General features: G+C 36.9%; 2 protein-coding genes across 2 annotated transcripts; one reads left to right on the top strand and one right to left on the bottom strand.

The window, feature by feature from the left end:
• Nucleotides 1-3,599: 3,599 nt before the first annotated feature.
• On the bottom strand, nt 3,600-12,850 carry LOC129276479 (urease accessory protein UreG-like). The gene is made up of 4 exons (XM_064109524.1): nt 12,724-12,850; nt 10,048-10,190; nt 8,648-8,772; nt 3,600-4,183 (listed from the first exon to the last, which is right to left on the bottom strand). The coding sequence occupies exons 1-4, from the start codon at nt 12,761-12,763 to the stop codon at nt 4,051-4,053; spliced, it is 441 nt and encodes a 146-aa protein (XP_063965594.1). The 5' UTR covers nt 12,764-12,850; the 3' UTR covers nt 3,600-4,050.
• Nucleotides 12,851-30,792: 17,942 nt separating this feature from the next.
• On the top strand, nt 30,793-65,701 carry LOC129276945 (urease subunit alpha-like). The gene is made up of 22 exons (XM_064109359.1): nt 30,793-30,882; nt 34,114-34,272; nt 35,203-35,269; nt 36,503-36,699; nt 37,177-37,389; nt 38,613-38,692; nt 39,486-39,591; nt 41,092-41,178; nt 42,143-42,250; nt 43,250-43,375; nt 44,566-44,782; nt 46,256-46,360; nt 47,104-47,179; nt 51,534-51,681; nt 52,266-52,444; nt 54,200-54,314; nt 56,022-56,111; nt 56,628-56,726; nt 58,604-58,703; nt 60,214-60,382; nt 61,781-61,839; nt 63,358-65,701. The coding sequence occupies exons 2-22, from the start codon at nt 34,147-34,149 to the stop codon at nt 63,471-63,473; spliced, it is 2,583 nt and encodes an 860-aa protein (XP_063965429.1). The 5' UTR covers nt 30,793-30,882; nt 34,114-34,146; the 3' UTR covers nt 63,474-65,701.
• The last annotated feature ends 6,388 nt before the right edge of the window (nt 65,702-72,089 follow it).

Raw genomic sequence — 72,089 nt, 5'->3', positions numbered from 1 at the left:
TATTCCAGTACTTTCGGATTTATCAATCTTCATGAAACTGAGTTCTTTGAAACCTGAGATATCAAAGATTATCTTAAAAGCAATTTTGATAGAAATATCTTTAAAAAAAAATTTCACCTCAATGCTAACCCTTAACCGATCATGCTCATATCTATACTTTGGAAAAAAATGGTCAAAAGTTGTGTCTTCCATTCTGTACCAAAATACAAGAAAAATAGTGAAAAATGAAATATGCCTTATTACCATTTTGTTATTGCAACAACATACCACTTTAAATATTTCTGAAGTTTAGAAGAGTCAAATTACCTAAAATACACAACAGCTTTTCAAGTAAATTTGTAGTACTCATTCAAAAATGAATATTGCAACCTGGTCAGGTGATGTAACGTGAGTAACCGAAAAAACTGACTTTGTTTTCTGAGAGAAAAATTCTTCACAGTTAATTGGTGGGATTCTAAATTCTCTTCCTTCAAACAATCTTTGACACAGTGATGACTATCAAAATCATTAAAAAGTACAATTTTTTATAAAAATGATGAAGAAAAACTGTAACGTGAGTAACTTTGTAACGTGAGTAACCATCATGTAATGTGAGTAACCAGTAAAAATTATGCAGTTAGGTAACATTTTCTGTGGGATGTCAAGTTTTAAGTCTCATGGTGAGTTGTGAAGTTATTTTTGATTAATTAAAAGCAAAATAAGGGTACACCTCTTTGATGTGACTCTTTGTTCATCAAAATATCAGTGGTCATACAATCACACAAAAAATTGAATATTAGTAGAAGTATTCACAATGCGAGAGTGCATTAGTAAGACTTGGTTTCGATTAACCAAACTTTAAAGAGTGTTCGAACAACACATTGAATGTCCTTACCTGTAACCCTATCTAGGCTGGGGTATTTTGGGAGTTAATATGGCCCGGGGGGGGGGGGGGGTGGGTGGGGCCTCCCAGGCCCCCCTTGAGATCTTGGCCATTGGCTGCACGATCACGCCAAAAATTTGCACGCAGGTTGTCTTGGACATAATCTACAATACTATACAGTAATTTATTTCATGCAAATTGGTATTAAGCAATTATGCTAATTTATGCATAATTAGTAAGCAAAATCATATTTTTCCCTCTTACTTCCTAATAAAGCTCCAATTGTTCCAATTTTTTTGTATAAAATCTCTTTTTGATGTTCCTAGTAATGAATTTTACACACATTGAATTTTTAATGACATTTGTGTTGTTAACTATACATGGACAAAATGTAACGTGAGTAACCGTAACGTGAGTAACCATATAATCTGCACCCCAAGTAAAAACCATGTGTTCTTTATTTTTTAATTATATACAAAGTTTGTCTCCCTAATATACTTCTTTGAAATGGATATAATCAACTTTCATAAAAGCCTTGTATGAGGAGACTTTTCACTTATGTCGACTTTTCATTTTATGCATGTCCAAATCATGTAACGTGAGTAACCGACACATTCCAAAGATTTGCCAGGAGCATAATAACATTTCCCAAGTTTTGTTTTTGTACAAAGGATAGTCAGACTGTGTACTTTGTTGTGATAAGGAGATGTTTAGTTCCTATCAATAATAATGGAGTTACAGCTCCAAGTATGAGTCAAGGTGTCTCCAAATGTAACGTGAGTAACCGTGGAATAGCCCATGTGTACAGTCAATGCAATATTAAATTACTATAGGAAAACATGTAGCTGCTATGACCCCCCCCCCCCCCGAGTAAGTAAAACATACATTTCTTATTATAATTAAAAATGTGAAATATTATGAAACTTTTATTATTTTAAAAAGCCTTACATATATTAAGTACCAAGAAAATTATGCCCCTGAAAATCATATAGCACTGGTAAATGTTAATATGTATTGTCAGTTACCGACAAGTAATGATAAAAATGTTTAAGAAAGGAATTAAGAAAAAAAAAATTTTTTTCATTGAAATGTTCCTAGAAACTCGGGTATACTTCCACATCAAGCTCACTTTCATGTGAAGCCCTGCACAGAAGATACAATGCAATGATTCCACACATTTGACTTCCATGTGTTATCTCTATATGGCAAATTAAAGGAGAATGAAACTCTTGGAGCAAGTTAGCTTTTGTGAAAGCAGAAAAATCAAAGAATAAGATCAACAAAACTTTGAGAAAAATAGGACTAGCAATAAAAGAGTTATGAGCATTTGAATGTCGAGATCACTAATGCTATGGAGATCCTCCCATTGGCAATGCGACCAAGATCTGTGATGTCACACACGTACAACTCTCCCATTTGGACACTGAAAATATACCCAAAAACATCTCTTTTTGCTCATTCTAATCATATGACAAACGATTCATCAATGATATAATGTTGTGAAACCTCTGTACTTGTCATCTCATAAAGAGAACACCTCACCTTGTGATAGACTCTATAAAAGTGAGAATATAAGTGAAATAAGTACTAAAGTAATGAGGGAGTTGTACGTGTGTGATATCACAGATCTTGGTCGCATTGCCGTTGGGAGGATCTACATGGCACTAGTGATCTCAATATTCGAATGCTCATAACTTTCTTATTATTCATTCAATCTTCCTCAAAATTTCAACAATATGTTTCTTTGATTTTTCTCTTTGATATGGATTCAGCTGGTTTCGAGGGTTTCATTCTCCTTTAAGTGTAATGTCAGTTACCATAATGTCAGTTACCAGCATGGTTGTGGAAAAATTATCATAGCCCCCAAAAGACAAAAACGAATTGTTTAATATTTTGACACATCTTAACCTAGTAACGGAGGTATATTTACATATTCAAATTATTACTCTATCTACTCAGGGACATGAGATATTTCAATTTTAATGAACACCCTGAAATTGCATGTCTTTTTGCGTAATGTCAGTTACCGACACATTTTTGCTTGCTGATGCGTAAAAAAATGTGGTTACTTAGGAAAACTTAGTATCAGAGTATACAGCAAGGTTCCCTTTATTAACTCTATAAAAAGCAAACTCCCATCATTTGTTGTTTTAGAGGTACACACAATGAAAGGTGTGAAAACATTGTGCCGTGTAATGTCAGTTACCGTGAAAATGCCCATTATCTCTGACCACTTTGGGAACTCCCCTCTCCCCCTTCTCCCAACTGACCACTTTGACCAATTGAAATAAAATATGCCATACACATGTACACTGCATACAGTCATTTGGTAACATTTGATGATACACTCTTTTACATTCTTATTCATCAATGAATACGAAAGTCTACTTCCTTTCAATTGGTTTATTTTCATCAATAATAATAATATAGGTATATATAACCAGGGAAGCCACTTCAGTCCTGAAAACCGTTCGCTCAGCGGGCCCTGCCATTATTATTACCCCTGCTTTAGCTGGGCTGCCTAAGCGATCAAGCATTCAAGGAATTTCTTCCTACCGCGTACCCATTCACCTCACCTGGGTTGAGTGCAGCACATTGTGGATAAATTTCTTGCTGAAGGAAACTACGCCATGGCTGGGATTTGAACCCACGACCCTCTGTTTCAAAGTCAGAAGACTAATCCACTGGGTCACAATGAACCTGAGTATTCTGAACCCACGTTATTCTCTTCTTCTTTATCAATAAACCAGCCTCCACACTATGCCCCTGGAACACCAATTGGTGTAAATGTCATCATCAAGGTAATGAAACTTCAAGATTCAATTTTGTGAAGGGGTATGGGGGGTGGGTCCTCCATAATCTGTCGTCTGGGAATTATCCTTGGCTATCCTTGGTTTTCACTGACCGAGGAACAAAGGTGCCGGGATTGGCATGAATGCTACTTATCATGGGCAAGATTTCCCAATCCTACCAATATCACCGGAGTGTTGGCTCAGTTGGTAGAGCATCCGTCTCACAACCGGGAGGTCGGGAATTCAAACCCCAGCCGCGTCAGACCAAAAAACGTTAAAAGATGGGAGTTGCTGCTACCCTGTTTGGCTTTTAACAATTAAAGGGATACAGTCTCATCGATCTAGTTCTGCACAGCGGCTGCCGGGCCTATTTCGAATGATAAAATGTGGATTTTTTTATCTCACAATATGTTTGGAAGATTTTAGACCTACCTCTCGAATAGCAGCATGTGGGCAACCTCCTGTTTCTACAGCCCTCATTCTTTCTTCTAGTAAAGCTTCGTTCCGCACCAAAAACTCCCAGTCTTCTCTGTAAAGAAAATACAGGACAGTGTACCAGGTAAACTTTAGTAATCAGCATACAAAAAAACACAAAGGCAACAGGCAATTTCGCCCTCTTGATAGCCCTTAAGTCTCCCATCAAATTCCAAAAATTGAAGGGTTTGGGGCAACCATCCTTTCAAAGCCACCCCAAGATCCGCCTTAAACAATATTCAAGAAATGTTAGAAGTATCGTTTGTCTACATACACAGCAGAATAAGAGAAAATGCTTATACAGCATAATTGTTTGTTGCATGGAAATTAGCCCATATAATGAACCGAATAGCCCCCCCCCCCCCCAAACTGAGCAACTGCACGAATGTAGGAAAATGAAATAGCCCCTAAAATAAAAAAAATGTCCGAGTCCAATCCTAGAGAGCATGAGTAAACAAAAACTACACATCAGCGAAGTGTACCAGGGCTCCACACAAATCCTTTTTTTCTACAGGTCCGACCTGATCATGCCGGACCAGTAGGTACCCAGTTTATCCATTTTTTACTGGTCCGAACGTAAAATTACTGGTCCCCCCAAAATGAAAAGACTTGAATATATTTTGCTGTTTATCAATGCTTATTGTTACCCCCCCCCCAAGAAAAAAAAACGGTATAGACACTACACACACACACACAACATAATTCATGAGTCCTTTTTCAATTTTAACGTTAGAGAGACATTCTTTTGAGATGCCAGAGCCATTTTTATAATTCACGACAAACAATTATATAATTTGAATCAGTTTGATATGTTTTTTTTACTGGTCATGTCGGACCAGTAAATCTGGGTATTTCTGAAAATTTACTGGCCCGATAGGAATTTTTACCGGTCTGGGACCGCCGGACCGGTGCCAGTGTCGCCCGCGGAGGTATTTTTGGAACAGTTCTAACATGACCGAGGCATACAGTACACGAACATGCAGCTGAGAATTTTGGGACCATTTCAAAGTATCGAGTGAAGGTAATTACACTAATGCCCAACAAGACATATTTGTATTTTTTGTTTTGAAGGGAAAGTTCACCCTGGCAAAAAGCTTAATGTAGACAAAGTAGAAATAATCATACAAAATATTGAGGGTCTGAGGAAAATCCATCACAGATTAAAAAGTTTTTAGAATTTCATTTTTTTTTTCTGTCATATGCGAGCAGTTTCCCATGTATCATAAATTTATCCCAAAAAAATTAATGAAATTTAATTTTTTTTTCAATGAAAATGGATTTTATTATACATTCATTATATCAGACAAATCACTCCTGAAAGATTTTTGTTTATTCATCATGAACCATTGAAAAAATGAAATTTCTGCATTTTATATCACTTTCCATTTGGGGCATGCTGCTCGTATAGTATGATCCAAATCAAAAAGTTAAAATTCAAATAACTTCTCAATCTTTACTTGATTTTCCTCAGACCCTCACCAATATTTCATATCATCTTTTCTGGTATTTTACAACAAACTTTTCCTCAGGGTGAACTTCCCCTTTAAAAGATGGTGTCGTGGATCCTTTTTTTTTTCATTTTAAAAAACCTGCTCATCCATTTCTTATTTTAGATTTATATATAATCTGGGTATATTCATGATGCAATAAGTAAATGACTTGATGTCACAATTTGTTTCTAAACATTCTTGCAGCCTTGCTATTTTAAATATGTACACAGATTTTTCAGTTTTGGGGATGTTTGTTCAGTTTTTTCCTTGTTTGAGTAAATACCAACCTACTACTACTACTACTCTTAACAATGACCAGTCAACATGCATTACTAATCATCTAATGATTTCACATCACCAGTTATAAATAAATTTAGGTTTTAGGGAAAATAAATTACTACCTTGTGGGAAGGATAGTGGCCCAGGAGAGAATTTTCAACAAAATGATTATCATGAATTTCTCAAAGCATAATTTGTTGATGTTATGTTCTGTGATTATTGTCTTTGACATCGTGTCGTATTGTCCAATGTCTATGTTATGTTCTGTCATAATTTTGTTTATAATAATGATGATATAGCATTTATGAGGCGCCCATTTATCTCGTTTCCTATTCAATGGTGCACTATATATTACCTTGGCTGTAGCTCCCGCTGCTTAATGCGCTTGGTGCATTCAAGGAATTAATCCTGCCGGGTACCCATTCACCTCACCTGGGTTGAGTGCAGCACAATGTGGATAAATTTTCTTGCTGAAGGAAAACATGCCGTGGCTGAGATTCGAACCCACGTCCCTCTCATTGAAAGACGAGATTCGTTACCACGAGACCACAACGCCCCCACACAAGTAATTCTTACTTTATAAGATATAAGATATAAGATATAAGATATTAAGATATAAGATATTTTTTATTCGTCTTTCTGCACATACATTTTATCTTACAAGTATGATTTCACATTCTACAAATGAAAAAAATCAATTAACCATAAATCATTGTTACAGTAGAAAAAAAAAGAAACATAGCAAATAACTAAACGTATTGAGAGAAAGACAAGGAGAACCCCTGAAAAAGCAAGGCTTGTAAGGCTAGGGTCTCCTTTGTTTCAAGTACATGACTGAATAGTATTCAGTGTTGACACGTAATATCTTTAAAAATATAAAAGAAAAAAAAATGCAACAATAAAACAAAAAAGACAAACTAAAACTAATCAATGACAAAAAAACACACACTAATAGAATACATTGCTTGAATGTACAGTTATGAAGTCTAATAAACTAACAACAATATGATATAATTAAGTGATATATGATGGAAGAGGAAAATAAGTATGGATAACATGGCATGAAAAAAAGAGGACGATCGTATGTATAAATAATAATAGTAAAGTAAAAAAAAAAAACATGACAAAGGTAAAAGAAACACGAGAAAAGAATACAAAAGGAAAAAAACATGGGCTGACCCTCTGCAGAAGAATCCAGTTAGACAAGATACAAGATAAATATATATTGATATATCATAACATTCTCCAGTCTTATATACAGTTTTTTAGGCTCCAAAATTAAAAATAACATAGTATATAAAAGCATATCTTAACCTAGAGCAACTCACAAATAACAATTAAGAAGATAACCTTTAAGTACACGCTGAAAAGTATGAATGCTTACCGATTTTTTTATATTTGAATTGAGAGAGTTCCAGAACCTGGGTCCTGTATTTACAACTGTCCTAAAAGCAGAACTTGTATGTAACTTGGGTAAGTGGAATGCAGAAGCATTTCGTGTATAATAGTTATGTATGTCACTATTTTTCATGAACATTGTGACCAGAGCTGGTGGCATGATGCCTGCATTGTATGCATACATTAGAGTACCAAGTTGAAAATCATAGATATCTTGTAATTTTAGAATTCTATGCTCATAAAAAAGTGGGGTAGTATGCGAGCGATAGTTAACATTACAAACAATTCTTAAAACTCTTTTCTGAATCAAGTACACCCTTTCTAGATTGGTTTTAGGAGAATTACCCCATGCAAGAACACCGTAATTGAGATACGGGAGAATTAGTGTTGAATACATTATACAAAGAATATCAGTAGAGAAAAAGGATTTTAATTTGTATATTACACCACTATTTTTTGATAATGTCTTACATAGATGATTTATATGGGTTTTCCAAATCAGTTTTTCATCTATTATGCTATGTAATATTATTATTATGTAATACAGAATTGTTGCTGTGTTGTATTTTATGTTGTGTTTTATTGTACACTATGCTATGTCCCATTGATTTAAATCTATTATACTGTCAAAATTTTTGTAATTCAGCATTATTCTGCGATCGAAGTTTTTCATCTGAAAACCATTTTGAATTAAATTGAAAAAAAAATAGATTTCCTCAAAATTCCACTCACACAGAGGCATTTTTCCAACTTTCATGAATTTTCCAGAAAATGTTTGATCTGCTAGAACGGAATGTACCCTGCCATAAATGGAGGAAAAATAGATAAAATGCATTGTTGCTACTTTATTCATAGCAGCATGGTTTGAAGTTCTAAAACTCTTTAAAGCTTGCAATGTACAGACCAGGGTAATATTCATCTATCATTGCTTCAGAGTCTACAGTGTTTTTTTTTTCATCTTCAGTAGGGACTTTTCGCATTTACTACAGAGACACTCTCTACAAAGCATTAATTCCTTTAAAAATGCAAGTCAAATCACAATGGAGAGCTGAGAGGCTTTTGTCGAAAGTTGGTGGACTAGGACAGCAGATCATCCGAAGATTTGCACCGGACGAACAATTGTAAATATGACATTGTCCAGAATCAAGAGATTCCGATGCTACCCCGGTCCACCAACTTTTGACAAAAACCTCTCAGCTCTCCATTGTGATTTGACTTGCATTTTCAAAGGAATTGGTGCGTTGTAGAGTTTCCCCGTAGTAAATGCGAAAAGTCTGGAATGTCCTAAATTGAAAGACAGATTATACTACACCGTTACACATACTTTTTGACCGAGTTATCCAAACACTTACTTTGTGAAGATGTCATTGGTCACAACACAGATACCGTACTTGTCTCTTAGATGTCTACAGAGGGCCAGAACGAGGGCGGTCTTTCCAGACCCAACAGGCCCACCGATGCCGACAGTGAATGCTCTCTGTGAAAATTGAGGAACAAATACAATGTTTTTAAGGAAAAAAATAACACATTTTACAAACACACACAAAAAAATGTTCAGGATCATTGATGAATACCAAATAAAAAAAATACATTATATAAAAATTACATTTAATCTTACAATTTATAAACTAATTAATAAATAAGTCTTTTTTATTTCTAGAAGCTTTAAATTTGGCAAAAATTGTCCTTGATCCTATAAAAAATGAATGCACTTGAAGTGTGTATTTTTACAGCCAAAAGCATCTGATCTAATAACTATAGGAAAATCATTTCATTTTATTCGTATTGCACCCCCCCCCCCACAAACCCCTGGGTCCCTTTCCACAAGCTCAGCGATTGATCGTACAGTTAATTTGCATGCTTGATTGTACATAATGATCCATATAATATATCCCTACAATCAAACACCAAGTTTTGTGCTACTGGGCCTCTGGGCCCTGTCTCACAAAGAGCTGCGATTAATCTAAACTGCATGCTTAATTGTTCAAAACATTTTCTAGATATGAATAATTCATACATTCATCGTTTTCTTGAAAATTCAGTGTGCTTTTCTTTGCTTAAAAAGGACATTGTGCAAATTTCCTATAGAAAAAAATTGATCGATGGATTTTCCATATATAGTTGAGGTTGATTGGATCAATCATAAATCTTTTTAAAGGGATGGTCCAGGCTGGAGATATTTATATCTCAATAAATAGAGTAAAATTCACAAAGCAAAATGCTGAAAGTTTGATCAAAATCGGATAAGAAATAACAGTTATTGAATTATAGAGACTTGCATTATTCCTGGGAAACAGTTCTAGACATGTCTTCATGAATATTCATTAGGTGGGCTGATGATGTCATATCCCCACTTGTTCTTTTGTATTTTATTATATGAATAGGTTGGATTGACAACTGATTAGTGCATTAGTTATTTAGTGCCGTAACTCCATTTTTTCATCATAATGGAGACACATCATTTACATGAATGAAATGAAAAAATGAAACAATTATGATTTCATGTAATAACATATAAGAAAAAGGAAAGTGGGGATGTGACATCATCAGCCCACCTTATGAATATTCACAATGTGCATATAAATGTTTTCACAAAATATTGATAAACTTTAAAATTCAATAACTTCGTTATTTGTTATCCGATTTTGATGAAATTTTCAGCATTTTGCTCTGTGAATTTTATTCTTTTTATTTAGATATTTATAAATACTTTCAGCCCAGACCATCCCTTTAAGACGGGGCCTGGTTTTACCTGTTTCCAATCGGACCTTCTGACTGGTAGCTCCCTGTTTACAAAGAATCCTGCATTCTCCATATGCTCATGGGTGTGGCCATGTTCGTTGCCATGGTCATGGGAGTGTGACCCTGTCGTCTGCTGACCAGACACGTTCCCACCTGCACGATTCAAACCATTAGAATGGAAAATGATATAAACCCATTCCCTAAAGACATTACCTTCTATGATTCCCATACTGTAGGTATAACACAGGCACCACCATGTTTCCGTAGAAATGGGTTGATTTCGTTTCTAAAGCTTTGCAAAACGATCGTGCACAAATTAAGGTCACACGTTTTATTACTTTTTCAGCCGAGAACGCACTAGTCGATCGCCATGGAATTTTGAGATCACGATACCAGCGAAAGCCTTGACCTACTTTATAATTCCGTCAAGCGAATTTGAAATTGGGATCTTGCCTTCCGTCTGGTATTTATGATTTTTATTAATTTTGTGTGAACTGTGGCAATTTTTTTACTGAAAATCAACTTCATGAGGATTCTTCAAATGTGCGCAAATTATAGTCATCCCATCATACTTGCACAATTCCACCTTTTGGTGCTCATCATGCTTGTTCAACTATATTTTTTACACAACATTCTACACATGGACAACAGAAATACAAATAGATTGTAGATCTTATATAGAAATTCTCCTGAATCATATTGCTCTACGAAGGGAAAAAAAAAGTGGTCTGTTTCACCTTTCATTACAAAATTATTTTTTTCTATATTTTTTTACTCTTCATAAAGGCAATTCAACAACCTTTTAGAATTCTTCTGTTTGTTTTGTTTTCAAAATATTTTTATAAATAAACACTTCTTTGCTACTGATTTTTAGTCTGTGCTTTGGCAATTTAACAGAAAATGGAACATCGCATATTTTGTTTTTCTGCTTTCTTGTTTTTGCTTTGAAAGAAAAGAAGAACAACCAAAAAGGGGGAAAAGGAGAAAAAAAAAAAATTGAAAAGTTGAGAAACGAAATATAAAATAGAGATATAAAATAAAAGATGACAGGGAGGGAAATCAAAATTGTAGCCCATCAAACAATTTTGTCATTGATTGAGACACCGTCTTTGCAATTAATGAATTTGCGTCATCAAGGGGTGGAGGGCTTGCCTTTGGAATTGGATCCGCCCATTCACGGAATTTGAATTTTCCTTTGTGTATGTAATGCAAAAGGCCAAAGGTAGGCCAGTGAAGGAGAACAGGCAATGCAAGTGTGGAGTGCAAGCGGAATATTTAGGCCTAAATCTTATTTGTCAACTTAAAAAAAAAAACTTTGTTTTTTAATATATTTTATATATAGTCACGTATTGTATTACCGGACACTATTATGATTCCGGACGCGCATATTACTGCGTTCGAAAACAATTTCGTACCTCAAGACTTTCGCAATTCAATTTCACAGAGCAATACATAGAACAAGATTGCAAAAACAAGGCCAAAAAATCCAACTTTTACCTTATTTATCTCTAACATGACAGAAAATGCTTAAAATATCATATAACATAGTTTTGCATTAACAATTGATATATTTTCTAACGGAAATATGGGCCTGATTTGCCGAATTTCAATCTCGTCCACTCCTTCGATCGAATGATGAGGTGTGGTGTATTGTGGGTGATCGTCGACGGCTAGTTCTCAAGGTACCCGTTCGCGAGGTTTACCGTGAGTAGAGCCGTCGATCGGCAGCGCATCGATATAGAACTTGATGAGCGTCACGATACGAACCCGAGCATATTATTATTGGAAAGTGCCATGGAACATGCAGCTAACAAGAAAAAATAAAATAAGTTATCAAACACGAATTTCTTAATACCAACATCTGCTCAGATTCGATATAAAAAAGCAAATAAAAACTTATAATTTACTCTTGATATGATATACGGTAAGAACAAAAAAATCACACAAATTTGTTCTTACATCGATAATCAAGGATATCTTTACCCGTCCGGCGCGCGTCCGGAATCATGATGTAATTTGTCGCGCTCGAAAATAATTGTTTTTCGTGGAGGGGTATGCGGCAAGTGCGATGCAAAGAAAATGGTTGGTAAATATAAAATAATTTTAATTTTTATCATATTCATAATTTTCATAATATTTGGAATAGCAAGTGTGAATTTTTCTTGATTGTATTTCCTCTAGTTGTCATTTTTAAAGCACTGAAATAAAGGTGTCCGGCAATAGGATACACTGCCATACTTTCTTCTTCTTTGTCCTCCTCCTAGTCCTAGCTAGTCCTCTTCTTTCTCCTTTTTTGGCCAGCTGTGTCAACTCTCCTCGGCTAACTTGCAAAACTATTAGTTTTACTAGATTTTAGATATATTTCCTCTAACTTAGTTGTCAGTTTTAAACCACTGAAATAAAGGTGTCCGACAATAGGATACACTGCCAGTGCCATACCTAGACTAGTATTACGACTAACGGTTCTAGCCACGCCCATGCGGCATGCCACGATCTTGGTCATTGCAAAAAAGAGTCTGCGTCCCCGGCGCCCGCCCGTGACCGAAGCTTGAACGAGCCGGTAAACACCACTTAGTGAGCTACTGAGCTGAGCTTGCTGTAAGCAACTCCGGTCGACGGGTGGGCCAGCCAGAGGCTCTTCTGAATTTAACCGAATTTCCATTCATGTGTATGTTTTCATGCTCACCTTTTACGAATGGCACGTTACTGCCACTAGATTCCGACATTATCACACCTTATAAAGCTTCGCCTTCGTCTTTGAATTTTGACTTCGTCTCACTATCATTGATTTCGTAATCAGCGACCGATAATTAGTGAATGACATGAGAAGGGAGGATATCGATAGCGATCCAGAAAAAGTGAGTATTGTGTCTCCAAAACGATGCAAAAGGAATGAAAATATTTGTTTTCTCCCTTTTAAAAATGTATTTTCATACTGGAATTAATAATTAACAATTATATATCAAAGGTGACATCCTATCACATTTACAGAGTAGTTCTCTATTCTTGCATTTGTCAAATCTCTAAGGTTATGAAAGTAATCAATCTGTATGTCCATCATAAATCTAGAACCTGATAAGAACAATAAAAAAACTTGAAGTGCAAATCAGTTCTTTCTCTGTGCGTTATAAAAACTGAAATTTCTTAGGACTACCGGTACCAGTCTCCCAGAGTCGATCACAGTTATAGTACAACAATTAAGTCTAAGTTATTATTTAAAAATTATTCGGGAAAATATTGATACTTAATTTGCATCGCAGCCAAGTCATTCATGGGCGGAAATCCTAGGGCCGGAGACACTAACAGGGGGACGCGTCCCGGCGCCCTACCCGTAGGGGGGGGGGGGGGGGCACAATATCAAATGTCCCCCTACTATTTTGGTTTTCTTATAGATGGAAAGAAATACATATAATTCCAATTCGAAATAAAGCATGTGTTTTGGTGGGATGATAACCTTTTTTTTTTTTGCTTGTCAAATTTATTTTGTTCGAAATGACCTTCAGTTACATTTGGGGGTGATAAGGTTTTTTTTTTTTTTTTTTTTTTTTTTTTTTTGCTTGTCAATTTTTCCAGCCCCTGGTCCCCCTAACTTTGGGGTGAGATTTCCGCCCTTGGGGTCAATTACACCACAAGTTTCCACAACTCTTTGGGGCATTTGAACAACTTGCTTTGCCGCGTATCAGTTTGCTGGCCGCCTCCTCAATATAGACGAGAGACGGTATTTTCTGGACTCATGGATCGGGGGGGGGGGGCATGGGGAATCCCCCCCCCCCCCGTTGTCCCCATGATAAATAAATATATATATATCCCAGAAGGAAAAACCAGTAAGACCAGTAAGAATTTTTACTGGTTTCCAGTAGAATTTTACTGGTTTCCAGTATATTTTTACTGGACCAGTTGATTTTTAACTGGACCAGTAAAAATCAACTGGAGACCAGTTCCAACAATTGCATTCCAGTTGAAGCAATTAGTAATACCAGTTAAATTGTTATTCATCAAACTGGTGTTTCTGGTCCAATAAATGGTTTCCAGTATATTTTTACTGGACCAGTTGATTTTTAACTGGACCAGTAAAAATCAACTGGAGACCAGTTCAAACAATTGCATTCCAGTTGAAGCAAAGTAGTAATACCAGTTAAATTGTTTTTCATCAAACTGGTGTTACTGGTCCAATAAATAATGACTTTATTTCAAGTCAGATCATTTGACGAATTATGGAATATGAATCTTGCAATTCAGAGAAAGTTATTATCGTTATCATTGTTATCATCATTCTTCTTATAATTATCATAATTATTATCATTATGATTATTATGATCATTGTTATCATTCTTATTACTGTTATCGTTGTTATTGATATTGTAATTATTATTATTAATATTATCATAATTATCATTATCATTAAAATAATTATTTCCTTTAATTATGATTAAGATCAAAGCAAGATATATTCCTCTGATATAGTCAACTGGTCTAAAGTAATTCATTGTTTGAAATTGAACTGGTCAAGACCAGTAATACCAGTAATTCTGATGATGCTGATCACGTGGTTTACCTCATTTGCATATTTCCTATTTTATAAAGAAAAATCAGGATTTAGAATGGAATATCCTTGCAATGGCACTCATTGTTGTTGAAAAACTTTCCAAATAAGTGTGTGAACTAATTCACAATGAAAACGTGTAATTTCATATATCACATTTAAAATAACAGCAGAAACATTAATTTACTAACCATCTTTTCCATCACATTTCACTGACCATGGTATATAACAAACCAAATGCATGTAATAAATTGATCCAGTAAGACCAGTACGAGGACCAGTTCGACCAGTTCGAGGACCAGTCAGACCAGTAGAAAATACAAGTAAAGACCAGCTTGAATTAGATGAAGACCAGTGAGACCAGTAACAACCACCAGAAAAAAGACCAGTATAAAATTCCAGTAATTCAAGACCAGTTTAATTTTTAACTGGACCAGTAAAATTTTAACTGGACCAGTATGACCAGTTAGACCAGTAAACCGATGTTCCAATTTCCAGAGTTACCAGTTAAAATTCTACTGGTCTAACTGGTCCAGTGGAACTGGTTTTTCCTTCTGGGATGACATATTTTTTTCGTTAAATTGGGATTTGTGAGGTGTCAATTTTTTTTTCTCACACGGTATATGTAATAGCTAGTATATAAGCATCCTGCTCAACTTGTTTAAAGTGCCTCCACTGCAAACAGCATATTTTCACGGCTCTTCAAATTTTGAAAGCATATTCCGTTATCCGGTCACTGTACCCAAATTAAGTGGCTAACATAAGTCTATGGCCAATTTCTTATCCGACTTTAAGTGTTAATCAGGTTAAGAACCGGTTATACAATTACATGTTCTCGCTATATAGAGCCCCACTCCCTCGTACTGACAGCTACTGAAATGTGTTTTTTTTCTCGTTTGAATGTCAAACGTTTAAGCTCGCGCTTCGATCGCACCCCATTGAGATTGTTCTTTTAATAAATTTCATGTTCATGCATGGTCATGTTTTTCAGGTCCGAAAAATATTAAAATGTTTACATCATTAAATTGATGAGATATGTGTATCCCCTCATTTACGAGTTATTGTAATCAACAGTCCTCTCCAATGTCCTTTTAAACAAACCCTTATTGTATGTGAAAGAGGAATATGTTTATATTCTTAAAATAGTTGGGCAAAAATACCCAACTTTTAACCAACCCTGGGCAACATACTGTCCACACAACTATTTGTTAAAATCTGCCAAAATTGGGTAATAAAAACTAATACTTGGGTAATGATTTCCTCATTCTGAAATTAATTGCCCAGAATATATATATATATATATATTATATATATATAAACCATTTTAAGTGTGTACGCCTTAAGAATAACGGAGGTGTTATGCTGTATTTTGAACAAATGGGGCTACCTTAAAAACACCAAGCATTACCTTTTTTTTTTACCTAAAAGGAACACGTATAATATTCTGTTGATGTGGGCTTTGCCCCTGGACCCCACAAAGGTGGTTTCCTTCACCATAGGCCCAGTGGCGTACCTGGGATTTTTCACAGGGGGGGGGGGGGAGGAAAACCGTCCGCCAAAAAATTTGACAAGCAAAAAAAAAAAAAGGTCTTTAATCATAAATGAAGGATTTCGTACCAGAAAAAAATTTGACAAGCAAAAAAAAAAACATAAAAAAAACAAAGGGTCTTCAAGCTCGTCAAGGGGGGGGGGGGGGGGGGCAGGGATACGTCCTTTGCATGGGTTGTGGCTCGTCAGGGGGACATACTGCCCCCTCTGCCCCCCCCCCGTAGGTACGCTAGTGCATAGGCCTATACACTCTAAAAAGATTGAGTAAAAATTTACCCAATATATTGGTTAGAAAGGGAACAAGCTTAATGTTTGCTGAATAATTTTCCCCCTCATATTTAGTAAAATTAAAGTTTAAAGGGTAAATTTCAACGCAACACTGCGTAAAATTTACAAAGTATATGGTATCATTTTGTAGGGTTTGAAACTAAACACCTACTTGATGAGAATAAAATAATCAGTTTTAAAACGGCAGCATAACACAGGAACTTAACAGCAAACATAACATATCAGGAACAGAAGACAGAGAATAACTACGAAGAAACTGGATATGTAGTGTCGTATATGTGTGTGTCTCATGCATTTATTAAAATATTTATTCCTTCGGCCTTCCTCGGCCCACATCAAATTGTTGCTACAGTAACATAACATTATTTAAATAATCTTAAAGCTAACAAATGAAATTAAAGAAAATAGAAGAACCCAACTGAAATGTAGTAATCCAATTCATAATATAAACCAATGAGGAATAAGATGAAGGTGATAAAAGATGTCTGGGTGATTATGTAATAATGGCATTAGAAACTAATTAGGAGTCAGGTGAGGATGGAATGAGTGAAACACCTGAATAGAGAAGGAATGAAGATGACAAAAGAGAATCAGGAGAAGAATCCAATGTGGAGAAGGATGGATGAAGTTCAGACTGCATGCAAGGGCAGTGCTGAAAAGAAATGCAAATGAACTCAAGTCTAGACGGAACAGAAATGTAAAACAGCTGAAGAAAGCACAAGTTAAAGAAAATTATGAACAAAATAGGAAAATGAAAAAATAACCATCCTACATAAAACTTTCTTCTTCCCCAAAATTGTCGTCAATTTTTAAAATACATAAAATATTCCTAACAGACACATTCAACGATTTGCCCCAGACCCCACGCAGTATCTATTGAACCTTCAAATGGCTCTGTAACTTCTCCATATAGGGACCCTTCCTATATACATTAACCCTTTGCGTGCGGGCCTGCGAAACCGGATACCTCTCCCTGCGGCGGAGCCGTTTTTGTACATTGCTGGTATTTGGATCTGTGGCGGTATTTTCCTAATCTATTGCTAATTGCACCAAACTGAAGTATTTTCAGGATTTTTAGTTAATGTAAAGATGAAAGATCAGACATTTTTCTTTTTAGAACTAAAGGTCTCGCTTCTCAAATCAACAGAATAGTTAAGAAATTTACGAGGAAAAAGTCGTGTTATTTTGTAAAATCTTCGCTTTTTCCCAAGTCAATAGGCACTGTGTACAAAAATGCGTAAGGGCAATCAGCACGCGCGGACAAGTCGGGTTCGATCGATACCGCTTTGTTGTCTGCTCTGGTGCTTTTTTTCATTGCCAATTGTCACGCTACTCATGAATGGTCTCTTTACCCCCTTGTATACAGATCATTTGCAAAGTGTATAATTACGACGATAATCCGTTTTGGGTGAAATCACAGCATACCACATACCTTTATTTTCCAGAATAAATAAAAAAGGGTGAACATTCCCTTGCAAGTACGATGATGATGCTGCGCAACAAAAGTCCGAAACTATTTTGTGATTTTTGGCTTCTGGGCTTTAAGACGGTGGCCTCAATGTTTCACTAAAAATCGTGTTTGGTTTCTTCTTTTCATGAATTATAGTTTGTAATAAAAAAATAATTTTGTTCCTGAAGATTGCATACCAGTCTTCGATTTGTTTTCCTGTTGCAATTTCAAAGAGCGAATGGGGTAAATGTGACTCAAATAGTGGATCTGAAATCATACCTCCCACCAACGCTCTCCTCGTCTCGTTCTACGTTTCATGTTTCTATCTCCCTTTTCCCTCCAAAATAACCATGCTACCGACTACTGTTCGTCACAATGAGAGAAAGTGAATTATTTTTATCTATTGAAATTGTAGCATCTAAATTAAATTTATTTATACATCTTTTTCAAATATTTGGGTGTTGATTCTCACCAGGGTAAGCGCCCCCCAAAAAATAAAAGGTCAACCTGTCTTTATTTTTTCTTTATATGGATCCTTTTCTGCTACGATATTCGCCAGAAAAACAAAAGACCAAAAAAAAAGAAGAAAGAAACTGGCGAAAAAAATTAATAGCATTTTAGGGGGAGGGGTAGGTGTAAGATTGAGAGGGGTTTGTCGGGACACGTCAAACAAACGTGTGTTTTTTTAGGTGGATATACTAATCTTCCTTTTATTCAGGGCGTTGGCTATTTGTCCCCATGCTCTTTTCATAAGGAATTTGTTTGAGCGTCCGCCATGACTTTCTTTTTGTTTGGGGAGTGCCGAGACCAAGAACTGCATGGACGTTTTCATTTTCAAAAGAGCAGAGGATAAACGGTGTTCTAAATTCCTTTATTTTCTGTTTGTTTCCTTTGAAATAGAAGACGAAAATAAGAGCAATATCGGATGAGAGAACGAGAGAAAGCGGAGGGGGGGGGGGGGGGTTCAAAAATTTACCAGGGGCCCGTTTTATATAAAATTTGTTTAAAAATTTTCAATAACACTTGAAAGGTACTGAAATCCTTCTATTTGACTGGCGGATGGTAAATTTGTTCAAATTATTGCGCATTTGTCAATATAAAATGTACATGTATAATGTATTTATAAAACGGTACCAATTAGGGATTTCCTCGTTTTCCCTTTCTTTGGTTTCTAACCTGTAACCGAATGTATTATCTACCGCTTTCATTCCCTTATATCTATCGTCTTTCTATATCCCCTCCCTTCATGCCCTTCTACACCTTTTTTTTCTCTGAGTTCTTCTCATTTAAATTGTATCTGTATCGTCTTCCTTCTTCCCGATTTGGATTACGAGGTATATACCCGCCCCCATCCCCCTCAATCCTTTCTGATTTTTTCTTCTCAGTACCTGTCGTTTTAGATTACATCTAACGTCTCCCCCCTCTCTCTCTTCATCGGAAACGGTTCCGAGAGAATGCCTCGTTTTTGCCAACTTGTATCGGAGATGGTTGGATTTGTGGGCCTCTCGTTCTATTGCATCGTGGTCATCAAGTCGAAATTTTGGGGTTTTTTCCCCAGTTTCTCAAATAATGTCTCGAAAAACCTTTTAAAATTACTTTTATAACTCTCATTTCACAATAAATTCTATATCATCTTCAATTTTCTATATTGATAACATCATCATCGTATAAAAATTCACAACTAAACAATTTTTTGTGAACTTGGGGCTGAGGGTTATGGCAAGACAGAATTTTTTTTATAGATTTTTTCATAAATTATATGTCTCAGTCTCATTTAATTCGATTTTCCACGCAGCTACTATAATGATAAAATAATTTTGTTCCTGAAGTTTGCGCACCGGTATTCGATTTGTAATATCCTGAAATTATTTCAAAGTGTTAAAATGAATAGAAATGACTAAAATTGTAAGTCTGAAATCATACCTTCCAACTCTCCTCTTGTCACTTTCTACGTTTCTTTCTTTATCTTACTATTCCCTCAAAAAGAGCCATGATAGCAATTACTGAAAGTAAGAGAAAGTAATTTTTCTTGAATAAATTATAGCATCCGTAATCATAAGTGTTTTTTTTTTATTTGTTCTTTCGTTTTGTTCGATTATCTCCTTCGTTTTGTTATATTGTCTCCTTGATTTCACAGCCGAAAACAAAGTAATAAATAAATCATTAAAAAAACATTCACAATAGTTATAATTCATTTTTGTCTCTATCGTTTTAATCGTTCAATCTCATAGTACAGAGGCAGCGGAATTGGTAGGAAGTTTCAGTCCTCACCCCTTTCAGCAAACATGTACACAAAAAATCCGAAGTCTATATAAATTTATGATTTTTTTTGGGCCGGTCCACTCCCTCCCACATTCAGCTCAACCCCTCCATTATCAAAAACGCTCAGTGGCCTATGTTTTTTATTTAAAAAAATCAGATATTTTGGTTTTGATGCTAACCAGGGTAAGCGCCCAAAATGTTTGTTTGCAGTAACGGAAACAATTTGTTTTCCTCTATGAATCTTTTCTACCACGCTATTCGCCGGTAAAAAAAAAGAAGAAAGAAATTGGCGAAAAAGTAGGAAAATCAATAAAATTTGGGTCGGTATCAACATTTTTTTTTTTTTGGGGGGGTGTAGGTCACACATGAATAAAAGTTTGTAGGATTGAGAGGGTTCTATCGGGTGACACGCCAGACAAACAATTTGTCATCCTGTATCATTCTATTTCCTCCATTTCGCGCGAGGAAACTTTTAGTTCATTATTGGTATTATCATTTGAAGTGATTATGTTTCCGGCAACTTTTCAATGCAAAAGTTTTCAATGGGAGAGAAAAGGAAATAAGATGAAGAGCTTCTAAAACCTAACCTATTATAAATTCATTCTGTAAAATGACATGAATTAACAAATTGTGATTTTTTTTTTAGCCGCTTCACCCCCGTCCCACAGCTCAACCCCTGCACCATAAAAAAACATTGCTGTCCCTGTATAACATCTTTTTCCAAATATTTTGGTTTAGATGCTAACCATGGTAAGCGCCCCAAATGCGATTTTTTTTTTTTGTTCGTAAGGGGGAAAAAACTGGCCAGGACGGTCTTTATTCTTATCTTTTCTACCGCGTTACTCGCAATTAAAAACAGAAAATCGGAGAGAGGAGACAAACAAGCAATATTAGAGTGTAGGTCAGAACATTTCCATCTGGGGGAGGGGGGGGGGCAAGGTCAAACAAGAATAATGATAAAAAGTCATCAGTTTGGCAAGGGTCTGGGGACCGAGTTGCGACAAACAAACGTTGTGGGATTTTTTAAAAGTAATCTGACCAAAAAATAAAGTCATGTTGTTATTCGTTTAAGTAGATATTCATGGAATTTTAGCAAAAGCGCACTTGTCTATTCCCCGGCCTTTTGTCTCTGTCTCTCATTCACTCTCGTTCTCCGTGACATCTGAACATATTTTTTCTATAATTTCCCTAAATGATTCTTCGTTCATCCTTATATGCATCATCACCCAGGGGTAGCGCTTTTATGCAAAATGAATCACTGACGGATGTCATAAGCACCTGTGTTGTCGGTAAATGAGACAATTTTTTTTAGATACGGTATGTTGGTCGAAATAAATGCTTTTTGTATTGCTAAGTACGAAAAGCATTCAATGGGTCATCCTGCCGATAAACACTAATCTTCCTTTTGTTCGGGGCGTTGACCATCTGTATCCTGCTCTTTTCGGAAGGAATTTGTTTGAGTGGCCGCCCAGACATTCTTTTGTTCGGGTAGTGCCGATATCATGAACTACATGGACGTTTCCCTTTTGAAAAGAGCAGAAGATGAATGGTGTGCTTAACTGCTTTCTTTTCTCTTTTTTTCAGAATAGTAGACAAAAATAATAAGAAGGGGGATGATGGGGAGGGAAAAAGTTCAAAAGTGCACCGAGATCAGCTCAAAGTACTAAGACATTACAAGCGTTTTGTTTTTCTGAAAATACAATCGATCGATGAAATCAAGGAGATATCATTCTATCTAGAGTGATATCTTCTTGATTAAACAAATAAGACGAAAATGGTGAATAAACGCGTAGCTTATTACGTGACGATCTTGCAGAAAAGATGTTAGCGTATATATCTATCAGAACAACGATATGGGTCAAATCACGTGATCAGAACAAATCACGTGATCAGGCCTTGTGCGCGCGCGTACTGTACGTGCTCGTCACAAAATTTATCTTCCCCGTCAGACTCCAACGAAAAAATCGGGTAAAGTTGAAATGATTTCCTATTTTCGGGATTTTTCCCCACGTAGCTGTATATTTTTTTCAATCTGTTATCGAAATAGGTTTATAAAGGAAATAGTGGCAGAGGTTTTAGTACATAACAATTACGAAAAAGCTGGAAAACTTCATTGAATTAAACCAAACATATCTCGGCTTCTGTAGAAGCCCGTCGTAGCTAAGTGAATGACTCGCTGGGCTTCTGTGGAAGCCCGTCGCACGCAAAGGGTTAAGCTTTACGTTTAATCACTGGCGTACAGGCGTGGGGGGGGGGGGGCTATAAGCACATAATGAAGAACACAGTAATACCACGGTCACATTTGCTCTACCGGGCGGCCGCACGGCGAGTCGAAAACAGCCGTTTTATTCATTTTTACTAAAACCACCTATATATGTAGCTAGTACAAACAAATGACGTTCCACAGTTAAAGTGAAATCCATGTCATTTTCACCAAACTTTGCACATAGATACTTTAGAACCTTAATATTCGAAATTTGCAAAAATTAACATAGGTCCATGTGCTTGATTTTTTGCTATAGAGCTTCGAAGTTCACCCAATTTGATGTTCTTAAGAATTGTGCATTCAAAAGAATTTGGCATTTTTAGACCGCCCAAGATTACTTCAATGAGTTTAAACCTCTATTACTCAGTCAAAATACATGAAAAAGTCATCAAATTTCGCAAGAGAGTTGATAATTTTATCGTTAGAATGGAGAATCTATTTATAATGCTATTTGTTTGCAATTTTAAGTTTAACAGCACTGTCAGTTCTTAAAAATGGCGGCGTAAAAGGTAACAAAATCCCAATCTCAAAAATGTAAAATTTTAGTAACAATTAAACTACAAACGTACAATAAATGCTGCACTTTATTCAAAATCCATGTCATTTTCACCAAAATTTGCAGAGTTGTAGAGGAAGGTATGCCTAGGTACAAACATTAAAAAATAGGGGTTCATGTGCTTGTTTTTAAACTATCAGCATTTTCATTAGAGCAAATGTGCTTTTTAAAAGTTTTGCTTAATTTCACAAAACTGTTATATGCACATCCTGGTCGGTATGCAAATGAGGAGACTGATGACGTCATCCACTCACTATTTCTTTTGTATTTTATTTCATGAAATATGAAATATTCTTATTTTCTCCTCATTGTCAAGGGAAACAACGATTGATTTCTCTCTGCATGTGGAATTAGCATTGTTTAATAATATATGGTTCAATCAAGTTGGTCCTTATTGTCGAATATGTAAAAAATGAAATATTGTATAATTCAAACAATAAAAAACAAAAGAAATAGTGAGTGATGGACATCATCGACCAATCCATTTGCATGTCACTGAGTTGTGCATATCACATTTTTGTTAAAAATAGGCGAAACTTCAAAATGCCATAACTTTTTTATTTTACATCCGATTTTGATGAAATTTTCTGCGTTATGTTTGTTTGATTTTTCTCTATTTATACAAATCAACATTTTTCTGGGGGTGGACTTGACCTTCAAACAATTTTGTAGAATTTATTTATTCACGTTTGTTATTTAACAATGGTTGTGCTTTTACCCGGGGCTTTTACAGTCACCGTACTTTATCTATCGATTTTTTTTTAGACTGCTGTTTTCATATTTATCTAATTGTCGCTTAGCTTTGTCGGATAAGCCACGCCCACAAATCTGAATACAAAACAGTTTCAGGACGTGGACGTCCTTTCATGGTCACGGACCACTTGACTTCTCTGTCTTTTAAGGTCTTTTTTACTGGTCTCCAGACTTTTAGGTGAGTATGTAGTGAGTGAGTAGTCAGCCTGTCAAATGACTAGGTCTAGTCTACTTTACTTGACTAGCTAAAATTGTGAACGCATTGACATTGTACATTTACTTTTGTTTTAAACTGGTGGCCCTCACAGACACAGTCACACGTATCGCGAGCGCGAGGTTAGTATACCAACCCAGGGAGCTCCCGCCCGCGCAGCGGGGGGGGGGGGGGAGCCCAGGGGCTTACCGTGTATTTGACCATACTCACGGGACTAGCGTGATTTATGGTCTAAATATTTCTCCAAATGAATTGTGAAAACAGAAATTATGCACTTACCTAGGCACGGCCGTAGTCACTAGATGGCGCTGTCGCGGAAGTGCTCAAAATTTGTACGCAAGCTTCGTTCGCATGTCAATCATTGCAATCGCATAGCGATGCGATATCGTCAAAATTAAGCCCCTGTTAGCGCGGATGATTATGATATTTTCTCTTTGTGATTGTCCTCCCGTGCGATGAAAAATATGTCATTGCATTGCACAGGACTTTCGCGAGCTACTGATGCCATTTTCGTGCCCCAAATTCCATGAAATCTTCCGAAAATAACGATGAAAGTGTCGGTAAGTCGAAAATGTCTTGAGTTGCTCTCAATTCTTACCTTATTTAGTTGTATTTCTTGTAAAATGGGTCTCGAAGGGTTCCGGATTTTCCGTTGATTGTGAAACTTGAGTTGATTTCCTTTCTGTGTATTGCAGTGAAATTGCAGCGCGGGGAATCGCAAGGGCTGGGGAAGCCCTTCTCAGTGAGGTTTGCAAGCTGAGCTGCCCTTGAATTTGGTCGAATTTCGAGCCATTTTAATCGCGCGCGGGATGATTAATTTACATCATAATAGAGATTAAGATTACGTCACGTACGTGCGTACCTGTGATACACACAGAAATGAAATTGAACTTGAATCACACGGAATCACAGTCAAGAAATGCTTTGTTTTCTTCGTTTGCTGAATGATTTCCTGAATTTAAAATCATGAATAAACACCAGAGTAATGACATGAATAAGATAATCATGGTCATATTTGAGAAATAACTAAATATTTTCTGAAAACGAGTGATGTGCATGCACTGGAAAATGAACATTCACTGTCAGTGTCAGTGCCGTGGTGTCAGTGTTTTACTGCCAATACTGGCTTTACTTTTGCACTGGTTTTTCTTTTGCCAACTAGATTAAAAACTCATTTATTGATATGTTTATTGCAATTTTTGAATAAATGGTAATACAAAGTGGGAAAAAAAAGATAAATGAAGATAAAAATAATTTTGACTAAAAACTTGTCATGCCATCACCCCCCCCCCTAAAAAAATACCCACTATCTTGAATGACTCGGGTAATTTAATTTGTATTGAAAAAAATAAACAATTGTATTTATGCATTTTATATTTCTGATTCTTTCTGCCAGAATACCAGATGCCACCATGAATAACCTCACCACCAGGTTGAACTCCTAAACATCTTGATGATGACTATCTCCCGAGATATATCTTGCCTTCTTGAGATTGGAAGTTTTAAGTTCAAGTCAGAGCGACCTAAGGCCCTACTACCAAGAAGAATCCAGATTTACATAAAAACAAATCCCACGAAAGATACAAACTGATTTTATTATTAATGTGTAGTGTGTGTGTGAGACACTGTGTTTGTGTTTATTTTGATGAGGATCTCCTGTCTCTTTTTATTATTTCATTGACTGAATGAATGATCAATACCTAAAAGTGAGAACTGATTTTTGAGGAGAGTAGATAAGTGTATGGTTTTGAGTGAATTTGAGTAACTTGTTTTTATTACCGGTATTTTTTTCATCATTATTATTATTTTGCCTTTTATTACATATTTTCAGTTTATCTAACATTAAGTTTAAGTAACCAAACTTGATCAAAGTGTTCAATTTTTGGGATAGAATTTTGTAATTTCATTTATCAGGTAATAAAACTGAGTTTGGTAAATCTAAAAAAGGACACTAAAAATATGAACACTTGGAGATGCTCACTAAGATGAGGAAAAAACATGAAAGGAACTGGAACTTAAGTGGATGTTATAGCATGCCTTTCGAAGATCTCCAAGCACCTGGAATCATAGGCGGTGGAAGTGGGGGGGGGGGACGTATCCCCCTAAATTTTAGGTGGGGAGGGGACGACCCCCCCCCCCCCTAAATTTTTTGTTGATAACCTTTTTTTTTTTTTTTTTTTTTGGCTTGTCAATTTTCACTTTTGTTTCCTGTGTGTCCCCCCCCCCCCTAAGATTTTTGGTCACTATTTTTTTTTTTTTTTTGTCAAAAAGTTTTGGCGGTTCCCCCCTAAAATTTTTGGCTTCCGCCGCCAATGCCAGGAATGATGATGTTCAACTGAGAGTCGCTGAAGTGGAACTTGTTGCAGAGAATGATTATTCCAGGACAAGTTAGATGATATTACCCAGCCCATACATCACAACAATGGAAGGGAGACAATATACCCCTGTACTACGTGAATTATCATATTATCTTCAGGTTGGTTTGGAAAGTAATAATAGTCCTCTAGTCAATATTAACGTCTGTCCAACATAATGGTACTATCGAGCAATTTGGGGGTTCAATCACAAACAGCAAAAGTTTAGTAAATTGACACTAGTAAGATAATTAAACAAATATAATACAGCCAAACTGTCTGACCCCTTACTTGACTACTGACTTAACTACTTATTAAAAAATGACAAGTGATGCTTAGGCCCTTTGTAACCATTGTATTGGGCAGACTTTGAAGCAGATGACTAGAATTCATACTTTCATGACTTCAGATGAAGGAAGATCAAAAGAATTATTACAATTTAGCAAATATGAAATTAGAACACTGTCATGGTTATAAAAAATAATGAATTTCTATCAAGTAAAATGACAATACAATGTAAGAAATAATTGCAATCAAGTAATTTCATTTGCAAAAGATATTTTCCATAATTTAATAACCAAATTTCTCAAGATAATATTCTTCTGCACAGAAGTGTATGACACGCTCAGTGTAAATCATGCTGTTTATAAATCTCTAGGAAACCTTTTTTTTCAAAATGAAAATACATGTAAACTTAATAAAAACCAGGGGTGGATCCAGGATTTATCCTGGGGGGGGGGGGGCACATTTTCATGATGAAAATTTGTCAAGCAAAAAAAGGGCCTTGCTTTCCGGGGGGGGGGGGGGGCATACTTTGGTGAAAATGGCATATTTTCATTACAAATCTCGACTGAGGCTCTCTAAGGGGGGGGGGTGAGCCAGATGTGCCCTCCCCCAGATCCACCAGTGATAAAAATCAACATTTGTGAAAGATGGCATACGTACCTTGTACTGAATTGGTAAATTCAATGCATATGTCTACAAAATGAAACTGACATGTTTGAATAAATTGCTTATTTTTGTTTCTAGAAAGAATTCATTAATAACAGCTTAGAGTTATTGAGAAAACATCAGGCAAACATAACATTCTGATATGCAATAACTAAATCTGTTTTTAATATGCTTTGTTTATGTCAAAGGCTTTATCGAAATAAGATTATGCTATAATTTATAAATTACTGCATTTTGGAGCCCATTAAAATTCAAAATGAATCATATAGGGCAGTGCCACACCTTATTCACTAAAATAAAGGAGGGGTGCAGCTGAAATTTTTTTCATCATTATTATTATTTTGCCTTTTATTACATATTTTCAGTTTATCTAACATTAAGTTTAAGTAACCAAACTTGATCAAAGTGTTCAATTTTTGGGATAGAATTTTGTAATTTCATTTATCAGGTAATAAAACTGAGTTTGGTAAATCTAAAAAAGGACACTAAAAATATGAACACTTGGAGATGCTCACTAAGATGAGGAAAAAACATGAAAGGAACTGGAACTTAAGTGGATGTTATAGCATGCCTTTCGAAGATCTCCAAGCACCTGGAATCATAGGCGGTGGAAGTGGGGGGGGGGGACGTATCCCCCTAAATTTTAGGTGGGGAGGGGACGACCCCCCCCCCCCCTAAATTTTTTGTTGATAACCTTTTTTTTTTTTTTTTTTTTTGGCTTGTCAATTTTCACTTTTGTTTCCTGTGTGTCCCCCCCCCCCCCCTAAGATTTTTGGTCACTATTTTTTTTTTTTTTTTGTCAAAAAGTTTTGGCGGTTCCCCCCTAAAATTTTTGGCTTCCGCCGCCAATGCCAGGAATGATGATGTTCAACTGAGAGTCGCTGAAGTGGAACTTGTTGCAGAGAATGATTATTCCAGGACAAGTTAGATGATATTACCCAGCCCATACATCACAACAATGGAAGGGAGACAATATACCCCTGTACTACGTGAAGTATCATATTATCTTCAGGTTGGTTTGGAAAGTAATAATAGTCCTCTAGTCAATATTAACGTCTGTCCAACATAATGGTACTATCGAGCAATTTGGGGGTTCAATCACAAACAGCAAAAGTTTAGTAAATTGACACTAGTAAGATAATTAAACAAATATAATACAGCCAAACTGTCTGACCCCTTACTTGACTACTGACTTAACTACTTATTAAAAAATGACAAGTGATGCTTAGGCCCTTTGTAACCATTGTATTGGGCAGACTTTGAAGCAGATGACTAGAATTCATACTTTCATGACTTCAGATGAAGGAAGATCAAAAGAATTATTACAATTTAGCAAATATGAAATTAGAACACTGTCATGGTTATAAAAAATAATGAATTTCTATCAAGTAAAATGACAATACAATGTAAGAAATAATTGCAATCAAGTAATTTCATTTGCAAAAGATATTTTCCATAATTTAATAACCAAATTTCTCAAGATAATATTCTTCTGCACAGAAGTGTATGACACGCTCAGTGTAAATCATGCTGTTTATAAATCTCTAGGAAACCTTTTTTTTCAAAATGAAAATACATGTAAACTTAATAAAAACCAGGGGTGGATCCAGGATTTATCCTGGGGGGGGGGGCACATTTTCATGATGAAAATTTGTCAAGCAAAAAAAGGGCCTTGCTTTCCGGGGGGGGGGGGGGGCATACTTTGGTGAAAATGGCATATTTTCATTACAAATCTCGACTGAGGCTCTCTAAGGGGGGGGGGGGGGTGAGCCAGATGTGCCCTCCCCCAGATCCACCAGTGATAAAAATCAACATTTGTGAAAGATGGCATACGTACCTTGTACTGAATTGGTAAATTCAATGCATATGTCTACAAAATGAAACTGACATGTTTGAATAAATTGCTTATTTTTGTTTCTAGAAAGAATTCATTAATAACAGCTTAGAGTTATTGAGAAAACATCAGGCAAACATAACATTCTGATATGCAATAACTAAATCTGTTTTAAATATGCTTTGTTTATGTCAAAGGCTTTATCGAAATAAGATTATGCTATAATTTATAAATTACTGCATTTTGGAGCCCATTAAAATTCAAAATGAATCATATAGGGCAGTGCCACACCTTATTCACTAAAATAAAGGAGGGGTGCAGCTGAAAAATCTCATCAGCAGGGGCAATAATTTTCACCGCCATTTCAATAGTACTATTAGATATCCTGAAAACACATAATTAAAATAAAATTAACTTTCTCTCAGGAAGTGCCCCTGTATACTATTACAGCCCTTGACCAGTATATTCTCTCAAGAGGTTCAATAATTCCTTCTCTTCCCTTAATTGTAGAGTCGGTTCGGGTGCGAATGTGTCTGAAAAAAATGATAAGCCCAAAAAAAAAGATCATTAGTAAAAATTGTAGAGTGAACAGAACATATCATTAAAAAAAAATGACAAGCAAAAACAAAGATTGATCTGGCATTGGAAAATAAAAGGAAATTAATGAACACCGCCCCCCCCCCCCCCCCCGCTTCAACATTTTTTGTTGTTTGCTTCTCCTGCTTACAACTTTATAACTTTACCTGATACACCATATATGGACCTTTCAAAACTTTTGGCTCCATTATCATGACTTTGCCACTGTTCAAGTATTATTTATTTGAAACCAATGCTAAGACTATAAGGTGAAATGAAATTATATCAAGAAAAAAAAAATTCACAAAGTATAAAATCATAATGATGTAGGTCATGTTGAAATTAGACCCTGGACTGGACTCAAAATTAGATCAAGTGTAGTGTAGACCAAATGTAAATTACACAAAGTGTAGACCAAATGGCAATTAAAAAAAATTTATAGACCAAATGGTCAAGCCCATTTGGTATAAAGACTAAAAAAATATATATAAGTAAAAAAAATATAATTAAGTAGGTCATGCTGAAATTAGACCAACTGGACATTTCGCAAAATGAGGATTAGACCAAGTGTAGACCAAATGGGTTTAGCCCATTTGGCATTAGACTAAATGAGAAGTGGGCAAACTGCATGTAGACCAAACGAATACATACATATTTCACACTGGAACTGCATGATATAAAGCCAATTCTATGTACCGGTATTTGACAAAGTAAAAAAATTGTAATTATGTAGGCCTAGGTTATGCTGAAATTAGACCAACTGGACATTTCGCTAAATGAGAATTAGACCAAATGTAGTGTAGACCAAATGGCAATTCAGTAGACCAAATGGGTTTAGCCCATTTGGCATTAGACTAAATGACAAGTGGGCAAACTGCATGTAGACCAAATGAACATACACCATGTACACATATTTCACACTTGGGACTGATAAAGAGAGCCGTAGCAGACGACGGAGATGCGTACATGATCTGCGTCCGCAAATAACGTGCACGCATGTATGTACTAACATGAAAAACAGCATATGGGACGATCTTACAAAAAATTGCACATGCGGGGCTATTGGAGAGTCACAGCAGATGACGGCTAGCAGACGCCGATGGGCGCGCGCATTTAGCGAGCACATCGTGATCGTTTTAACTATCGATAGTACGTACAGTGTATTAAAAAGGTACCGCGATGTCTATGGCTTTTTCGGACCATGTTGGTGCTATGAATTTGCTTTTTTTTACAGTTTAAATGAATTTTACGTAAGTTTTAAGTGGTTTCACATGATAAATTAGATATTAAGGAATATTTTGATATCATTCTCTCGACAACAAACACATTTTGAAATTCTTGTTGTCCTGCCTAACTTACCACGATTATAATTTTATATGGATTAAGGTCTAACGAGTGGCAGTTTCCTGACAATGACATCGAGCCTGATCGAGGCACAGACTGAGTGAAACCTCAATTTCTCAAATTATCAAAAAACGAAAATTTCTCCTATTAAGACATTTAAGTCCTAACTTCCTACATGTAAGTCCCTAGTCACAGCTGGCAGCCGTTTGTTTCGAGGAGTTTTTTAACATTTTTTTATTTTTTAAATTTCTCCTCATACACAGACGGCTCGCTATCGTGCAGCCACCATTAGGGCCAGGGGACTTACAATGTCAATGCAAAATCCCCCCGTCGGGGCTCTTCAATTTTTGTCTTTAATGAATCAAACTTTTGAAAGTTAACGCGACCCAAATGCAAATTAATAATATTCCCTCTGAGTCTTGGCATTAATTGCCAAAAAACGGGGAAAATCAAGTTAAAAGGAACAAAAACAGTGACTTACCTCGGCTGTCACGCAACTTCACTGCCCTGTTTTATCCGAACTTAATACACATAAACATATGGCCATTGCATTGAGTCCCCTGTACAGATCGCGCTAGAACTTTGGTCTCTGTATTTGGTGAGTGAAGCCAACGGAGTTCAGCTGAACAACCCACATAACAGAGACCGAAGCTTTTGGTCTACTTCTACCCCAGTCTCGATCGGCCATTTTGTTATGTATTCATAACAAAAATGGCCGATCGAGACTGGGGTAGAAGGAGAAAACTTCGTTTTTTGAGGTTCCAGTCTGTGCCTCGATGTCAGGAAACTGCCACTCGTTAGACCTTCACTTCATCCATATCAGTAGAGGCGCACCGCCAATATTGGAGACTGTCTCCAATGTGGGAGATTATCTCCAATATCAGAGACTTTTGTAAAGAATTTGGGTATCCAATTTCAGAGACAGTCTCCAGTTTTGGAGACCAATTTCCTTTGTTTACATTTGCTGCAAAAGGATTACCTTGGCGGCAAATAAAAATGTGATAAGCAGATTCCTCATAAAATATTACCTCTTTTCACCGTCTACTTTAAAATTTCACCGTCTACTTTTGTTTTGATAAGGATTTTTGTTGTCAATCACACACAAAACAAATGGGCTTCTGACCTCAGTGACACAAAATTTTGGGTGGAAAAAATCATGCTTTTGTTGGTGTTGTTTGTCGTTTTGCATAGCAAGTCTCCAATGTGGGAGATTGTCTCCCCTATTGCCAATTGGAGAGAGTCTCCCATATTGGCCGTATTGGGAATATCTGATCGAGTTCATGGTCTCGAAGTTCGGGTAGGTGGAGCGTAGTGTAGCGGTAGTGAAGTGGAGTGGAGCCTGCACGAATTTCGCTCGAGGTACTATAGTATTTATTTTTAGAAAATAACCCAGCCAGGGCAGGGGCAGGGAGCTCCGGCCCTCTTCGCGGGCCGGAGCCCAGGACTCGTCCGTGTAATACGAGGCAGACATATACTCTCCAAAATGGGGTAGAATGGGGTCGCAATAGCACTCCAAATACATGAAATAAAAGGAGAAAAAATAAATTATGCACTTACCTCGATTTAGTCGATTATATGGATGAAGGTCTATCGGGACACAGAATCCTGACATCGAGCCTCAATGCACAAACTGGACCCTCAAAAAAAGGAGAAAAAAAGTTCTGTGAACTTCTGTCTTGTTTGTTCTCCTTCTGTCAAATTTGAAAACAAATTGGCTGAGAACAAACGCGATCAGAGGTCTAACTTTTCCTTTTTTTGAGGGTCCAGTCTGTGCCTCAATGTCAGGATTCTGTGTCCCGATAGACCTTCATTCATATAATCGAGATAAGTCGTGCATAATTTATTTTTTCTCTTTTTATTTGGAGTGCTATTACTACCCCATTCTTCCCCATTTTGGAGAGTATATGTCTGCCTCGTATTACACAGACGAGTCCTGGGCTCCGGCCCGCAAAGCAGTCCGGAGCTCCCTGGGGTTGGGTACAGTATTCAACCCGTTTGGAGAACTTCCTCAAAAAAAAAAAATATATAAATAGGGTATCTACCTCAATTTCAGACCAATCTCATTTCCAAGAGGAAACTCAGGGTTGTCTGTTGCCAGTACTGTATTGTTTTTATCAATCTGTCGACTGTACATATGTGCAATGGAATAGTGTGGCGATGGCTTTTTGCACTAGTATTCAACCTACCAACACTAGTATTCAACCTAGCGAAGAAAGATGGCCCTGTCTCTCAAGCTCAATCTGCCCTTGTCCCATCTGACTTTGGACTAGACTATTTGAGATGAGACCTAACAGGGAATTAGTCAAAGCCAGAGACTGACATACATGTAGATCAAGTTGAGCAATCTATACCATTTTGAGATTCGCTATCTATCATCACTAGGTTGAATACTAGTGCAATGCAGTGCAAAATGTCATCGCCGCATAATTTGATCCTCCGCGCATACTACAGACGACAGATTGATAAAGAAAGTACCGACAACAGATTAACCTGGAAATAACTAAGGTATGAAATTAAGATAAATTCCCTATTTCTAAATATTTGGGGGAATTTCTCCAAATATACAGGACAAAAAGGTAAGTCCCCCCTTAAACAAACATCCAGTAACTTTTGGGAAGAGTATCTTCAACAATATTCATCGTTTCACGGATCAATGAACATTTAATGAAAGCAAAAAAATATAGGCGAGTATTGTTTCATTTTGATAACTGAAATTATCTTTTCTCAACTTTTTTTGTTATGTTCATTAACCAATTCACATGCTTCAATGATTCATGCATTTAATTAAACATTCACACTTGAATGAACATTTGGAATGTGATTAGCTCTTTTTTACGTTATTGGAAAAAATGCAATTGCTAACTATGGATATCTGTCACAAACCTCTTTGCATAGTTCATTTGATTTCATTTTTGTAAAAATCCCGATTTCTAATGCTTCAGTGAGCACACAATATCCGAAAATTATGCAAATGAGAAGAAAGTTTAAGGCCTTGGCCCCACTCTGTGTCTATATATATATACATAGTTTTTTTTATTTGAATGGCAAGCTCATGGCATGCAATCATAGATAGCTTGATAGCCATAATTTCTCTATTGGCTAACCCATTGATATTTTCTCCGGATCTCTATCCTTAGATTTACATTGAGTGGGCTTTGGTATAATCCAGGATGCGGCTGAGTCCGAGAGAACAAGAGAGCCTCTTGGTTCATCAAGCGGGCACCCTCGCTCAGAGAAGACTTGCACGAGGTGTGAAGCTCAATCACCCGGAAGCTATAGCTCTCATCGCATCTCAGGTAGGGACTAAATTTATAATTATTTATTTAAGTCAAGTATAAAATGAATTAGACCCTAATACCCCATTCTCTTCTTCTTTCTTGAGCTGGTTTCCCATGAACCTGTTTTGGAAACCAGTTTAGAAGGTGGCTTTGCTAGTGTTCTCATCACCATCTCCTGAACTGGTTTCCAGGGCCACTTCACTTTAAATGGTCTGGTTGCTATGGGAATGCTCTCAGTGGGGTCACATGTTTTGGGCAACATTTGAAACCACAGCTTAGGCATGATCACAATCCTATACATCGTATGTACCGAGTATGTCTTATCGTACTTCCGGGCAGTAAATCGCTTTGCGAAGACAGGTTGTGTCCTCATCTATGCTTAAAACAGTTTAATGAGATAAAAGTGGTCCTGAAAACTACATAGCGAGGTGGATTTCCAAGCTGTTTTGGAATACCATTTAATATCAAATGCACTTCAAGCGTTCCCATTACACGTTAAACTGGTTATAAGAAAGTAGATTAGAACAGGGTCTTATTGTCAGTTTAAACATAAATGGTTAGAAATCATTCTCCACTGGAAGTACGTATAATGACTTTAATACACAAGCACATTAAAATATAAGTACATTGTATTCAACAGTAATATTGTAGTTCAGCCAAAATTTGCTAGAGCATGTATGTATTAGACCGTATCATAATCAGAGGTACTCTTTTTAGTTTTCCAGGCCTCTTCAGTCATTTTTTTATTTTTTTTGGGGGGGTGAGAAGAAATTCCCTAACAAATTTGTGAATACCGGAATCACCAGCCTACAAACTCAGGAGATTCGGTATTAATAGGAGTGCCTTGAGCACCTAACATGGTGGATACATATATGCGCAATATAATTATAAATACCCTATTATACTGTTATTAATACATGTATGTCGGATTACATTTCGTTCTCATAGATGCAGGAGTATGTAAGAGATGGAAAACTGGTTTCTGAATTGATGAACATTGGAAGACAGTTATTGGGTAGGTAAATTCTATGAGATTGCTACTTGAGACGGTTTTAAACTTTATTAATTAATTTATTCATTTTATTTTAGCACTTACAATGAGAAAATCACTCTATTGGTTCAGTGTAATAGCTTTAGGATCTGCTCTATCGAACCAGACACTGAACTAACCCCATTTGTTGATGTTTTATTAACTCATTGAGTGCTTCGTGCACGCTACGTATCCTACTATAACATGCCACACTCGTGCTTGCACGCCTACTATTGATTGCTTAGTGCTTGCATTGTTTCCTACCCTCGCCTGCTTTGTGCATGACTGCGCACATTCGGAATTACAATCATTGTTACGCCGTTTTGCATTGTATTGCGCATCGCATGCACGCCGTAATTAGCACTATTGTGTGCAGTGCAAACTCTGCTTTCTGACAGATCAACTTACTCACGCGGTTTACATTAGACTTTTTTGAGTATTTCTACATTTTTTAAAGATATGGCTCCGCCTCCGAGAGAGAAGAGACCTAGGTTTATTGATCCATACAAAACACTCCACAAAATGGAACTACTTGATACAACTCATATTTTTAATAGCGGTAAAGATAATAACCAATCCATATAATTTTTTTTTTTTTTTTTTTTTTTTTTTTCCCGGTAATTTAGTTGATAGGCAGAAAACTGAGCGCTTAGAAACACCTGTATTAAGCGCCCTACAAATGTTATAATTATTATTATTATTATTATAATGAGGACACCATTATAAGGAGTATGAAATTTCCTCCAACTTTACCACACAATATTTTGTGGATAAACTAATCGTTAGAGAGTTACAAGCAATTGTAATCATGACTATTGAAAGGAGTGAATACGACTCGCGATCCCAAAATCAATGTGGCACAGGGGGGTTTTGTGGCTGGCACAGGGGATTAGCATCGGATTAGCACTGTGGCGTTGGGTTAGTAGTGTGTATGGCATGTTAAGAGTTTAATAGGCAGAGGAATATATAAATTTTTTTAATTCTCAAGCCCCATGTGTTTGTAGCGATAGTTCCTCACTCAACGTATACAAAAAATGCTTGAAAATTATCAAAATCTCATTTGCTCAAACCCTGTACTTCTAGAACCAGTTACTCTAATTGATTTTCATTACATTGAGATGTGGAAATGTGAATGATTTTTGTTTCAAGGTTTGCATAAGGTGTTGCCTGGAGTTTTTTTAATGATCCTTTTGTAATGATTGTTATCGTTACATATAGGTCTGCGTCAGGTATTGCCTGGAGTTTCTGAGATGATCCCTGAAGTCCAGATCGAAGCCACCTTCCCTGACGGCACCAAGCTCGTAACCATCCACCAACCTATCGCCAGAGAGAATGGGGACCTGAAGCTCGCCCTCTATGGTAGTTTTTTGCCAGTTCCCGATCTGTCCGTCTTTGATCAGCCTCAACTCTTACAGGTAAATGGACTAGGGCCTTGTTTCCTAAACCTTGTTGCCAAAAAAATTGCACTAACAGTGTATAAAAATCTACTGAAATCATTCAATATGATTGGCTGATGGTAAAGTTGTTCAGTATAACAAGTCTTTTGAAATAGGACTCAGTTCTCTAGGTCATAACTTGATTAATCATCTTGAAGTTTGATATTGAATGGCAACAAGCCTCTGAACTTGTAGTTGCAACCAGCTTGAGCCCCTTTTGAATTAATTCATTTGATTGGAGTATTAATATGTACTGGTAATATATATAACTTTATGACCCCTATAAATCTCTAATTAGATTATAATCCCACCATAGCACTCGCATCGTATGGCAAGGAGTATGAAGCTCTTTGAAACATTGTATTAAGTGCTTTATAAATGTTGCAAATTAACCATGCTTATGTGCCCTATTACCCTCGGACGATTTCAAATGATGATCCCCTAATTCTCCTGTAGAATGGTCCAGCCGATGCACCCCTAGCCGTCCACCCAGGGGAATACTTTGGAGCATCGGACGAACCTATCGCCCTCAACACCGGTAGACCAATTAAGAAACTGAACGTCACCTCCACCTGTGATCGCCCCATTCAGATTGGCAGCCATTATCATTTCATCGAAGCGAACAAGTATTTAACCTTTGACCGTTGGGCCTCTCTTGGTATGCGATTGGTAAGTGCATGTAACGGTTTTTATATAACGGATAAGGATGAAGCCAATAGTGAGTGCGTGCGGAAGTCACGTTTATGCTTTAATTTTTACGCAACATTGCAGTCGTACATATTTGTGTGCAGCATGCTGCATTTTGGGTGCATCGTTTTACCCATAGCTCGTCAATTTCAAGACACCATCTGAAATATATGTTCTTCCAGAGAAAAGGCTGATGGCAAGGACAGCAATATGCTTTATTTATTTTAGGCACACATCACTAGATACACCTGTAATGTCTTGATAGAAAGCAAATGTGGACTCTCCATCTTTTGACTATAAATTCATACTGGCGACCTGTTTTATAAAACAAATAATGCACACTTTTTAATTTGTGATAAGGATGATGTAGGCATCTTAGATATTCACAATATTTTGCAAAAGCATGTGGTGTAGGTGCATCGTGCTTGGCACATACACCCTCAAGTGCTGTTTAAAAAATAACATTTTAACTCCCATCTGAAACTGTGTTTTCCTCTTGGGCAAAATATAAAATATCTTTGGAAAATAGAATATTATATTCAACCTCTGGGTGGGCAATATCTGTATAGTATTCACTTGGTATACAAGCAGTTGGTCTACCTGTCTGATAGTCTAATACCACATGGGCAGAACCCATTTGATCTAAATCATGCATCAATTTGATTCAGTTGTCGGTTAGTCTTCACTTCATTTGCTCTGTTACCTACTTAGTCTATAAAGTCAAATGCACAGAATATCCACTCCTTCTAATTATTTTATTTTTGGTCAACTGATAATTTGATTCATGAACAGTTTATCTAACCGTACAGATAATGGTGTTCAACCAAGAAGATATTAGACGGAATTGGGTATAGCCAAACTAAAAGTAAACAAAGTGATGAAAAATTAGACCAATAGAGTCTGGTAAATGTTTTAGGATGAGACCATATGAGGGCCTGTTTCATGAAGGACCTTTTTCATTCTTGACTTGTAACTACCGTAAAATCGGGGCTCAGGAGCCAATCAGAATCAAACTTCCCATGGTAATTACCATAACAGTAAAGTTACCATGATGGTGAAACAGTCCCCCAAAAGCCCAAACAGTTACCACTCATCAATTTATGTATGCCGATTATATTCCCCTTTTGTAATTTCAATTAATATTTATCATAATTGTAAAATTGTATGATATTTTCCCTTTTTATCTCCTTTTTTGTGTTATTCAGAACATTCCGTCAGGTACAGCGGTACGCTTCAGCCCTGGAGAGACACGAGAGGTCAATCTCGTTGATATTGCTGGAAAGAGGTTAGTATACACATCGATGCTACGGTGTACCTTGTGCATAGAGATTGACACAGAGAGAAAAGGGGATGATAACAGGAAGGACTGCCTGCAAACAAAATGCCGGATGATCTTTGTAGGTTTGCATGGTGGAGTTTATAACGTGGAGAAGGTTTACGGTTAACCATGTGTAATATGTAGAAGGGAAGGAAATACAGGCAGAAAGATTGAAATGGAAAGATGAGACAGGATGAAAAGAGAAAATTAGAAGTATATTCTTTTCTTGAAAGTGAGTGAAGTCCTGAAAAGGACTGTAAACCAGATGAGATGAGCTGAATATGGCTTGAGTAGCGATGGTTTGAGTAGTAGCAGGTTGAAACAAAATGCCTTCGGTTTGTGTAGATAATAAATTAAAATAAATCTTGTGGAGGGCACCGAGATCATGATCTTTTTACGTTTTGTCTCACCTGAACAAAAGCTTGGCAGAGACCTACATGTAGTAATCAATTTTCTTGTTAGTTTGTTGGTCTGTTACAAAAATGTTAAAGTTTTTGTATAGCTTGCTCTCATTTCTTTATTTGTGCATCAATTGTGTTCATACTCGTTCCAAATGATCCTGGGGTAATAACCACATTTGTGGTGATGACGATGGTGAGGTCAAAGATCAAGAGTTTAGTATGACTTAGAGTCGCACTTAAATGTCCAGTTGAGTACTGTATAAAAGGCATCACAACATTGGTCAAATCATGCTAAGAGGATGCGCTCTATCCCGTAGCTCTTCATGCTATTTTTATGCTGCGATTATTATTTTTTTTAGAGTGATCCGTGGTGGCAATGGATTGGTAGACGGACCTGTCACAGGAGCCTCGGAGAGCTCGCTGAGAGATAAGATCGTCCAGCAATCCTTCGGAAACCAGTCACAAGTAAGATGTAGTATCTGGAAGTGTAGATGCTTCAGATCTGTTTCGAGTCAATCCACTACCCGAATTCTTAGAAAAACTCCCAAATATACACATACCGGTATGCATAACACCAGTTTTAAAAGATTTCACTGGTTGCTAGTGGTCGAGTGAATAGCTCATTTGGTGAAAAGGCTTTTGCTGTTGGTGCTCCTGCTCTGTGGAATGGTTTATTTTCATTTGGTCTACAGCCAATTCGTCTACTATCATTTGGTCTACCATCCGTTCGTCCACTATCCACATGGTCTAATTGCCATTGCGTCCACTCACCATTTTGTCTAATAACCAGTTGGTCTAATAGCCATTTAGTCCGTATACCATTTGGTCTAATTGGAATAAGTGTTGATTGGGCGAAATGAATGAAAATAAAATGGATATTAGACCAACTGGTTATGCGAAGAAATGGTCATAGATGAACTGATGATTAGACGAAGCGATGATTGGACCAAATGGTTATTCGACGAAATGTTGATGGGACGGAGTGACATTAGACTAAATAAAGGTAGACCATGTGGGTAGAAGACGAGTTAGCAGTAGACGAAGTGGCAATTTACCTGTGGAATGTACTTTCATCAAGCATTGTGTCATACTTCAAATGGTCCCAAATACATGATCCTTTTGTGCCTCTCAATAGGTACATGTAACTTACAAGCATACTTTGAATGCTATATATTGTTTATTACTAAGTCGTTGAGGTTTCCAACTTGGCCTCTTTTCTTGTGTAATACTCCCGTTCCATCATACACATCACAACTAGAAATGTGGGAATGCTTCTGTGAGAGTTGCTTTAATAGTGGAATTAATGACAAAAGGTGCGGTCTAAACTGTTGGTCTTAAGGAACCTGAATTTATTTTAGACAGACACATATTGTATGATTAGTATTCATAGATATTGAATAATAATGAGGGGCATGGTAATGTTTGGTAGTGATTTTTTTTTACCTGATTGCTAAGAAAGCATGAACGCTTGTAAGCAAGCAACCGGAGGACCGACAGCTTAAGGTCTTCTCCGAGGGACCTGGTAATGAGGATTTAAATGCCTTACCAAATGGCACTAGTGCACCAATTGGGAATTGAACCCGGGTCATCGGAATGGGAAACCCCAGCTCTACCGTCTTAGCTATCGCGCCTCCTGTCAGCAGCAAATACATTAGAGCAACAGGAAATTTCGCCCTCATGACAGATGAGCATATCTTAAGTATAAGGAATGGAACTTTAACAATTGAATACAACATATATGTAGACTGTGGAAAACTTCATTCATGTTTACATTGAAGTTTTACATTTGAAAAATATTTTGTAGTTTTCATTTTCAGGATAAATCATTAAAAGCTTTGCTTCACCTGACGTGACAGCAGAATGCATTTGAAATTATTGTTTTCTGAGCCTTTCATTCATGGTGGGGCTTACAATTTTCCTTTTGAAGCAATAACTGTAATTTCTGTGTACCTTGTACGCTTGCAGGCGGTTGCAGAGACTGTCTCAGACTTCAGATGCTTGATGCCACGGATGAACTACATTCATACATATGGACCAACAGTTGGAGACAAGGTTAGTTTTACCTCATACCTCTCCCAGTATGAAAACCTATCTGATACGTACGCATACATTCGTAATTCCAAAGCTTCGTTATTCCGAAGGTTCGGATATTCCGAAGGTTCGTTATTCTGAAGGTTCGTAATTCCGAATGTTCGTAAGTCCGAAAACGAAATGAGGTTCGAAATTCCGAAGGTTCGTTCATCCGAAAACGAAATGAGGTTCGTAATTCCGAAGGTTCGATAGTCCGAAAACGTAATGATTAACAAACCTTATTTAGTTTTCGGACTAACGAACCTTCAGAACATCGAACCTTATTTCGTTTTCGGATTATCGAACCTTCGGAATAACGCCACAAATGTTCGGATTAACGAACCCTTTTACGTTTTCGGATTAACGAACATCGGGGTATAGGTAATTTACGTGTTTCGGAATTACGAACCTTCGGAATAAAGAACCTTCGGAATTACGAAGTGTAACCTGATACGTATATATGGCCTTCTAGTTAACGATCTTTGAAATTGACTGCAAATCCTTGTGTAACATGACCCACATTTGTTTCCTATTGGAATATCATGTTATACTCGAAAGTAAGGGTTGTAAGTGAAGTGCATACATGCATTATCTCTTATTCTGAAGCCCAGTTTCACGTAGACCATGGGCCCACTCTGCTAAAAGTATGGAAAGCCAAAAAAGTCAAAATTGTGTTTACACTGTATGCTTCTTGTGTTTACTGTATTCTTTCCTCATGCTTGAATGGTGATGACAGCTACCATTCCCAGACAGTTATGAATGGATTGGGCATTAGTTGTACTCTGACGAATTGACACTCTACGGGCAAAGATCTGTGCCTCATATGGTTATCCATAGTTACTGCATTCTAAGACAAGAGTTTGAACTATACCCGAGGTTAGAATACCGGCTTATGTGTTTCATAGTGCTACCAAATGTATTTCTGTAGTTATTCTGATTTATGCAGGTGAGGCTCGGAGATACATCGCTTGTGATCGAAGTAGAACATGATTTGATCTCCGTGATTAACGGCCAGCAAAAGTACGGAGATGAATGCAAGTTTGGCGGTGGCAAGGTAAGATATCAATGAAAAGTGAAAGACGGTTATTTGTCTGAACAGGGCCTCTTTTAGGAAGAACGAATGTCAACTATGGTAACTCTGTCACTCAGCTATTGTAAGTTTGCCTTCGTGGTTACTATAATAGAAACCTTGTGGCTGTTTAGCCATGTTGTAGTTGACATAATGGCAAAGTTACCATTGTGGTATCTTTGAGGTCCAGGCACAACTTTAAGCATTATGCTCTCTAGAATTGAATTAATGTGTGAAGCATCGTAAGTTGCACTTGGGTATATTTAATTTTGTCTTTAAAAGAAAATACCTGTAAAAGATAAGCATTTGATAGTGTAAAGCAAAATTAACTTGAATGCACTATCAATGCCAGATAACAAAGTAATTGTCTTGGAAATGAAAGACCTATCAAAAGAGGAAAATATTAACATGCAAAATATGTAGATTGACATTTTGTTTGTTTGTTTTATTTCTATTTCTGCATTCACAATACATTATCATACATTAATATTTGAATTAAGATAATCTGTAAGTTTATATTTAATGAGATGGTAGATTTTGCTTACTTGCAGATTTTTTTGAAAAATATGATTTTCCACAAATGACAAAGGGCAATAAGACATTATTTAGGAATGCATACAGTATATATGACCCCCCCTCTTATTTTGCGCACATAATAAACGTTAGATTTCATAAATTGTATAACATTGAATTCTCTATGAATTTCACATTCAAATTAAGCTAATCTAATGAATAAATAAATTGTAATAACAAATATTAGATTGATTTAGAGTAAATTACTCAATTTTCTTGGCGATTTTACATTAATAAATATTACAATTATTTTTATCTAATATTTGAACTTACGGTATAAGATGACAAAATATATTATTGACATACTTTGATTTAAAAAAATCAAGAAACCCTAGCCTGTTTTGCTCTTTATATTCAAGTTGTAATATGTCATGCATGGATTAATATACTGCCTTGGTTTATGTGTTTTAGGTATTGCGTGAAGGAATGGGTCAAGCTGCTCTTCTTGCATCCAAGGACACCTTAGATACAGTCATCACAAACGCCCTCATTGTTGACGCAGTGACAGGTATCGTCAAGGCAGACGTTGGCATTAAGGTAGGAAGGATTGCTCGGAGATATCTTTGCTTTGCAAGTTTATAGCATACTACCTGCCTAGCGTTCCTTTTTGTTAGGGGAAGTTGAAAGAGAGAGCCACTTTATGATAAGACTATGTTCCCAATTTTATGAATGTCTGTCTGTACTACACATGATTTAAAAAACTATGAATTGTACATACATGTATTTTCAACTTTTGTCTACCCATTTGTCCCTATTTTCCATCTTTGTTTACCCTTTTGTCCTACTCTCTTGGGTTTCAGGGTTATAGATAATTATGATATTGCACATTAATAGCTGAATAACTCCCTCCCCTCTCTCCCCCCTTGTCTTCCTAGTCTATACAAAATAACCAGGGGCAGATTGTACGAAAGGGTCTTTCTTGTTGCCCACGTTTCATGATGCGATGTATGTGGAATATTTCAGAAATTTATGATAACCAAATAAAATTTGTTAGCTAGCTTGAAACTAAATTTTCATACAATTTCATGAGATACAGTATCACATAATTTTATAAACAATGATTTTGTTTATTTCAACAGACAAATACGATAAGTTTGCAGGTAGTTTATTGAAAATGCACTTCCAATGGCGCATCATAATAAATGGGCGACACGAAAATGGTTCTTGCAAAGTCCCTTTCGTGCAAACGGCCCCAGGGCTATATACATGTAGAGGTGTTGAATAGAAATGCATGCACTCGTTCAGAAATCAGTAAACAAATAATGAATGTTTATGAGTGCAATGGACAGAATACTTCATGAGGTGAAAGATGAAAAGATCCATTCAACGAGGCGTAGCCGAGTTGAATGGATCATTCATTTCATCTTTCACCGAATGAAGTATCCTGTCCATTGCACGAATGAAGGAACATTTATTATTTGGTTTATATGACACTTAAAACTAGATTATTTTTCATAGGAAATTTGTCAGTTTCGATGCAAAATATGATCATGCAGTGCGAGCTCGGTTTTTCCTATTTCGCGTACAATGCCTGTGTCGCGTGCAATGGACAAAATCGTATGGATCCAAAATTGCACGATGAATGGATCCTAAATTGCACGGTTGATGACGTCATTGTAAAATGGTCCGAATGATCGATATCAAACAACCAATCAAATGCCAAGGATCTATCTAGGTGTCATATAATGCTTGATAAGGAATGTTTAATTGTTTCCTGTTTATTGCAGGATGGGATGATAGTTGGGATCGGGAAGGCAGGAAACCCTGATGTTATGGACGGAGTGACAGAAGGAATGGCGGTTGGCGTGGAAACGGAAGCCATTGCTGGAGAAGGAAAGATCCTGACCGCTGGAGGGTTGGACGCTCATATTCATTTTGTCTGCCCTCAACTGGCAAGAGAAGCTATCGCTTCTGGGTTGACCACCATGTTTGGAGGCGGGACAGGTAAGGGAGGAAGATGAGAAGAGGAAGGAGAGGATAAGGGAGGGGAAGGGGAGGAGGGGGTTGGAGAGGAAAGGGGAAGTAAGAAAAAGAGGAAGAGATGGAGAGGGAGAGGATGAGAAGGAAGAGGAGGGTGAAAGAAGAGATGGAGGAGAGAGAGACAAAAGGATGAAGGAGGAAGAAGAGAAGGAGGAAAGGGGTGTTGAGGTTTAATAGATGAATGAGAAGGAGGATGACGAGGAAGAAAGAGTGGAAAAGGAGGAGGAAAATAAAGAGAAGATTAAGGATAAAAATATGAATTAATATAGACGAAGAGAAGGACAAAGGAGGATAAAAATAAAGAGAAGTGGAAGGATAAACATATGAAGAAGTATTATAGGGAGGAAGATGAGGAGGAAGGAGAGGATAAGGGAGAGAGGGAGGGGAAGGGGAGGAGGGGGTTGGAGAGGAAAGGGGATGTAAGAGAGGGAGAGAACAAGAAAGAATAGGAGGAGAGAGACAAAAAAGATGAAGGAGGAGGAAGATGAGGAGAAAAGGAAGGAAGAAGTGGGTGAGGGGAGGGAGAGAAAGAAGAGGAAAGTGGAGGAGGGAGAGAAAGAGAGGGAAAGGAGAAGAGGATGAGAAGGAAAAGGGTGGTGAGGTTTAATAGATGAATGAGAGAGAGGATGGCAAGGAAGAGAGAGCGGAAAATGAGGAGGAAAATAAAGAGAAGATTAAGGATAAAAATATGAATTATTATAGATAAAGAGAAGAACAAAGGAGGAGAAAAATAAAGAGAAGAGGAAGGATAAAAAGATGAAGAAGTATTATAGGGAGGAAGATGAGGAGGAGGAAGGAGAGGATAAGGGAGAGAGGGAGGGGAAGGGGAGGAGGGGGTTGGAGAGGAAAGGGGAAGTAAGAAAAAGAGGAAGAGATGGAGAGGGAGAGGATGAGAAGGAAGAGGAGGGTGAAGAAGAGATGGAGGAGAGAGAGACAAAAAGATGAAGGGGGTAGAAGAGGAGAAGGAAGAAGTGGGTGAGGGGAGGGAGGGAGAGAAAGAGAGGGGAAGAAGAAGAGAATGAGGAGGAAAAGGGTGCATGGTGAGGTTTAATAGATGAATGAGAAGGAGGATGACAAGGAAGAGGGAGCATGACGAGGAAGAGGGAGCGGAAAATGAGGAAAATAAAAAGAAGATTAAGGATAAAAATATGAATTATTATAAAAGAAGAGAAGGACAAAGGAGGGAATAAAAAAATGAAGTATTATAAGAGAAGAGGAGGACAGAAGGAGATTGAGTTAGAAAGGGGGGGGGTTGGGGGAGGATGAAATATTTTGGTACATGTACATTTTTACATCATTCATTGGCGGGTGCAGGTATTCAGTATAATTTGACCAAGATTAGTGGTTTATAATCATGTTAATTTCCTTCTTTACTGCCATCATGTACAAATATGTGATTATTAAATTATTTTGTTTCTTGTTTTTTGTTTGATCTAGGACCAGCCACGGGTACCTGTGCGACAACCTGCACCCCTGGTCCAAATCACATCAAAAATATGATCCAGAGCACCGATGCATTCCCTCTCAATTTTGGCTTCACCGGTATGATTTCTTTTGATTCTCCCCCTATTATGAAATTATAGCCCCTTTCACATAGACAAGACAAGAGACATGTATCTCCTGGTCCTTACAAGTCCTGGAACTTGGAAGTTTGCATTTTATTTTCCAGGTCTGAACATTTCTTGAATTAACCCCTGCCCCCCCCCCCCCAAAAAAAAAATGGAATATCAAGCTGTGCTCTCAAAAGTTATCCCTGATTTAATAAGTTTATATTCTGAACAAAAACCATGGTGTAGGGGGGGGGGGGGGTTGTTACATTTTCTTGTTTTTAAAATCATTCCTAGAAAAGCCTGGAAAAGTCCTTCAATTTTATTTTGCTCAGAAAGTGAAAGAACCCTATATTAGGCTTACAATTTTGTAGTGGATGGGTTTCTAGACTGTAAACCACAGTAAAGAGGGTACAGATTCCATTGGATATTAACCATAAATTTCTATAAACCTGTCAATTTCGATTTGTTACCTGTATCTAGTTGATCTAGATATATGAACTGTTTTTGAAATTGCTTTCTCACCATCATCATTTACATGTTTCCAACTGTACCTTTTTTTTGTAATATGTCATCCTGTGTTTTGAATTTGTAATACTACAAAATAAAAGATTCTTTTTCCCCAAAAAATCACAATATGCACATATGCATTGCCGAAATGTTTAAAACACCCTTATTCAATTCTTATGTTATCCATGAATCTTTTGGGAAAGGACATTTCTTTTATCGTCACTACAGGGAAAGGGAATACCTCCAATTCTGATCAAGAAACTTGTAGAGAGCTTGAAGAACAGATCGAAGCAGGAGCTATCGGGTAAGTGCAAGAAATTTTTTTGGGAAGGGTGATTGAGGCTCTCACTCCAACCTTACTGTCTCATGAGTTACCTGAAGAATTTAGCAGTAAAACCTTCCCTGATCCCTCCCTGAGCCTTACCTTGGAATAGTTTAGGGCAAGGCCACCTTTTATCAAGCTACATTTCTATACTACAGCACACATGGGAAATATATTAAAGGGCACAAGAAAATATCCATGGTGAGTGAGAGGGTCTTTGAGGCCATTCATAGGCTTGGTCCTGTTTTACTGCATGAAGACTTGTTATAATAACAAATGCATATTTTCTATAACAAGTTTACAATCAAAACGAATGATTTTAGTAGCTTTAAGGACGTTCCACAGTTATGTTTGTGCGCATTATGATCTGCGCATATTTAACACTGCGCGCTGACGTCACAATGGATGAACAGGTGATTAATTAGCTGTGGGTATGAGCTGATTTTTCTCATCATCTGCACCCTAACTGCAGATCCGATGCGTTATTTTATGAAGCTAAAAAACTGGAATTATTCCATGGATCATTTAAAAAAATATTTCTACTATTTCAAAATACTTTACTCTGCAGTACTGCCAAGAATCCCGAATATGACCCCGAGTTTGAATAAATGGTAGAGTGGTTTTGATTTTTCTTCACATAGATACAAAGCATTTGGCGCATTTTTGGTGTTTTAAAAAGCACATTTGCTCTAATAAAAATGCTGATAGTTTGAAAACAAGCACATGAACCCCTATTTTTTAATGTTTGTACCTCTTTGGTATAGCTTCCTCTACAACTTTGCAAATTTTGGTGAAAATGACATGGATTTTGAATAAAGTGCAGCATTTATTGTACTTTTGTAGTCTGTTATTGAAATTTCACATTTTTGAGATTGGGTTTTTGTTATCTTTTACACCATTTTTAAGAACTGACTGTGCTGTTAGACTAAAAGTTGCAAACAAATAGCACTATAAATAGATTCTTCATTCTAACGATACAATTATTAACTCTCTTGCAAAATTTGATGACTTTTTCATGTATTTTGACTGAGTAATAGAGGTTTAAGTTCATTGCAGTATTCTTGCGAGGTCTAAAAATGCCAAATTCTTTTGAATGCGCAATTCTTAAGAATATCAATTTGGGTGAACTTTGAAGCTCTATAGCAAAAAATCAAGCACATGGACCTATGTTAATTTTTGCATATTTCGAATATTAAGGTTCTAAAGTATCTATGTACAAAGTTTAGTGTAAATGACATGGATTTCACTTTAACTGTGGAACGTCCTTAAACTGTTCTTGCAAAGTTGTTATTAGAACAATTTTTATGAACCAGACACTTGGTGGCATTGGATTGATATAAGCCCTTCTTAGATAGTAGAAGTATATTTATCCGTCAATCGATTTATGTGACTAGCTATGGGCTGTGCTAGTCTGCAGGCGAAGACCCTTGGTTTTTGCAATTTGCATAGTTTATAATGCAGAGTCTAAAATAGTGAGACTAGATGTACTGTGGCTGGCTGACTCAGTCAAATCTGAGTCTGTGTTTGCAGACTAGGGCTGTGGTGTTACTGCATGGTCTTGTCGTGTATAGGATCGGTAATATATATAGGGAAGCTTAAATTAACATCAATGATGAACTCTGAAGAAAGTTATTTGCTGTTCAAATAACAGGGTATTTAATAATCAATAATCAGCTACAGTTTACAAGTACATGAAGATATCAATGAAGATTCAGATAAAACGGGAGACGATGAATATGATAATTTCGAAGTATAAGATTAAAATTATGAAGTTAAGTTAATTTTGGATTGACGTCTGAGTCTTGAAGTCAGTCCGTCTATATGGATGAGTGTGGGTCTAGTATTCTCCCCTCTGATAATCAAGAAGTCTTATTTATATCATTAGTTTTGGGGGTGTAACAATTTAAGGTGCGGGTGATCTACACTTGTTCTGATTAGTCTACAGGTAATTGTCTATCAAACTTTCTCTTTTATAAGGGGTGTGGTGATGCTCTGTGCAAGTGACTGGGGCTGGAAGTGTGAGTCATACTTCTTAGAACCTTTTCTCCTTGAAGTTACTTGTAGCTGACGTCACTGCGGGTTGGACTTTTTTGGTCAGGGTTTGGGAGTTAAATGGTATTGGGGGTTGTGGAATTTTTAGATGACATTGGGGAGGTTGTAAACAAGGGAAGGTGAATGACTGAAAGGATAACAGGAAGTTAAATACATACTACATAACAGTATTACACCAGGGGCCCGTAAAACAAAGCTAAGCAGGGCAGGTCCAAGCTATTGTCCCCTCTGAAGCCAAAATTAAATCTTTGCTTAAATCTAACATATTGTATGTCATTTTAAAGCTTATACTTTGAAGTTTTTTGCCCTATATTTTTTTTCTTCTGAAAACTTAAAGTTAATGAATGCCAAGGTCACGATTCCAAGAAATCATTAATTAGCGTGACGTACGGGACATCACATTTTTTGATCTGCAGATAATGCAAATTATATATTTGAAAATATTTCTGTGGGTACTTGTAGTGCTAAGTTAACGCAAACATTTGAGAAAAAAATGATTTTGAAAATTAATCAATTAAGTTTATTATCTGGTGTCCAACAGGCAGTGTCCCGTACGTCACAATTTAGCATATTTTTTTTAGATTCTAATTAAGGAAAAGTTGAACAGTTTTCTTCACACTTTGGAGAGTTCTAATTTATATTACTGTACATCCAAAAATTAAAGTGAATTTACTGAATCAATTACATGTTTGATTATATCAGCTAATTAAGCTTTGTGACGTACGGGACAAATGTGTGACGTACGGGACACACCATACTTTAAACATAGGATTTCTATGTAATTCTAATTAGGGTCATTTTTCAATTAGGAGCAAAGATAAAGTAAATTGAGATAAATGATATTATTTCAGTGGTTGAATATTGGTAAAAGGCTGATAATAAAGTTATGATTTGTAATAAATAACAAGGGTGCATATATCAGCATACTTGTAAACATATGTTATTAATTAAATATATCATAATTATAAGGTCATAAAGTTTTTTGTGTTTTGTTAATTATTTACTATAATAGAAATATATACCAATCATAATAATCCATGTAAAACTTTACTTACTTTGGTTTACATCCAGTTAATTATAAGTTTTGATGAAATTTCACTTTCCCCATTCGTTTAACACATAGAATTATTTGCAAGACATCTTTCATAATATTTATAAGGTCGTAAAGTGTTTGCTATGTTTTGTTTCAGTGTATGCTATTAAAGAAATATATATCAATCATGATAATCCATGTAAAAGTTAACTTACTTTGGTTTACATCAAGTTAATTATAAATTTTGATGAAATTTCACTTTCCCCATTCGTTTTACACATGGAAAAATGTCCCGTACGTCACATGTCCCGTACGTCACAGCGCGGATGTTTATATTTTGAGCTATTAAATAATAACAACAATGAGTTCTATAATTTCATTCATGGCTAATGAAACTTGAAAAGGTACAAGATGAAACAATGATAATGAGAGATTTCCAGCTTATTCCAATTCACAGAGTTTTAATGACAAGCTTTTTTTCAAAAAAATCAGCTTTTGTCTGGTCCCGTACGTCACAGCGCATATTAATTGAAATATTACATCGTTAATAGAATTGTAGATCACTAATTTTTTACTGAATAAAGAGGGCACAACTGGCCTTCCAAAATCCATAAAAGATTCTCTGTTGTGCATTTATTTTTTATGTTACACAACTTTAAAGTCTCTAAATGTCCCGTACGTCACAAGTCAAATAGCTTGGACCTGTCCAGCAATGATTGTAGAAAATTTTTCTACGATTGATTGCATTGACTGCAATGTACAATCAATCGTTCAAATCGAGCGTACGATTGAATCGCTAACCTTTGTGTTACAGGACCCAGCTTTCCTTTGACTTTAGACAAAGTAAACATGGCTGCTGCATCAGTCTGGCAAAGTTTTTATATGCATGAATGCCTAGGTCATGTATATATGCATCTACTGCATGAAAAGCATCAAAGTCTTACAAAGTCCTTTTCAACAGCTCCTAAGGCACCTTGACTTACCCCAAGCCGTATTTTTCACGCCTGAATCAACGAAGCAGCTTTTGATCGCTCATCCTTGCCTTCATTACAGAAAAATCAATGAAGAATGTGATAGCCAATTAAAGGCTAAGGAATGATGCTCTTGGGGCACTGATATTTTCCTGTTTCATTCCCCATTGTTGTATGTGATGTCTGTGAGATGAATCAATGCTTCCATGACTCCTGCGTGAAAGACACAACCCTGACTGTTGATGAGCATTTACCGTATGCTATATTTCTTGTTTTACAGGATGAAGTTGCATGAGGATTGGGGATCGACGCCTGAAGCAATCCGTACCTGCCTGCGTGTCGCCGAGAGGCACGACGTACAGGTCATGATTCACACGGACACTCTGAATGAATCTTGCTGTGTTGAGGATACCATAGCTGCATTTCAGGTAGGTTCACACGGACATTCTGAACGAGTCTTGCACCGTGCAAGACACCATGGTTGCATTTCCGGTAGATTCACATGAATCGTAACAGTGCCGTGTATTGAGTTATTGTGAACAATACTGTAGAATCTTGACTCATGTCTTTAATAAACCTTGAATTAAATTGAATTGAATTGAGATAACTTGAGTGTCCATCATTTTTGGTGTGAATATTATTATTTTTTTTACATTTATTGCTTTTATTCATTATAAAAAAAATGTCAAAAGTGTATTAACACAAACCATGATCTTATAATTTTGCGGTACTTGGGCCATTCATAGAACACATGTAGTGTGTGTGATGAAATTAAGATTGTGTTACTGGTCACTTTATATTTCGCATTTTTAAAGCACTAAATAATTGTTTTTGGATGCTATTTTTTATGGGCTTCATTTATGTAAAATATCACGGACACATGTAAAAAGTGGGGCATGGCAGCTCAGATTAAAACAAAAATTCAAATCAGTGTTAGCCTATGCCTTAAGTAAATAAAAGGTTCGGTCTTCAAGGTAGGTAACCCTGTCAATACCACTCTCCCCACTTGCAGGGTCGGACCATACACACCTACCATTCGGAGGGTGCAGGAGGGGGCCACGCCCCCGATATCATGAAGGTAGTGGGCGTGTCCAACGTGCTGCCGTCATCCACCAATCCGACCCGTCCGTTCACGGTGAACACCATTGACGAGCATCTCGACATGCTGATGGTGTGCCACCATCTGGACAAGTAAGTTCAATTTACACTTTCCAGAGGAGTATTGCAGAAAACCTTTCCAGTGAGTTTTGTCGGTTTTCACAGGTGAATTTGTTCTGAGCCAATCAGATGCAAGGATTTCAGTAGCTTTTACCAAATAGTGAAAGTTTCTGGCGATTTGTTTCATGAAATGTTCCCGGGATATAGAAATACTGACTTTAATGAAAAAAAAATTTTAAAGAATTTTATGTCATTGTCCTGATATGATTGTACCATACACTGTATAAGCTGTTATTTTCGCAGGGGTTTTATTTTCGCGTATTTCGTGAATTGCCGATTGGCCGGGAAGTTAACAGCACACAAAATATTGACACATCAGTGGCAATATCCTCAAAAGCAAAGCTTTGCTATTGAAAACATCCTGCGAAGTGAAAAAAATTAAGATATGCACCTATTATGTACAAAAAATAAGGTTTAGAAAGTACAGTTAGTGATTCGAAAAGTTAGCTAGAATTTCACTTTTTTTTTCTTTCTCAAACAAAATCAGAGCCTAAACTATTTTCTAACATATTTTTATCAACATTTTATTCACTCACTGTAATATTACAATGTATTTTCCATGAAATAATTTGAATTTATTGTCATCTGATTGACTATACACACGTACTGGCAGCTATTTGCATACTCATTAATATTCATAAGTCACATGACCAGAGCTTTTGAGGTGAAGATTCTGTTCACAAAATTCAACATTTTTGCACTTTTACCAATTTTTTGAGAAATGAATCTAACAAAACACAAATTCCAACGATTGCTTAATCCTATGGATTACAGATCAAACTATGACAGGATGAATTTTCAGATCTAAAGGTAAAAAAAATGAAATTTACGCCACCTTTTTCTTTACTTAGTAATTGTTTTTACAGGGACATATTTATGTACAAAAGACACATTAGCATGTGGATATTGAGGAGCATAGATTTGCACATGATTTGCACTAGTTTTGCTTCTTTGAAATGCTGTGGTAGTGTTTTGTACATCTTCCGATTGCGAATTTAACAACCCGCGAAAATGTCGGGACCCCCTGCGATTCGCGAAAAATTCTGTGCGCAAAAATAACAGCTTGTACGGTATGCTGAAGTTGAAGAAATTCATTGGTTACCTCACGATGGGTACATTGTGAAAGAACCGATTAATTTATTCAACTTCATCCATCACCACGATGAACCTCTTCCACATCATATTCTATGCTGTGTCTACTTGTAGCTAACAATGGCTTTTTTGTGTGTAATGTGTATATGTAATGAATGAAAATGTTTAGAATGAAATAATGTATATTTAAGCAACTGAGATACCACACATGCTTTTTTTTTTGCTTTAATGATTCTTTATGCATTAATTATAATTACACAAAATGCCATGTATATTATGTCAATTATTATTTCAGCATGTATCCTTGATCAGGAGATTCTTTGTGAAAAATCAGTTCAATGACACAAAATGACTGCTGTAGTTTAAGTCCAATTTTAGTCAATCATGCTTCTCTTTTAGGAAATATGTTGTAAATTTCATGAATGTAATCATCACAAGTTGTCATTCTCCAGCAGTTACCATAGTCACAGTCAAACACAGTTGTCATACTATCAGTTGGACAACTCTGCTATTCAGGCAATCTCAACCATGGATAGATGCAAGATAAGTCGCCAAATGTTGGTTAAACCACCCCCACCCTACAGGTTGGTAGATGTTGCAGTGTTTGTATATCTCTTCTGTACTCCACATGTACAGGAACCTGAAGGAGGATGTTGCCTTTGCTGAATCTCGTATCCGAGCCGAAACCATCGCTGCTGAAGATATCCTCCACGATCTGGGAGCTATCAGTATGGTGTCCTCCGATTCTCAGGTAAATATATGAGCGGAGCGAGCATTGATTCTTCTCAAATTTTGGCTAGCCTTCCGCATCCACGAGCACGTTTAGTCAAATCACGAAGAGAAATTAGCAACTTGGATAAATGAATCACAACAAATGAAATAAATTATTGAATCTCGGGTATTTATTTTCTGTTTTTCTGTTTCATGGTAACCCCTGTAGGAAGTCGGCAGGACAGCGTTTTGCTGGTAAACGCCAAGCTGGTATATACATGTAACCAATTTTCCTAGGAAACATTTTACGTTAGGTTAATCAGTCATAATGGCTGACCTTATGGACGACAAATTTTGTGGTAATCATTTAATAATGACCATGATTGATACTACAAGGCATTCGCTATTCATTTGACTTTTAAAGGTATTGTTTAACTTTGTGAGCAGCCGATTTAAACAATTCTCAAACCAAGATGAAACATGTGTACCAGTGCATGTATTAGAACTAATAAACCCTGAAAACAACCATTATGAAGCTAAAACTACAAGGCAAACCCCGATTTTGTAAATAGGCGTCTTATACGTACACGCCTAAATAGTACACATAAGTGTATGGGATGAAATTCAGATGGTGTTTTCGGTCACTTTATATTTCAATTTTTGAAGCACTAAATGATTATTTTTCGAACGCGATTTTTTCTGGGCTTCATTTTTGTAACATATCACAGACACAGGTGACAAGTGTGACCTTCTAGCTCAGATTTTTTAAAAGTCAAACCAATGTTAAAGGGGAATCCAACCCATATAAAAACTTGTTTTTATAGGGAAAAGAAAAATCAGACAAGTTGATAGGTGAAACTTTGAACAATATTGGACAAACAACAAGAAAGTTATGAATTTTTTTAAGTTGTAAATATTGGTAATCACTATACTCATGGAGACTTCAAATTGGCCGCATATGGGATGTCATAGTGATGTAAGGCAAGGACTACTATTCCATGTACTCCAATTCATATTATGGCTAAAATGTCATTTTTCCCAAAAGTTTTATTTCAAATTACATTTTTCTCTCAAGAGGACATAAAACAATATACTACCCGAGTTATATTTAGATTACTGCCCCAGGGGAGTGGGTACTAAGGAGAAAACCACAAATCCCTGATAATAAAGTACATGGCCTATGGGAAAGTTGTCCTTGCCCCTTGTCATAATTTTTTTACCCAGTTGCCAATTTGAAATCTACATAGTATTAGTGATCTTAATTCTAAAGCAGCTTTAACTTTCTTATTGCTTGTCCGATTTCTTTCAAACTTTCACCATTCTGTTTAATTTATTTTTCTCCTTCCCAACACAACATTTTATGGCCAAGGCTGAATTCCCCTTTAACCAATCACTTTAATGGAATCTGAGGTACCAGGTCCCACTTGTCACCTGTGCCTGTGATATGCTATAAAAAATAAAGCCAAGAAAATATTGCTCTAAAATCACTCTAGAGTACTCCAACAAAGTGAAATATAAAGTGCCCGGAAACACCATCTTAATTTCATCCCAAAGTGCATACACTACAATGAGTTACATGAATATCTTCAAGAGATTTAGTAAGTAATGATTTTTTTTCAGTCACAGGTATCTTGAAAGCATCTTTGTAAATTTAATTTTCTTTCCTAACTGGATGTTTTTTCATCCATACGAACAATAGATAAGACCTTTGTAGTGTTAGTCAGTTGTCTTTTATTTGTAAATGTAGGCAATGGGTCGTGTTGGCGAGGTGATCACCCGGACTTGGCAGACAGCAGACAAAATGAAGATATTCAGAGGGAGACTTGGAGGTGAAACGGTAAGATAAATTATGATTTTTTCTTTATGTTTACATAATTTCCCTTTGAGACAGTTCTTTCATGAGTTATTGTTAGCTGTTATAAGAAGTTTTGTTGAGGATTCAACCAGTGTACGCTGGTTGTCATCAAGATAATTGCTGATTGGCTTAACTCTTAATGTGCCATTCACTGTAATCAGCGAGTGCCATTTTTTCAGAGAGTCTATATTCAACTGTTATATTTATACACAAAAAGGGAATCACTCCTGAGACAATAATGTTAAACCTCTTGACCATAAGCTGAACTGAACAATGGAATCACTCATGCATGCAATGCACTCCTCAAATAGCTGTATGACCATTGCACGAAAATGTGTTCGTGGCACTCCAGTGGATGCACAGATATGTGTTCATGGCACGTTAAGGGTAAAGTAACTATACTCTACTTTCCAGTAAATTTGATAAATTAACACCGACTTTCTCTTAGAGTGCAGTGTCTCTTCTTATACTCTTTTTCCTATTTTTTTTTTTTACCAGGGTGATAACGATAATTTGAGGGTCAAGCGTTACATTGCCAAGTACACCGTGAACCCAGCCATAGCCCATGGTATGGGACACCTCATTGGTTCTGTCCAGGTGAGAATATATGTCATGAACTCTTGTGCCTGCTTTGTTCGACGAGAGCAACATACAGCGGGCTGTGAACTTCGACTCGAGTCGCGTTCCATGTACAATACACACAAAGAGTGCACTACACATGTACGGAATAGTGGTGTGTGCATCGCATTCTTCATTGTACACGAAGGCCTTTTTCTTTACAAAATCTTATCAAAAGTAATTGTGAATTGAATTAGCATAATAGTCCTTGCAAAACTCCTGTTAAGGTTGCACCCCAAAATTAGTGTGGTACAGGTGGGAATATGCCTGTGGCGGGCAAAGAGTTGATGACTTGTAAGTCCTCGGTCAACAAACTGCCGTTATCAACTCTTTCTGTAGTGAGTGACTTTAATTTCTACAAAGTTGAATTCTCATACACGATAGTTACATCACATTTCATTCACAAGGTAACTTTTCATATAATAATAATAATAGCCAATTTCTATATAGCGCTTTTCCCAGAACGGCTCAAAGCGCTTTACAGCATATTATCACCCGTATCAGACATCTGAGCTGGTCATTTACAAAACCGTATTTCCCTGTATTTTATTATTATCAGGAAGGGATAGGTATATTGTTTGTATTTTCCTCGGTCTCAATGCGCGTATTGACTTTGCATGCAGAGACGACGCAAAATATACCTTTGTATTTTCCCTGGTCTCCCATCCGGGCCTTTGGGGATGCGAATGAAGTGATACGCTTCATAATGTTCCGCGCACCAACGATCTACGTCATAATAAAGACAACGCTGGATCTGGGTGCTTGCAAGTACCTCATAATGGTAAAGTGCAGAGCCTAGACACTGATATTATCATGACACAACAGAACTCTTAAAAGATATCACTGTTATTATGATTTTTGCTCTAGATATCTGATTTGGATGATAATAAAAATATTGACTGCCCTTCTTTCGGGGAACATCAACTATATTGCCCTTAAAAGACCCATATTGCCCTCGTCTAAAGACTCGGGCCAATATGATTCTTTGGCTGGCAATATATTTGATGTTCCCCTCAAGACCAGTCAATATTATATAATTATTACCCCGATCATTGGATTAATATCAATCCCGCACGAAAAGTGCACAATTTCCACTCCCTGGGAGCATTCCTCGCATTCATCGCAGCCTCATTATGGCGCTGGCAAATACAAACATACAATATTTACATGTATATGATGCAAAGCTTGTACTGCAGGTCAAGATAATGCAAAGGAGAGTACGAGTCTAACTTTAATATTACAACGTGTACTGAAGTACATGGGTTTATAAAATTTGGACAGATAGTTTTATGTTATTGAATAATGTAAAGAATCTGGGATTTTTTTTTTCATATAGGATTCAGGGGGCATCACATCTTGGGGGATACTATTGAAAAGGCCCTATCTCTTCTTTTGTTTAGTGGTTTGACAAGTGCATACTGTTGCTCTTCGATATTACTGCTACCATTCTTGCGATTAAGCTATCTCAGCATGCCTTTTTTAGGTTTTAGACTACCATTCCTGAAATGAGATACTTGGTTTTCAAACAATTGGTCATCATTCATTAATTTATGAGCTGTAGGTTACTCTTGACTTTGTGAGACAATCTACCAATGTGATGATATCGAAGATACTGACAATTTGCCAGTGTTGACAAGAATTTGCTGTTAAATAACGGTGGGTGTGGGATGCGTTTTTGGATAATGTTGGATACAATATGTCAATCTGAATATGGGGTTTTAGTGTAGCATTTTCTGCACAAATGGGACAAAATGAGGTGAAACTGACCAATACTTTCTCAGATATGCTTGAAAATTGTGGTAGGTCCTGCCAAACATTGTACTTCATCAGCCTATTCCGTCTTTCACTTTGCATAGGTTGGTAAAATGGCAGACCTGGTGCTTTGGAACCCGGCATTCTTTGGAGCTAAACCTGATCTCATCATCAAAGGGGGTCAAATTGCCTGGGCACAGATGGGTAAGTCCATTAGCGAATGATGTTGTAATGAGAATAAGGAGATGGAATATAAATGGGATTCGAATAGGAATATGAATAGGAATAGGAAGAAGAATAGAAATACTCAACCTTACCGCTGTTCCTTCTCTTGAGAGAGGTCGGATGTCATGGTTTCCCATCTGTCTCTGTCCAGTGCTGTCTTGCAGCATTCGTTCATCTTTCTGCCTGTCATCTCTTCAATATTTCCAAGCCAGCTTTTCCTTTTACGTCCCCTTCCTCTTTTGCCTTCAATTTTTCCCTCCATGATTTTCTTTGACAAAGATTCATGATTGTCTTCTAGTATGGCCATAATATGAGAGTTTGCGTTCTTTAATTGACATACTACTTCTTTCCGTGTGAGATCCATTAGTTTCAGGAATATGAATAGGAAAAGGAATAAGAATGTGAATCAGCATCATTAATCATCACCATCATCATCGTCGTCTTCTTCACTACCATCATCATCATCATCATCACCATCATCATCATCACCATCATCATTACCATCACCATCATCATCGTCGTCTTCTTCACTACCATCATCATCACCATCATCATCATCACTATCATCATCATCACCATCATCATCGTCATCATCATCGTCGTATTCTTCACTACCATCATTACCATCATCATCACTATCATCACCATCATCATTGTCGTCTTCTTCACTACCATCAGCATCATCGTCACCATCATCACCATCATCACTATCATCATCGTCATCATCATCACCATCATCATCATCACCATCATCATTACCATCATCATCACCATCATCATCACCACCATCATCATTGTCGTCTTCTTCACTACCATCATTATCATCATCAATATCGGCATCATCGTCACCACCATCATCACCATTATCATTACCATCATCATCACCGTCAACATCGTCATCATTACCATCATCATCACCATCACCATCATCACCATCATCATTGTCGTCTTCTTCACAACCATCATTATCATCATCAATATCGGCATCATCGTCACCACCATCATCGCCATCATTATCATCGCCATTATCATCATCACCATCATCATTACCATCATCATCACCATCATCATCATCACTATCATCACCATCATCATCACCACCATAATCATCGTCGTCGTCGTCTTCACTACCATCATTATCAACATCAATATCGGCATCACCGTCATCAACATCAATATCGGCATCATTATCATCACCACCATCAACACCACCATTATCATTGTGAAAGTTATTGTTATTATTGTTGTTATTATTATTTTCATATCATAGGATGTGCAGGTCATTGTAGCTTGTCAAGCTTTGTGTGTGCCTCAATGGCAACTGGCTGGAATACCCCCCCAGGGAGTGGAGGATGTGCATACATTGTGTGCGGGCATGACTGATTCAATCCGATGACTGGGGTTATGATAGACCTGTAAGCGGTTAGATTCATACAATGTGTGTCTAAAGCGCATTATAGATAACCAGATTATTATTTTCATTATTCAGGTATGCCTAATGCCTCGATTCCTACCCCTGAACCCGTGAAAACAAGGAAGATGTTTGGTGCCTATGGGAAGGCCATCGGCGAGACGTCGGTGATCTTTGTATCAAAGGCAGCGGGTGCGGAGATTCAACAGAAATACGGTCTCAGCAAGAAAGCTGTACCTGTCACGAGGTTGGTTATTCATATTATATATACAGGATGTTTCTTAAAGGGATGGTTTGGGCTGAAAATATTTATATCTCAATAAATAGAGCAAAATTCACTGAGCAAAATGCTGAAAATTTCATCAAAATCGGACAACAAATAACAAAGTAATTGAATTTTAAAGTTTATCAATATTTTGTGAAAACAGTCAAATGCACATCATTATGAATATTCATTAGGTGGGCTGATGATGTCATATCCCCACTTTCCCTTTTCTTATGTTATTACATGAAATCATAATTAATTCACTTTTTCATACATGTGTACATGTAATAACTGACGCACTTAATCAGTTGTCAATCCAATTGTTTTAGTTCTTGGTAGAAAATTTTTGAACAAACCTAATTTCATATAATAAACTACAAAAGAAAAAGTGGGGATATGACATCATCAGCCCACCTAATGAATATTCATGAAGACATGCCTAGAACTGTTTCACCGGAATAATGCAAATCTTTAAAATTCAATAACTCCATTATTTGTTATCCGACTTTTGATCAAATAATTTTCAGCATTTTGCTATGTGAATTTTACTCTATTTATTGAGATGTACATATTTCCAGCCTGGACCATCCCTTTAAAAAGGTAACCAAAATTCATAGGTCAGCAATATAGATAATGCGTGGTATAGTCTTGTGATGTCTATGCTACAGTACAAAGTACATGTAGCTCATCAGCTTTGATTTGATACTTCACTTGCATCACCATTGTCACAGATCACAGAGTAATGGTCCTTCCAAGGGGGAGGGTACAAATCTTACTTTTTCCAAGTTTTTGGTTTGTAAAGCACGAGCAGTCTTTCCTGTAAGTCTCATTGTTTGTTTGTTTTTCGTGAACACTAAGTTTAAAAAAAAATGCTATCCTGAGTGCAATTCAAGCCTGAACGAGACAAGCATCTCTTGTAACCCATGTAGGAAAGCCAATGATCTTTATTTTGTAGACCATGCAATATGGCACGATATTGCACAGCAAGTTTTGTACATAAGCCTATGGGGAATTCAACAAAATATGGCGCATCATGCAATGCGCTTTGATCTTACACAGGCAAATCATGAGGAGCAAATTACATGTTTTCGATGCTCTGCTAAAATACCCTATATAGATAATGATGCAGTATATCACATCAAAAGTAATGATTATAGAAATTCTTTTTTTTGGCAAATCTTATCGTCGAAATTTGCTGGAATTGATTGACACTCTAAATATCAGCTTCTGAAATCTGCAAAACCTACATGTACATGTACATGTTACTTTAGAGTGAAATAGGATTGATTTTGTTTACTGTTGTTGGGAGGGAATTCATATTTGAACACCATTCTTACTTTAATTTATCAATTTTTTACTTATTTCACTAATTTCTTCCAGCTGTCGCTCAGTCAAGAAAGAGGACATGATATTGAACGACTTCTTACCAGATATCAAAAGTAAGTATTACAGACTTCTTGCTAAAATAATAATATGGTAATATAATGCATTTATGAGGCATTGATCTAGTTGTTTATTCAATGTCGCAGTATATATTACCCCGGCTTTAGCTCCAGCTGCTAAAGGCGCTTTGTGCATTCACAGACCTGCCAACCAGTACGTTTTAGCCGTATTTAGTACGTTTTTGCAACCAAAATACGGCAGTACGTTTTTTCTTTAAAAAATACGTTTTTTGTATTTTAAAAAAAAAAATTAAAAAAAATTAATTTTTTTTTTTTTTTTTTTTTTTTTTTTTTACAAAATCGTAATTTATTGAGAAAAATCATCTCTATATGTCTCTATTTCATAAAACGTACACAAATATGGTTATTAGATCAATGTAATTTCAGGTAACTTGTTTTTTTTTCAATCATTTTGTAAAAACCAGGGTGAGATATACACAAGTTTCAATGGTTTTTTTTTTCATCTGCAAGAGCAGTGCGCATTTTAGCTTGCATGCAGCTTGAGCGCCGTGATGGGCGAGTGCGCCAAGCATTTTATTATGAAATACACTTTTTTTGGGGAAAATACAGTTTTTTGTATCACGGAATACAGTTTTTCATTCCCAGAGGTTGGCAGGTCTGCATTCACGGAAGTAATCCTGCCGAGTACCCATTCCCCTCACCTGGGTCAAGTGCAGCACAATGTGGGTAAATTTCTTGCTGAAGGAAAACATGCCATGGCTGTGATTTGAACCCACGTCCCTCTGATTGAAAGACGAGAGTCTTAACCACTACAGAATAGATCAAATTCTGTGAAAATCTCATTGCTCATTAGTTATGCTAATTTATGTGTCATTGTAAAATTAAAAGTTCATTCTAATTAACTAGATAATGCCCCTAAAATGCTTATTTTTGGTACACAGACTAGTTATAGGAATCTGATCAAATGTACTTTAAAAAAATTTCAACATCACATTTATTTACTTGTATTTCTTGTATTTCTTGAATTTCTTGAATTTCTTAAGTATTTCTTTGTTTTTTTCTTTTTTTTTAAATGGTTTTTTTAATGGAAATTTTTGGGGACTTTATTTTGACCATTAGCAACATGGAATTAATTGATTTTTAATCAGTAAAAAGATACATTTATGAATTTTTGGATTTGTACAAAAATTCACGTTTTTGATCAATTTTGGGTCTGCATGGCATACACTTATAAAATGTTCCGTAATTTAGAAACCGCGTACCCGGGGGTCGCAATTTTGGTCTCAAAAGTTGCGCGAGATTTGAAAGTAAAAAGTCGGAGAACGGCGCTGTTGACAAATTTTGCGCGGCAGATTTATCATGAAAAATGTCAAGGGGGAATCAGTCCCCCCCCCTTCTTTGGGTTAATAGACGCAAAGTGCCTTTAGGGCGGATTCCTGCTGAGACACAGTTGTCGAGGTACAGTACCTAAAACGGGACTTGTCTGATCAAACGTCCAACAAGTCTTTTCATGAAAATCCCCCTTGATGTCCACCTTTTGTTGCTATTTTACAGTTGATGCGGAGTCGTACAAGGTGACGGTTAAAGATGAAGGGAAGGATAAAGACGAACACTTGACCTGTCCTCCAGCCAAAAGGATCTCTCTCGCTCAGCGTTACTTCCTCTTCTGAGTTCCATGAGGTCCAGACGGGTTAAGATCACCCAATTTATGTATTTTTACACACATATATATATATAGGTATGGTGTCGAAAATCTGTCTATCTGACGGTCAATTGGATCGGGGTCGCCCTAGCCACTAACCCGTCTCTGTGGTCTAGTGGTTAAGGCACCGGCGTTCAAAGCTGGGGGCCCGGGTTCGATTCCCGGCGGAGACATTTTTTCGGCATCACCAATTTTTCCAAAAAGGGTAGATAGCTCTGGGGAACCTTGATTTAAGCTACGCCTACAATTGTTCTCTTCATCCATTTCTTTCACACAATATTTAAATATAAAAGAGTTGCCAAAGCTGTAGTACATGTATAACTTCACACATATATATATATATATATATATATAATGAGATGAGGCGAGGCCAACTCAACAGATGACGCAGGACACCATTATTTGCTTAAGCTTTCGTCTTTTAATTGAGACTTCGTCAGAAGCGTCTGAAAAACATAAGGAGATACAACATCCAAGCGATTGGTAGAAGTAAACTTATCATCACACTATATATATATATATATGTACACACATAATAATGAGGCTTCATTCATGATCTGATCTCTATTTCTTAAAAAGTTGCTATGGTAGCAGCTCTTTTTGGAATGTCAACTTTCAATGGAAGAGCCAATCAGGAAACAGAATTTTCACTGTTGTCATGGTATATGACATTCCAGCAAGACTTGCTATCGTATCAACTTTTTATGAAATGTGTCCTTTTTATGGAAATGAAATCCCTTCCATTTCTATTTTTTTGATATAATGAATATTGGCTTTACTATCTGAAATATATCATTGGCCAAATCCACCCTATATCAATATTACTTGAATAAAAAAAAAAAAATCAATCAATTAATCAGAATCATTTATTGAAAGATAATTTACAAAGTTTTCTTTTTATATTCTTCCTGAAAACGTGTAGCATGATTGGTTTGCATTAAAAAAAATGCATGTATTTTATAAGTACTATGGTGAACTGTGGTGGCTTACCATTCTTGAATATAAATTCATAATTGGCCATAAGGGTAATCAAATATTACTGAATATCCTGCCTGAGTTTCAAATCACATGACCAAGGTCAAAGGTCATTTAGGGTCAATGAACTTTGGCCAAGTTGGGGGTATTTGTTGAATTACCATAACTTTGAAAGTTTATGGATCTGATTAATAAGCAAGGTTTCCACTTTGGCGAGTTAACATCGCGAGTTATGGCGAGTTATAGCGAGTTGCCAAAATGAGGCACTCGCGATAACTCGCATAAAGCTCACCATGAAACTCGGGATAACTCGGCATGGCTCGGCGGAGCTCGTTCAAGCTCGGGACAACTCTCCTTGAAGTCGTGAGCAGTTTCAAAATTTTTGAACATGTTCAAAAATTTTGCTAACTCGCTGTAACTCGTGCTGAACTCACCTAAACTCGTTATATACTCTCAGTACTCGCAATAACTCGTAAGAAGCTCGAGATAAACTCGCAATAACTCGTAATAACTCGCCACATCTGAGTATACGCGAGTGCGTTCCGAGTTTTCAAGAGCGAGATACGAGCATTGCGATCGTTTTACGAGTCAAGTGGAGGTGCCCACGAGATTAGCGTGACTTTAGATCGAGCACCCCGAGTTACAGCGAGTTTCGTATGAGTTTATTCCGAGTGCGTTGCAAGTGCTCAGAGGCATGCCAGCTGAATGATAAATGTCCAGCGATCTATATTTTCCCCACATATAAACCCCTCAAAACAAGTTTGGAAATCTGAGTTTGGCCATTAATTTCTCCCAATTCTAAAATTTACACATTGCATTGTGACATCATTTAAAAGGTCATTCAATTTTCTTTAAAATGCTACAATGCTTGTTATGATCATGCCATCACGAAAGAGCAGGATTCAAAAGTGCTGGATGAAGTCTGAATTGAAAAGCTGCAAAACGAGCAAAAAAGTTTGGAAATCTGAGTTTGGCCATTAATTTCTCCCGACTCCAAATTTTACACAATGCATATTTGATATCTTTCAAGAGATCATTTGATTCTCTTTAAAATGATCACATGCTTGTTATGATCATGCCATCAAAAAAGAGCAAAATTGAAAAGTGTTGGATGAAGTCTGAAGTGAAAAGCTGCAAAACGAGCAGAAATAATCATGAAGGGTATACAGAACATGATTGTTTTGTCTGAGTCAATAAAGATGAAAATCCATTCAAATCAAACCCCTGCTTTTTCATTTTATAATGTTTTGTTGTGGTTTATGTTTGTTTGTTGTGTGTTTGCTTGTGGAGAGGTCTGTATGATTCCATTTGAATGTTGATGTTAAGGTGCATGAAAACAATTGCTGAGAATCTCACTCATCATCATGGAAGAAACAAAAACAGTGACTTTCAATATTGTGTCATTTTGCAACTTTTGAATTTTGATCTTGCCCCACATTTCAAGGCACTGCACCTCCATGTGAGCCAAAATCATATCATGGAAAGTATCATTTTAAAGAAAATAAAATGATCTATTCATTGATATTAATTTAACATTGATGTTTACTAAAACCGAGGCGGGATTATCGATCAAACTCAAAAGAAACCGCTTAAAAAACTCTTTCATCACCACGGAAAAAGGAACAGTGACTTTCAATATTGTGTCACTTTGCAACTTAATTGTGAATTTTGACCTTGCCCCACATTTCACGGCACTGCACCTCCATGTGAACCATAATCATATCATATAGGGTATCATTTTAAAGAAAGTTAAATGATCTATTGATATTTACTAAAACCGAGGAGGGAGTTTTGATTAAAGTCGGATTTCCTAACTTTTTTTGAGGAGTTTATTTTAAAATGAGAGCACATTTTAACTGACCCACGCAATGTACACATACTTTTAAAAAGGCTGTTGCCACTGCATTATTACAACTTTCAAGAAATAAGGTGAGAAATATGCCTCGATCCAAAAGATCCAAGAGTTGTGGCCATTCAGGTAGGGAAACAGCGAAAGAAGATGACATTCAAACAAGGGTAGAAGAAGTGCAGGAAGAGACAATTGAAACGGAAGAGGAGGTCAATGACGAGCAGAGCCAAGGTAAAAGAACAAGACATCAAACTAGACAAGGTCCAAGTGGAGCGCCTCTGGCAGTCTAACCTGCATCACGCTATCCAATATAGTAGCAGTGCTGACTTTGAAAACTACTATAAAATAATTATTCACAAAAACACCATTCATACAATGATACAATACTACGTTCATTGACAATAAATTACATTTGACCTTGATCATGTGACCTAAGACTTGTCAGTGATACTTGATTACCCCTATATCCACATTTTATAAACTGTATCTAAACTTTGAAAGTTATGACAGCAATAAAGTATTAATCTCCAAAATGGCCAAAGTTCAATAACCTTGAATGACCTTTGACTTTGGTCATGTGACCTGAAACTGGCATGAGATTTTCGGTGTTACTTGACTACTCTAATATCAAAGTTGATGAATCCTATCCATAAGCTTTCAAAGTTATGATGGTAATTCAACAAAACCCCCAACATGGCCAAAGTTCATTGACCTTAAATGACCTTTTACCTTCGTCATGTGACCTGAAACTCGCACAGGATGTTCAGTAATATTTGATTACTCTTATATCTAAGTTTCATGAATCAGATCTATAAACTTTCAAAGTTATGATGGTAATTCAACAGATCACCCGAACATCACTAAAGTTCATTGACCTTTGACATTGGACATGTGACCTGAAAATCGCACAGGATGTTTAGTGATACCTGATTACTATTATGTTCAAGTTTTATGAATCAGATTCATAAACTTTCAAAGTTATAATGTTAATTTAACAAATACCCCAATCGGCCAAAGTCCATTGACCCTAATTGACCTTTGACCTTAGTCATGTGACTTGAAACTCAAGCAGGATGTTTATATACTTTAATAACCTTATGTCCACGTTTCATGAACTAGGTTCATATATTTTCTAAGTTATGATGACATTTCAAAAACTTAACCGTAGGTTAAGATTTTGATGTTGATTCCCTAAACATGGTCTAAGTTCATTGACCATAAATGACCTCTGACCTTAGTCTTGTGACCTGAAACTCAAGAAAGATGTTTATAATGCTTGATAAACCTTATGGTCAAGTTTCATGAACTAGGTCCATATACTTTCTAAGTTATGATGCCATTTAAAAAACTTAACCTTCGGTTAAGATTTGGTGTTGACGCCGCCGCCGGCATCCATCTTTGAGTGCCAAAAATGTGCATATCCCGCCCCTTGGTCGTATGAAACTCTTATCACTCGTAACAAAATCTTTATAACTCGTTCATAGCTCGCTTTAAGTCGTATAAAGGTCACCGCAACTCGTACTAAGCTCGGCCTGACTCGTTTCGCGCTCGGTTCACTCGTACAGCGAGCGTAGTGAACTCGATGTTAAGTCTTTTGTCACTGAAGCAAATTCCAGGAAAAAAATGTAAATTTCGCGCGAGCTAAGGCGAGTTAGAGCTCGCGCAGCTCGCGTATGACTCGCAACTCCAACTCGCCAAAGTGGAAACCTTGCTTAAGAGTAATCAAATATCACTGAACATCCTGTGCGAGTTTCAGGTCAAAGGTCATTAAAGTCAATGAACTTTGGCCATGTTGGAGGTAATTTTTAAATTGCTGTCATAACTGTGGACATAGGGGTAATCAAGTACATTGTATCACTGACAAGTCTTAGGTCACATGATCAAGGTCAAATGTCATTTAGGGTCAATGAACATACGTCGTATTGTATCATTATATGAATGGTGTTTTTTGTGAATAATTTTATAGTAGTTTTCAAAGTCAGCACGGCTGCTACATTGAGGTGAGCTGGCAGAGGAGCTCCACTTGTTTATATTTAATCTTTGATTATGTTTTGCCAATTTTATTATTATACCAGTTGATTGCCAAATTGAAATTACTTTGAATGTGCCAATAAGATGAAATAAAGTACATGTATTATGATCGAAAATGGACATCTCATTATTTTTAAGTAATAAAGCATGTACCATACATATTTTGACAATGTGTACTCAACGAAGTGATTAGTTATCAGCTAATGTGCGGGGAGCCCTTGAGGGTCGAGAGAGCTGCAGTATGTATTTGCTGGCTGGTAGACTGGCAAAGGAAAGTTATATGTAGGATTTACACGCATGTTGGTCAGGCATGCGTTGCGCGTGCTTGAGCTATAAATGATTGCCCTTTACGCGAGCTGCACATTGATTTTGGAGAGTTTGAAAGTTTATTAAACTCGAGACCCTCTTGGGGTATCAGTATTCAATGAAATGAATCCAAACTACATACATGAGACACAAGTTAAAATAGTAATACATGTAATGATATGTAATGAGAATAGTGATGAATTATGACGATGATGATAATTATGGTAAGGATGATGATGGTGATGATGATGATGATGGTGATGATGATGATGATAGTGGTGATGATGGTGAGGATGATAGGGATGAATCATGATGATGACAGTGGTGGTTGTGATTATTGTATCCCCCGAAAAGAGTTCGGAGGATACTATGGATTTGGCCTCGTCGCGCCGCCGCCGCAGAGATTTTCTTATGAACGCTCTATCAGCTGCATTTTTTTATCCGATCATCTTCAAACTTGGCATGAAGGTAGAGTATGGTATAGCAAAGCCGCCTATCGATTTTGGTGTGGGCGGAGACAGGTCATGTTCATGTCAACGTTAAAGTTTCCATGCAAGACTTTCTTATGACACCTAACTCCGCAACCGTAAGTCGCTTTTCATCAAAACCTGGATGGTAGATGTACTTTAGCGACCTGCATGTTATGCTGCAGTCGGAGGTCACATGGTAAGGTCAAAGGTCATTTTAAGGTCAACGTTAAAGTTTACTTGCAAGGCTCTTATGACAAGTGTTATTCCATCCCAGTCATTTCACAATGAAGTTTCGATACAATTCTGTTGCGTGCCCTCGCAAATCACATTATTTCTTGTTATTTTCATAAGTGGGCGAGACACAAAATCGCTTTTGCCTTGTTGTGGAAATAGCAGAGATATCCTTGTGAGCACTCTACCAGCTGCATTTCTTCTCCGATCATCTTCAAATGTGGCATGAAGGTCCATTATGGGAAAGTAAAGCCGCCTATCGATTTTGGTGTGGGCGGAGACAGGTCATGTTCATGTCAACGTTAAAGTTTCCATGCAAGACTTTCTTATGACACCTAACTCCGCAACCGTAAGTCGCTTTTCATCAAAACCTGGATGGTAGATGTACTTTAGCGACCTGCATGTTATGCTGCAGTCGGAGGTCACATGGTAAGGTCAAAGGTCATTTTAAGGTCAACGTTAAAGTTTACTTGCAAGGCTCTTATGACAAGTGTTATTCCATCCCAGTCATTTCACAATGAAGTTTCGATACAATTCTGTTGCGTGCCCTCGCAAATCACATTATTTCTTGTTATTTTCATAAGTGGGCGAGACACAAAATCGCTTTTGCCTTGTTGTGGAAATAGCAGAGATATCCTTGTGAGCACTCTACCAGCTGCATTTCTTCTCCGATCATCTTCAAATGTGGCATGAAGGTCCATTATGGGAAAGTAAAGCCGCCTATTGATTTTGGTGTGGGCGGATACATTGTTGCCATGGTAACAAGAGTTTTTGTGGAAATATAGGAGATTTCCTTGTGAGTGCTCTACTAGCTGCATTTCTTCTCCAATTATCTTCAAATTTGTCACGAAGGTCCGCCTAATGATTTTGGAGTGGGTGGAGACATGGCTGCCATGGTAACCATATTTTTGGTAAAAACCTGTAACATCTGCTTTTTTCCAGTTTGTCATAACAGTTGGCACACAGAAGCAATATTAGAAGGTGAAGCGAAGATGCCTATCATTTTTGGTGGGGGGTCTTAGGGTTAGGCTTACAAAATATATCCAGATTATTCTATAATTTTATTCCCCAACAGGTGCATACTGGACAATACTTAAGGTTCTGCAGAGTCATGCTGCTACGTCATATTATTGTCATCAAATTTGGTACCCACAGGCAAGGACCTGGGAAGCGGGGGTGCTGGTGGTGCTGAAGCACCCCCAGAAATTTTCCTGGGGGTGCTGCGTGTATTATTTTCCATAGGCAGCACCCCCACGAAATCAGGTTCCCTTTGTATTTTTTTATATATGTTATAATGTACATAATTATCACATCCGACAATCGCAAATCATTTATAGTCTTTCACATATTCCAATAATATAACGCGACTCAATCAAGCTCCGGCACTCCGATACAGACGTGGTCGCTCGCGATACGTGATAACCATAGTTTACACACTACTCGATAGCAGGGAGGGACATGGGTGTGGTTGGATTTGAAACTTCCAGGTTTTATGTCTAATCAAGACAGTGTGCGCAAGCCTGAATTACAAGTCAGATAGAAATCAAATTTCACAGTCTTTTTCGCCCTGCCCCATGGCCCTGGGATGCGGGAGTGCTGGGGGTGAAGCACGTATTCCCAAAATTTGGGGGTGCTGCATGTGTTATTTTCCATAGGCAGCACCTCCTGAAAATCTAGTGGTAAGTTGATAAATGACAGAAATGTAATGAAAATGAACGTTTTGTAGACCCCCCCCCCCCCCCAATTCAGAATTTTCCGACGCAGTACTTAAAATAGTGTTTAAATCCACCCTTTTTCAGATCGGAATATCAAATATTTTCTGCTCGCGCTTCGCGCTCGCATTATTGATTTTTATAATAGAAAATGTATTTACAATGCCCAGATACTAGGTCTAACTCTAAACACGCGCATGTTTATTCAGATACGCGGCTTGTTTTGGGGCTACTCCGGGCTAAAAATATTTATATCAAATACAATTGTATCAAAATCTGATCACAAATAATTAAGTTATTTAATTCTAAAGTTTAGCAATATTTTATGAAAATGGTGATATGCATGTCGTCATGAATATCTAATAGGTGGGTTGACCTGTGCGGAAATCTGTCCCCAAAGGTAGAGGGACCAGGGCCTGGAAAATCTGACAAGCAAAAAAAAAAGTTGCAGCAAAGAATATCTAATAGACTAAATCAGTTGTCAATTCAACTGTTTTGGGGTCTTGAAGGGAAAATATTAAGTAAACCTAATTTTATATAATAAGAAACAAAAGAACAAGTGGGGATATGACATCAGTTTGCTCATTGAATATTAATGAAGACATGCTTAAAACTGTTTCACCGGAATAATGCTAATCTTTAAAATGCAATAACTTTGATATTCCTTGTCGGATTTTGATCAAACTTTCTTCTTATGTTCGTCTGATTTCTCTTTATCTGTTCAAACCATATTACATTCAGTGTGGAGTTTCAGATCAGAATATCAAAAATTTTCTACTCGCGCTTCGCGCTCACATTATTAACGTAAGAATATATCCAATTACCAATTTTTCTTGATTTACAAAACATGAATAGAATGTCCCTATTATAGGTCTGAAATCTCAATTTTGTTTCCACTCGCGCTTTGCGCTCGCATCAATTGTATAGTTATATACCTATCCTGTTAAAGATTAGAAAATTGCTTAAGATGTCCTGTTTTAAAGTTTGAAATCTCATTTTTATTTCCGCTC

This window comes from Lytechinus pictus, chromosome 14 (assembly GCF_037042905.1).
Source record: "Lytechinus pictus isolate F3 Inbred chromosome 14, Lp3.0, whole genome shotgun sequence".
Taxonomy (NCBI): domain Eukaryota; kingdom Metazoa; phylum Echinodermata; class Echinoidea; order Temnopleuroida; family Toxopneustidae; genus Lytechinus; species Lytechinus pictus.
This window is presented reverse-complemented; position numbering and strand designations above follow the sequence as displayed.

Excerpts from the sequence above, each read along its gene's own strand:
- LOC129276479 (XM_064109524.1), bottom strand. The coding sequence starts at position 12,763 with ATGTCGGAATCTAGTGGCAGTAACGTGCCATTCGTAAAAG. Across the intron at positions 10,191-12,723 it reads TAACGTGCCATTCGTAAAAG|GTGGGAACGTGTCTGGTCAG; the intron begins GTGAGCATGAAA and ends TGAATCGTGCAG. Across the intron at positions 4,184-8,647 it reads ACCAATGACATCTTCACAAA|AGAAGACTGGGAGTTTTTGG; the intron begins GTAAGTGTTTGG and ends TTTTCTTTACAG.
- LOC129276945 (XM_064109359.1), top strand. The coding sequence starts at position 34,147 with ATGCGGCTGAGTCCGAGAGAACAAGAGAGCCTCTTGGTTCATCAAGCG. Across the intron at positions 43,376-44,565 it reads AGGCAGACGTTGGCATTAAG|GATGGGATGATAGTTGGGAT; the intron begins GTAGGAAGGATT and ends TGTTTATTGCAG. Across the intron at positions 54,315-56,021 it reads TGGTGTCCTCCGATTCTCAG|GCAATGGGTCGTGTTGGCGA; the intron begins GTAAATATATGA and ends TTGTAAATGTAG.